The following is a 72089-nucleotide window of genomic DNA, read 5'->3' as shown; positions in this document are numbered from 1 at the left end:
TGATTGATTGAGTGATGCCTAAAGTTAGTCCGCCCCCCCTTTATATAGTTGAGGGAGAGGGCTGTTTTCCAACTCCTTTTAGAAGATTAACCTCAATTAAGAAAGTCCTTATCCGTTTTGAACTAATCCTATCCTATCTGTTATCTAGTGATCTAATCTCAATCATCTTATCTTTCTAGGATTAGATTCAAAACTTAAATCTGATAAGACTCTCTTTCTGGAGATTACATTCGAAATTGGGACTTTTGGCTCTTGAATTCGAGTTGGGCTGCTTTAATAACTTGGGCTGCTACAAGGCTCTTCTGCTAATTGGGCTTCAGTTGTGAAATGGGCTTTGCTATGAACTTATTCTGACTTCGGGTCCGATTTAGTCTTTGATGTGTATAGAATCTGTCAAAACCCAAAACATAAAAGTTGTGAGCCTATCCCTCATCTTTCTAGTGCATCTTGAATTATCCAAATCGGAGTACGGAATAAAGTGTTATGCCCAGATTACTGAATGGTGCCGAAACTGTGCAAAATCATCCGATTAGCCTTGTTTTCTTCCTATCGCCTTCTTGCTTGCCCTGAATCGAAATACAAGAGTAATGATTCCAATTAAGTGCTAAATGAAAAAGAGTGAATATTTGGGGATAAAAATAGGGTACTTTTTAGTCTCATCAAATCCCCCCACACTTAAACTTTGCCCGTCCTCGAGCAAGGCAAAAGTCAAGCAAAACAAAAGAAACTACCTACTGATTTTTAATCTCTCTTTTTCTCAACATATGGCCTGATCCATTGCATGCTTCAGTCCAGACTTGATAATCTTCCCATTTTCATTTCTTTCTCCCTTTTTACTTGTCAAAGAGTGATCCCAAATCACCATTCCTCATGATCCCAAGTTAAATCAATAGTAAAGAAAACAAGCATTTCACCGATTGAACATTCTTGGACTAAACAAGCACTCATTGTTTTAACAAACCAATGCAGTCAGATTCAAATACCTTCATTTGTTTCCTTAATTCGATGAATTATGAGGAAGGTCCAATGAGATGTCTACCATAGATGAGACATTTGCATCCTCATGGAACAACTTCAATCGATGCCCATTCACCTTGAAAACCTTGTCTGTCTCGAGACTTTTGATATCTACTGCACCATAAGGAAATACATTAGTAACAACAAATGGGCCCATCCACCTGGAATGCAACTTACTTGGCATGAGTTGGAGTCGTGAATTGTATAATAAAACCTTTTGTCCAATTATAAATTGTTTTCTTAAAAGCAAATTATCATGGAACAATTTGGTCTTCTCTTTGTAGATTCTTGAATTCTCATATGCTTCTAACCTCAACTCCTCAAATTCTTGCAATTGGATCTTTTTTGCCTTGCCAGCTTCTTCCGTGTCCATATTGCAGCGTTTGATTGCCCAATAGGCCTTATGCTTAATTTCGACTGGTAAGTGACAAGACTTGCCAAAAATTAACCTATAAGGAGACATCCCTATTGGCGTTTTGTATGCGGTTCGGTATGCCCAAAGTGCATCATCTAGACGTAGGCTCCGATCCTTTCTACCTGGGTTCACCGTCTTCTCTAAAATGGACTTGACCTCTCGATTGGAAACCTCAGCTTGTCCATTTGTCTGGGGGTGATAGGCAGTGGTGATTCGGTGATGCACCCCATACTTTTATAGCAAGACTTCAACGACTCTATTGCAGAAGTGGGTCCCTTGATCACTTATGATGGCTCGAAGAATACCAAACCTACTGAAAATGTTAGATTTGATAAAACCTACAACACACTTAGAATCATTAGTTCTGGTGGCTTTTTCTTCCACCCATTTTGAGACATAATCAATTACCAAAAGTATGTAAACAAAACCACAAGAGGGAGGAAAGGGTCCCATAAAATCAATACCCCAAACATCAAAGATTTTGCACATAAGAATGAGGGTTTGGGGCATCTTGTTTCTACGAGACAATGCACATGTTTGTTGGCATCTTTCACAATTTTTACAAAACAAGTATGCATCTCTAAATAAGGTTGCCCAATACAACCCACTATCTAAGACCTTTTGAGCAGTTCTTTGTGGCCCAAAATGACCACCACAAGCATAATTATGACAAAAATTTAAAATTGATATATGCTCATTTTCAGGGACACATCTCCTAATCACTTGATCGGAGCAGAATTTCCACAGATAGGGTTCATCCCAAACATAATATTTTGCCTCATATCTGATTTTATTCTTCATTGACTTGCTGAGATAATTAGGCAAAATTCCGGCGACCAAGTAATTCATGATATCAGCATACCAAGGGATCATACCTTTTATGTGGAACAGTTGCTCATTCGGAAAAAACTCAGAGATGGGTGGGGAGTCTTCATCTTTTACCAACCTGCTTAGATGGTCTGCCACCGAGTTTTCAGCTCCCCTTCGATCCTTGATTTCCAAATGGAACTCTTGGAGCAAAAGTATCCACCTTATCAGCCTCGGTTTTGACTCCTTTTTTGCCAGAAAGTATTTCAAAGCTGCATGATCAGAAAATACAATCACTTTAGAGCCAAGAAAATATGATTGAAATTTATCTAAAGCAAAAACAATTGCTAATAGCTCCTTTTCGGTGGTCGTGTAGTTGCATTGTAGCATTCAGTGTTCTCGAAGCATAGTAGATGACGTGGCTCCTCCCATCAATTCGTTAACCTAGAACAACTCCTACCGCATAGTTGCTTGCATCGCTCATGATCTCAAAGGGAAAGTTCCAGTTGGGTGGTTGAATAATGGGTGCAATTGTCAATAGATTCTTGAGCTTGTAAAATGCTTCCTTGCACTCATCCCCAAAGTCAAAAGGCACATCCTTATGAAGCAATTTGGACAATGGCATGGCGATTTTTGAAAAGTCTTTGATAAACCTGCGATAGAAACCTGCATGTCCAAGAAAGGCACGTACTTCCCTAACATTTGTAGGGTAAGGTAAGCTCACAATTAAATCAACTTTTGCCTTATCGACCTCTATTTCTCTAGCAGAGATAACCTGTCCCAACACAATGCCCTCATTTACCATAAAGTGGCATTTTTCATAACTCAAAACAAGATTAGTCTCGACACATCGATTCAGAATTTTACTCAAATTACTTAGCAATCATCAAATGAATCACCATAAACAGTAAAATCGTCAATGCGCTTCTCAAAAAAATCAAAAAATATACTAATCATGCATCTTTGAAAAGTGACTGGAGCATTGCACAGACCAAAAGGCATCCATCTGTAGGCGAAGGTGCCGAATGGGCAAGTGAAGGTTGTTTTCTCTTGGTCCTCTTGGGCAATAACGATCTGATAATAACCTGAAAATCCATCGAGAAAACAAAAGAAGGCCTTGCCTGCTAATCTCTCTAACATTTGATCTATGAAGGGCAATGGGAAGTGGTCCTTTCAAGTGGCCAAATTAAGTTTTCGAAAATCACTTACCATACGCCAGCCACTTTGTATCCTCATTGGGACTGGTTCATTATTTTGATTTCTTAGCACAGTTATCCCAATTTTCTTGGGTACAACATGTATAAGACTAACCCACTTACTATCCAAAATTGGGTAGATTATCCCTTCATCCAGCAAATTAAGTATTTCTTTCATCACCACTTCTTTCATTACCGGGTTGAGTTTTCTTTGCGATTCTCTGACTGGTTTGGCGCCATCTTCCAAAAGAATCCTGTGCATGCAAATTGAGGGGCTGACCCCTTTTATGTCGGCTAAGGTCCAACCAATCGCCGCCTTATATTCTTTCAGAACTTTGGTGAGCCATTCCTCTTGTTCTTCAGTCAACCCTTTCGCAATGATCACCGGTAATGTTTCTTTGTCGCCCAAATATGCATACTTAAGGTGATCTGGCAAGGCCTTTAATTCCAACTTCGGAACCTAGAAAATAGAAGGTAGCAATTTCATATGAGAAAATGACAATGGAATATCAGAATTTGTTACCTTTTGTTCCGGAGTTTTGCAGGGTGTATCAAACTCCTCCTCCATGTCCAATTATGCACTTAATTTGAGCTCCTCATTCATATCCTCTTCTCCAAAAACTTCCTGCACAATTGAATCAACAGTGTCAATAGAACAGATCAAATGGCATTCATTTGGATATTTCATAGCTTAAAAAATATTAAATTTAACAATCTCCCCGTTGAACTCGACGGAAAGGGTACCCTCATCCACATCTATTTTGGTCTTGGCCATTTTCCTGAATGGCCGCATTCATTTGGATATTTCATAGCTTAAAAAATATTAAATTTAACAATCTCCCCATCGAAGTCGACAGAGAGGATACCCTCATCCACATCTATTTTGGTCTTGGCCATTTTCATGAATGGCCTAGCTAATAGAAGTGGGGCTGAACTTGTGACCATGTCCTCCTCCATCTTCAGAATGTAAAAGTCGGCTGGAAAGATTAGATCATTAACCTGCACCAACACATCCTCAACAATCCCTTCCGGGTAGGCGTTAGAACGATCAACTAGCTGAATGACTACCCTAGTTTCCTTTAAGGGACCTAATCTCAAAGCACAATAATCAAGTATGGCATGACATTGATGGATGCACCTAAATCTAACATGGCATGCTCGATTCTTTTATTTCCAATCACACAAGGTAAAGTGAACATACCTAGATCAACACATTTTTCCGACAAGGTCCACTTAATGACAGCTGAAACGTTTTCTCCAACCCTTACATTCTCATCAATTCACAGCCTCCTCTTGTTAGTGCACAACTCCTTCAGAAATTTTGCATATTTTGGGATTTGTTTGATGGCATCTAACAAGGGTATATTTATCTCCACCTTCCTGAAGGTCTCCAAGACTTCTTGCTCATATTCTTCCTTCTTGGATTTTTCCAACCTAGTAGGAAATGGAGGCACAACGGCATTAGTAATCTTTGGGAGAAGGGGGTCAGATATTACCTTAATGGGGCTCTCGTTTGAATCTAGTTTCTCCTCTTCCTTCTATCCCTTATCTGCCTTCCGTGGTGAGGTAGGTTGTGGCTGCAATTCCTTCCCGCTTCTCAGCACCACTGCACTAGCATTTATTTTGGGATTAACTACCATCTGCGATGGTAGCTTTCCAGAGTTCTGCGCCTCCAACTTGCTAATGGAAGTAGCAAGCTGACTGATTTGGTTCCCTAAGTTCTGGATGCTGGCCCTTGTTTCCTATTGAAATTGTTGAGTGTTTGTAGCAAGAGCCTTAACAATTTCATCTAATGACATACCTGAACCTAAGGGTCGACTTTGCGCTGAGATAGGTGCTGAAATTGGGGGCTGTCTGTTGAAAGCTTGGGGCTGATATCTCTATGGTCCTCCTTGATTTCTGTAGCTCAGATTGGGATGATCCCCCCACCCAGGATTGTAGTAATTAGAATAGGGATCATACTTGCGTTGAGGTTGGCCCGGAAATCCTCCTATGACACTAACTTGCTGCATCGAACCATCCTGCAATGATGGGCACATATCCGTAGGATGCCTAGGAATCGAACAGACACCGCATACCCTTGCCGTTTGCAATTTCCCTGCAACCAGTTGTCGAACCAAGGCAGTTAGATCAGAAATTTGATTTTCTAAATTAGAATGACTTATCTCATTAACACGTCTGATTGTACCATCTGTTCTTGCTCCAAATTGTTGTGAATTTTCGGCCATGTTGGAAATCAATTCCCTAGCCGCTTCAGGTGTTTTATTGACCAAGGCTCCTCCACTAGCTGCATTTACCATACTTCTATCCATAGGTTGGAGTTCCTTCATAGAAGTATTGGATCAAGAGCTGTTCGGGTATTTGGTGGTGGGGACAGCTAGCACAAAGCTGTTTAAATCTTTCCCAATATTCGTATAGTGTCTCACCATCAAACTGCTGAACTCCACAGATTTCCTTCCTAATATTTGTAGCTCGAGATGCATGGAAAATATTTATCTAAAAACATTCTATTTATCTCATCCCATGTACGTATCAAACCAGGAGGAAGAATGTATAACCAATCCTTTGCTTTATCTCGTAAAGTAAAAGGAAAAGCTATAAGTTTTACCTGATCCTCAGTCATACCTTGTGGTTTCATGCTATAACAGACAACATGGAATTCCTTGAGATGCTTATGAGGGTCCTCACTTGGAAAGCCATGAAAAATAGGACACAGTTGAATCAATCTAGATTTTAGTTCAAAGGCTACCTCGAGAGTGGGATATATTTTGCATAGGGGTTGTTGGTTCATGATTGGTGCAGCCAACTCCCTTAACGTTCTCTCTCTATCAGCCATCCTTTCTTCCTCTTCGAAAATAGGTGGATCACAAGTTGGCAAGTCGAATTCAGAATTCACCCTTGGAGGTGAACAGTCCTTCCTTTGCTTCGCCTCATTCCTTAAACGACGGGTAGTCTTCTCAATTTCAGGGTTGTACTCTAGTTCACCTCTTTGAAAAGCACGAGTCATAAAACAAACAAGGTTAACACAAATAGAAGGTAACCTTGTTTGGCCAGGCCTTATAACAGAGGTTGGGCTGAACCCATGTGGATAATGTGTAGATCAATGCTAGGGTCCCACGCCATACAAACAATGTGGCTGAACCCATGGCTGGCCTAAAGCCCATTTCGAACTGGGCTTAAGTAAGTTAATTAAAAGGGTGAATTCTTACTTATAACCTGATCAGAATTAGCTAAAGGATAAGATAAGTCTTATCCATTTAAGAGTCCAGATCCAAATATCAGATTTGGATCAAGAACTCTCCCCTAATTGGATTAGGAAGCTTATCCGAAGAAGTCTATAAATAAGGGGGCGAATTCACTAGTTTAAAAAACACTCAAAAATCTACAAAATTTTTCCCTAGTTCATGCCGCCCCTACCCAGTTCGATCTCTATTCTTGGATCTGATCAAGAATAGTTATTGATGTTGTTTCTTGCTAGAAGAAAAAATTTAAAGTTGTCCTCACCAACCCTTTGCCTGATTCTTGCTGAAGAATCAGGGTTCCTGCTGATCCTGCCTCACCATAAGCAGTGTCACCTTCAGTGGAGGCGGGTTTTGGTCAACTCTTTGGGCGTGAACACCTATGTTGCGAATTACTATTATTCTGCATCAAGCATTTCCCTACTTGCTTAATTTTGGTTTCAAATCTAGTCCAGTTTGTTTCAAGAACAAACCTTGAAAAATGCAGTTTTTCTAAATTAAGGAATAGGATTCCCGGATGGGAGAAAGAAATTTTTGAAATTTCGCCCAGCCACCCTGCATGGTTCGACCATCCATATGATGAATCCCCCATCCCTTCATTGTAGGTGTTTGTAGGAAGAAGAAGATTAGATATTGGATAATTACTAGATTGTGGTGCTACCCAGAATAATAATTAAGAAAAAAGAAGGGATACTAACAGTGATTATTGAATACATGTTTTTCTCTTCAGGATAATAAGCAATATAACAGTGATTTTGGCTACAAGCCTACAACTAGAGCAAAATGCCAACATTAGAACTTGTGAGTTGTGATTTGTGATTTCATGATTTGTGAACTAAGACTCCAACTCTCCAAGAGGAGACTTTAGTATTAGGGTTTTAGAATTTTAGATTTTTAAGAGGTTTTCACTTTTCACTCATTTTGGACTTTTGGGTTTTAGCCTTTTGGCCTTTGGGTTTCCTTAATTAATGTTGCCAACTTGCCATAATGTCATTTGAATTAAAAGAATTTGAAGTTGAAACGTTAAAGTCTCAAAGACACACAAAGAGGGAAATCATGTTCGTGTTTAGAAAAAGAAAGTTAAGAAACTAATTAATAATGAGTAATGGCATTGGCGCATGGCACCTAATACTAAATTAGTAATTTATTAATTAAACAACTACCATTAAGTCAACATAATAACATACAAATCATTGATTCAATTATATACTACATGTACAACACATCGGGCCAGGCTCGGGTTGGGTTGGGCTCGGGCTGGGTCGGGCTAGGCTCAGGTTACCCAAGCCCAGTCCAAAAAATATAAAAAACCCACCTTTTCAAGCCCAGGCCCAACCTGAGGCCCAAAAAATCCAACCCAATCCATGAAAAATATCGAGTTGGGTCGGGTTGGGATCGAGTTAAGCCCGCTCAAGTTGAACCCCTACCCACGAGTCTATACTACCCGTGGTCAGATTAACAAACCAGGTGTATGCAGGTCCGGTTAGAGATTTGGAGAATTACCTGACTTTCAGGTCTCCGTCCAGGGCAAACAATCCCAAGGCGTCCTCGAAGTTCTTAACATGCTCTTGTGGGCTCCCCTTCTACCCATCATACTACGGCCACTACTGAGGCAGGACATAACCAGAGGGGTAAGGTTTGTACAAGGTCCGGTCAGAGTAGGGTTTTTTGAGGATAGGTGAGGATTGGGCCTTGTTCTAGCTCTCCTCCATCAGGCCCTGAACATACTCCTTCAGTTCATCGCGACTGATGGGTGCTTCTGTCGCCATATTGTTTTATGGGGTCACACGAGGTTAGTTCTGTAAGGGTGATCATTCATTCCAGGAATCAAGTTTGTGGGATGATTAGTAGGGATGGATGTGGAAGGACCAGAGGTGTTGGTTCTATAAGGTGCTTCTCATCTTGGCCTGCATATGTTCTATGCGGTCGAAATGAGTCTCAAACTCATAAACCCTGTTAGAGAGGATCTCGATGTCAACCTGCTCGGCTGACTCTTGTCCGGCTTGGTCTCCAATCTCCAGGTTGGTGTTCTCTTGCTCATTGATTTGTTCTTCAGGGATGGGAGAAAGGTTAGTTCTACAAGCGGCCATCCTTCATAATCAATGAATAACCAGAGATTCTATTGTGAGTGTGGTGGTAAGGCTACGTATGAGGGTCTCTTTGAAGGACGAAGGAAGGCTAAGGGCAAAAGGTAGGCTAAAGGCTATGATTGACAGAATGTTCCTCTCATTACGAGTTGGACCTCCTTTTATAGGGAGAGATCCCAAGGTTCCAAAAGGGAGGATTTAAAAGTGTTTTATTCCCACTAGGAAAGGGAATCTTTCATTCAGTGTTAGTTCTCAGGGAACACCGCTAGGGCTTAGCTACGTGTCTTATGAGATAAATATCAAGGATGAGGTTCCCCTTCATTTAAGGATTCTCATAATACACGTATGCTACTTCCTTTTGCAAGTCTCCTAGACTGAAGTAGTGTGGATGATCATTACTAATCTTACGTGTCTCTCAATCCTATAGGGTGTCTTATCATGAGTGGCGTTGATCAATTATCGTGTTCCTTTGTTTGTCGCTGATACGCAATGGCTGTGAGCTCATCGCAGCCTCGCGACGGCTTTGTGCTCATCGCAGGCTCATGATGATTCTGAGTTTGTCTTCGGTACTACAGCTTTGAATCTATTGCAGGTCTGTGGTGGCCCTAAGCTCATCGCAATTCTGTCCAGGTTCAGAGCTCATTGCAAATTTGTACTGAGTCTTGAACTCATCACGAGTACCTTTGTGGCATTGATTTAGCACCTTCCGTGCTATTAGGGTTGTGGTGATCAACATATACCTACACAATGTATTTTTAGTAATTAATTGTTGTATTTTGTGATAAATATATTGTCAATAATTATGTATAAATCTATATTTGTTTTGTCATTTAATAGAAATTTTTCAATAATTACTAGAGATTAAACTATTGTTATTTAACTTATTAAATTTAATTCATTGTAATTATTGCATTAATTGTATTTTTATTATAAATTTAATTTTAGTAATTATTTATTTTTGTTATAATTTATTGATTAATATTTATTAGATATTAAACTATTATCTGAAATTACAATATTTATTGACTAATTTAATATATTTTCAACATTTATTATATTTTTTAATAATTGTAATTATTTTATTTTTATTAGTTATATGTTGTATTTTTATTATAAATTTATTTTCAATAATTGTATATTTTTGCTACAAATTTTCAATAATTATTAGAGATTATTAAACTATTGTTATTTATTATAAATTAGACTATTAGTATACTTGAAATTAGGAGTGTTCACAAGTTGGTTTGGTTTAATTGCACACTTTTTGGTCAACCAAATCAACATAATCAAGTTAGGGAGTTTTGAAGGGAAGTGAGATCTATCATATGGATGGCTGAACCATGCAGGGTGGCTGGGCAAAATTTCAAAAATTTCTTTCTCCCTTTTGGGAATCCTATTCCCTAATTTAGAAAAAAAAAAATTGCTTTTTTCAAGGTTCATTCTTGAAACAAACAGGACCAAATCTGAAACCAAGAATAAGGGAGGGTTATACCTTATACAAAAACCACGCAACTGGCTTCCAACGTAGGTGTTCATGCCCAAAGAGGGTACCAAATCCCACCTCCACTAGAGATGACACAGCTTAGGATGAGGCAGGATCAGCAAAGCAATTCTTCAGCAAGAATTACAATCCTTCAGCAAGGATCACGCAGGGGATGTGAGCACAACTTCAGATCTGATCCTTCTAGCAAGAATCAGAATCAAGAACCATTCTTGATCAGTCCAAGAATGGAGATCGAATTGGGCAGGGCGGCAAGAACAGAGAGAAGATCTGAGATTTGCAAAAAGTGTTTAATAAAAGGATTTCACCCTCTATTTATAACTTCTCTGGATAAGCTTTCTAATCCTATCAGGAAAGGGTTCTTTGATCCAAATCTTTATTTGGATATGAACTCCTAAGTGAATAAGATATATCTTATCCTATTGCAGATCTAGAAGCAGATCTAATCTTAAATTCGCCCATCTTTAATTAACTACATTAACCTAGTTCAAATTGGGTTTTAGGCCCATTAAGTTATCAGGCACACTTCCCCTTTAATTTGCTGGCTTGTTTGGCTCTCTTTGTATGGCGTGGGACCCAAACATTGATCTCCACAAAAGCCATATGAGTTCAGCCTAACCTCTATTACAAGGCCTAGCCGAATTGACTGCTGAAGACAGTGAACCCCTGAGCCATCAGTACGGGCTTTTACCAAGCCCAACATTTACACTAAATGGTCCTTGGGTCCAGCCACCTTATGAAGGCCCAAGGACTATGGTCTTAAGAGAGATTAGTCCATCAAGTAAAAGCCCTAAATGGTCTTATTTACAAGTAAAAGCCCACCAGTACGGGCTTTCTTGCCGATCAACGGCTCAAACAATTTATTCACAAGTCTTTGGAAGGTGGCCCCGGCATTTTTCAATTCGAAGGGCATGCCCTTGTAACAGAACAAGCCAAGTTCAGTTATAAAAGTTGTTTTTTCTTCGTCGACAGGGTCCATTCTTATCTGGTTATAGCCCAAGTAGGCGTCCAGGAAACTCAGCAACTCATACCCTGAGGTTGCGTCCACCAGGCGGTCAATCTTGGGGAGTGGGAAGTAATCCTTCGGACAACCTCAGTTCAAGTCGGTATAATCGACGCACATGTGTCATTTACCGTTGGCCTTCTTTACCAGGACAGGGTTGGCTACCCAGCTCGGGTAATGGACCTCTCTGATAAAGTCGGCTGCGAGGAGCTTCCCGACCTCCTCGTTAACTGCTCTTCCCCGCTTCGGGGCAAAGTTGCGTTTCTTCTATCTAACGAGCCTAACTACAGGATCAGTATTTAGCCTATGAGTTATGATACTAGGGTCTATGCCGGGCATCTCTGCCACGTACCATAAAAAACATCTAAATTTTGAAGTAAAAAACTTACCAGCTGAAATCGTAGGGGCTCCTGGACGGAAGCGCCGATCTGGAGTGTCCGAGCTGGGTCCTTCGCCGAAGTGGGCACGGGAACAGTCTCTTCCATAGGTGCAACTCGCTCTTCGCATTGCTCCGTAGGTTGCTCCAGCTCAAGGTCGTCGGCCACCTTGGCTTTCCCTTTGAGGGCAGCGACATAGCACTTGCAAGACTCGAGTTGATCGCCTCGCGCTACCCCAACTCCAAAGTTTGTGGGGAACTTCATTGCCAAATAATAGGTGGAGACCAACGCATGTAGAGCGTGGGTGATGGGCTGTCCAATTATGGCATTGTACGGGGAGGGAGTTGCGACCACCAAGAATTCATTGTTAAGCCTCACTATGCTAGGCCAGGTGCCGACTTCCACAGGTACTGTGATTCTCCCCCGGAGCCTGACTTCCTCCCCGCTGAATCCAACCAAGGGAGTACTTGCGGGCTTGAGGTCGCTCTCTTGGAGCTAAAGCTTGTTGAATGCTACCTTGAAAAGAATGTCTGCCAAGCTGCTGGAGTCGACGAGGACACGCTTGACTTCAAAGTCATTAATCCTTATCTTCATGACGAGCACATTATCGTGGGGGTAATGGACCCCGCACGCATCGTCCTCGGTGAAGAAGATCGAATCTTTTGTCCTTGGCTGCTTCGGGGGGTTCTGCTCTTCCCTTTCGACCTCACGGGCTTATGTCCGAGCTGCAGCTGAGGTGTAGCTCGCGACGATCGATCCTCCGATGATCACATGAATGGTCCCCCGAACTGGCCTCTCTTCAGGGGGTTACCGCTGCGGCTACTCTGCTTGCCTGCTGCTAGGCTCGGGAGCATCTCTACCCTGCTCCCCTTGCCAACCTGCCTTATTATTATTATTATCTCGTACAAAATTTCTTAAGTATCCGCGACGGATGAGCTCTTCTATCTCGTCGCGGAGGTTCTTACAACTTTCAGTACTATGACCGTGATCTTTATGAAAACTACAATACATATTCTTATTCCTTACATTGGGGTCCCCTTTCAGCCGGGGTGGCCACTTCACATATAGGGCGTCTTTGATTGCCATGAGAATCTCAGACCGCTTCGCATTCAGGGGTGTGTAGTCAATTCTTTCTGTTGAAGGGGCTCGGAAAGGCTGACCTGGTCCTACCCCCCGAGCTGGGTCTTTCTTCTTCTTGTTGTCCCTGTGGGTCGAGGACTCAGTTTCTCTTTTCCTCTTTTCAAGCACATTTTCATTCTACTGGTTAATCTCCTCCTCCGTCCCTATGAACTAGTCCGCGAACTTGAGGAACTCGGTCACAATCTTAGGCTGGTTGACAACTACATGCCACTTGAACTCCTTGTGCGTTATGCCTCTCTTGGCTGCTGTGAGTCGCACTGCGGGGTCCAAGTGGGGTATCTGTAGGCAAGCGTCATTGAACTGCTTGATGTAGCAGCGGATAGGCTCCCCTTCCCTCTAGACTATGCCGAGGAGGCTCTCCTGGGTTCTCGGGCACCGCTTGCTGGTGACGAAATGGGAAGTAAAGACTTGCACGAAGTGCGCCCAGCTTCTTATTGACCCGGGTGCGACGTTCTTGTACCATGTGTGGGCTACTCCTTTGAAGGTGGTGGAGAAGGCCACGCACATGCAGGACTCACTGGCCCTTGCCAAGTGCATCTGCGACTGGAAGGCGTCGACGTGGTCATTTGGATTGAACGATCCGTCATACTTGTCCAAGGGAGGAAGCTTGAAGTCCTTTGCATTAGGGCCGGCTAGAAGTTCTGGAGACAGGGGGATGGCACTGAGAAGAGCGGAGTGGCTTTCACTTCATCTGAGCTCACCTCTTTCGTACCCTTGAGCTCGGGCAGGTTGTGAGTGGTAGTTTGGCGAGCTCGGCGGCGTCTCTGCTGCTTCGTTGGGCCCAAGAAGGGGCTCGGATTGCTAATAATGGTTGTGAACTGAAGGGCCTTGTCTACAGTCCGCGGCCAGGACCTCGAACTGGTTCTCGGCAAGCAGAAGCTCGAACTATGAAGGCCGAGGCGACGCGGGTCTGACTGGCAGAGTGGCTTTTTGAAGCGGTTCCCACAGACGGCGCCAAATGATGTAGCGTGATCTGGTCACTCCTAGCTAGCAGGGACCTCACTCCTAGCTGGTGACGAACGACACCTGAGAAGGAGAAGAAGATGAAGGATTCCCGGGGAGCTCGCCCGGCGGGAACACTCCGATGCTTAAGTTTGGACTCGGCGGAGAGCCTAGAGAGTTGTAAAGGAAAATGAGCTAAGAGTGGAGATGCGCACTTACTCAAAAAAATTATTCCCTTGCCCCTTGGAAATCGGGGCCTTTATATACTGATGCTCTGTCAAATCGGGTGTAACCGCCTCTGATTCTCTGCAATAGTCGTTATTCGCCAGGCTGATTCGACTGGTGCAAGTAACCGTCGTAGAGTACGGTCCTGTTAGTTGAGAGACGTTATGCAGAGTTAGCGTGCACAACGCCGCCTAACGTGAGACGTGGGTGCAGTCCTCTGGACTAGCAGGTGCTGCACCGCCAGACAAGAGATGTGGGAGCAGTCTGAAGGGCACGGTCTTGTCGGATAAGAAGTTTACTGAAGACTCCGGGTTACTCAATAGTGAGCTCCTTTGTAGCGAGCTCCAATAGCAAACTGCCTTGCAGCAAGGCGTTCTATAGTGAGCTGTTCAGGCTAGGTTTCAGCAGGCTCATTACGCCAAGTTGAGCCAAGCTGTCATTCCGAGCTGTCGCTTACGTCGAGTCATGTCCACGTGTCACCTAGTTAGGAGGTCAGGTTAAATCACCCCCCATCACACTTTATTCATTTACAATAAATGTCAAAAAGTACATCAATCTGATTAGAGCCAAGGGCATACACTGCCTAACAAGTTCGTCATCCAAAACCGACTAACCATTAGTGAAAACCGACCAACTCAGGTTGTATTGATTTGGGTTGATTTTCAGTTTGATCAGTCAGTTCAAAAGATTTAAACTTGAAAATTAAATTTAAATTTAGAAATTACATTGGTATTATTAAAAATAATTAATTAATTAAATTTATAATATAAAATATTTTAGACTAAGAAATATGGGAATTTTCTCATTTTTCATTATAAAAAATTATATTTAAAATATAAAATATTAATATATCCATGATCGATTTGGGATGGTTTACAAGTGGCCAAACTAAAACTAACTCTATCTGGTTGGGCTAGGAAATTGTTAAACCAAAACCGATAGGAAATACTAGAAAACTGATTAACTCGGGGCATGTTGGGTAGGGTTAGTTAGTTTCATTGATTTGATCAACATTTTAAAAGGCTAAAGGTGTAATTGAGGTGTAATGACCAAAAAAGGTGAGGCGTAAGTACACATATCCATAAACTAAAAGTTTATAAGCAATAAGTTTTGGAATTTAAGCATTAAATAAAATAATAACTAATCAACTAAGAATTATAAGCATTTTACGTTACATGCAAAAAACAAATTTAGAAGAGGAAAAGATTTATTTGATTTTATTTATGCAAATAATAATAATAATAATAATTAATTTCATATCTTATCTTTTAGTTGTTTAATCGAATAATTAATTGTCAAATAGGAAATTTTTGAAATTTTTTAATTTTAGTTTAAATTTCATATCAAAATTTTAATTTTAATTTTAATTTCAAATTTCGAAATTTAAATTTTAAAATTTTCGAATTTAAAAAAAATTGAAAAAAAATAAAAAAATAAAAATTCAAATTTAAATTTCAAAATCTGAATTTGAATTTAAATTTCCAAAAATTTAAATTTCATATTTCAAAAAAAATAAAAATAAAATAAAATAAAAACAAATCGAAAAAAATTAATTTAGTTTTTGCATTCCAACGTTTAGGGTTTCATATTCTAGAGCATGCATCATATAGGTTTATTTAATTGATTATCATAGTTAGTTGTTAATGTGTTAGGTTTTCCTTCTTTTTATTATTTTAATTGCTTTTCTTGCTTAGTTTATTTACTATTTTATGTTATATTGCTGAATTGCATTTTAGAAATAATTGTTCATGCATTGTAGTTAGATGCCTTCATTTTGTTTGATTGTTCTTCCTTCCGTTAATCCATTTAAGGGCATCCAATTTAAATAAGATAAGGTAGGGATTTCATCACCCTTCCTTGGCCCAAAAATCACCACCCTCTACATGCGGTTCACCCTAACCCTAATTTAAAATTTGGATAACAAGATCCTTTAGGGAAGCCTCACATTTGGTTCAAAAGTGTGCTGAATCTTTGGAAATCTTGTAATTACTTTCCATAACCAGCGGTTGGTGTCTAAGGAAAGAGGTTAAATAACTATGCCTAAGCGGGTTTTGTGGTTACTTAATTAGGTCCTTGCGACAGCAAGGGGAGCCTCCCACATCCCCACCTCTTACCTGGCTAACCAAAGGAAGTGGTGTAATTCCAAGTGAACCTAAAAGCATTCACATTGGTTGAACCACTAGTTTAGGAAACCCTACATCAGCCCAAGGTCGTGTGGTTGATTTGCTTGGCATTTTTTTTTTAATTTAAAAATTCAAATTTGAATTTAAATTTCAAAATCTGAATTTGAATTTAAATTTCAAAAATTTAAATTTAAAATTAAAAAAAAAAGAAATATATATATAATAATAATAATTTTGCAATGGTTGGAGTATGTGGAATGAGAAACTACTTCCAACCTAAGCCACAAATAAATTGGAACCATGTGTCTCAACAGCTGGACAAGATCAATGGGATGGCCCAAAGACTTAACCAAGTCCTTGCATATCGACAACAATTCCCAACATTGTCAACCTACTCAACAAGTTCCATCTGTTCAAGCCCGGCCCATCATGTGAGTCAATGCCCTGCGGCAGGCCCATGTTAACCGATCATTCTAGAGCAATTACATGCAACTAACGGATTTCTCCAACCCAATGTTACCCCATCCTGTAGTCCATAAAACCTTGGGTGGAAAAATCAACCCAATTTCACCTATTGGGCCCAAGCCCAAGAAACCACCCTGCCAGATGTACACTCTCAATGTTCTACAGCCCAAGCTCATTGTGAGTATAGTGATTACCCTGGGACCCAACTGGTTCAACCTTATCAAACTGATTCATTTGATGATAGGCTTTTGCAGCTCCAACAGCTGGTCTTAGCTCAACAATAATCAATCCTAAAATTAGAGAGCCAAGTAATTCAGCTTAGGGAAGCTAACATGCAATGGGAAAATAATTCAACGCTCAGTCAACCGGTTGTAAACCCCAGAGATGAATCCTTAGGTCTTCCCCAATACCAACATCCTACAACCTTTAATACCCCAGAATTAGAAAATGCTGAAGAAACCTCAGCTTTTCAAAGGGAGGAAAGTGTGAAGACCTATATGAGTCAGAAAGTCCTTCTACCTACCCAAAAAAGAATAAGAATTGTTGTATGATAGATGTAGAAAGAAACCCCGGAGAAACCAATCTGGTCACGGTAGATAACCCGACGGAGGAAGCTAATACCTTAATGAAGTCTCCTCACCCATTTCAATCTTGGCCTACTGTCGAACCTCTACCAAAACTAAAGAGTGAACCACTTGTTTCTTCTCAGGAATCTCCCCCATAATAGGAACTAAAGCCCTTACCGAACTCCCTTAAGTATGTGTTTTTATGACCCGACCAAACCCTGTCAGTGATCATAGCCACATACTTAATCCCTAGACAGGAAGAGAAACTAATTGAGGTATTAAAGGAGTATAGGGTGCTATTGGTTGATTAGTAACTTATCTAAAGGGTATTAGTCCGTCCATCTGTATCCACCATATTTACACTGAGAAAGGTGCCAAACATAGTAGGGAGATGCAAAGAAGTTTGAAACCAAAGATGAGGGAGGTGGTCAAACATGAAGGAGTTAAGTGGTTAGATGCGAGTATTATCTACCCAATCTCGGGTAGGAGTTGGGTAAGTCCTACGCAAGTGGTGCCTAAGAAATCTGGACTCACCGTGGTCACTAATGATCAAGGTGAAGTCATCCCTACCTGACTTACCACGGGATGGCGAGTGTGCATCGACTTTAGGAAACTTAATGCAGTCACAAAAAACGACCACTTCCCTTTGCCCTTCATTAACCAAATTCTAGAAAAACTCATCAGGCAAAAATATTTCTACTTCTTAGATGGGTATTCAGGGTACAACCAAGTGGCCATTTACCCCGAAGACCAAGAGAAAACAACTTTTACCTACCCTTATGGAACATTCGCCTTCCGACGGATGCCGTTTGGATTATGTAATGCACCAGCAACCTTTCAGAAGTGTATGGCAGCAATTTATTCAGAAAGTGTAGGTGATTTCCTGAAATAATTATGGATGATTTCTCAATCTTTGTGGCTTCCTTCGAATCATGTCTCGAACACTTATGAAAAGTTCTTCAACAATGTATCGAGATAAACTTGGTCCTCAATTGGGAGAAGAGTCATTTTATGGTCAAATAATGCATTGTTTTAGGCCACATATTTTCTGAACGGGGTATTGAGGTGGATAAAACAAAAATTGACCAAATCTCTAAACTACCACCTCCTACTTCTGTCAAGCAAGTCCGTTCTTTTCTTGGACATGCCAGCTTCTACCAATGATTTATTAAGAACTTCTCCTAAATTTCCAAACCATTGTGCAGCCTTCTAGCAAAAGGTGTCCCATTTAGCTTTGATGACGCTTGTCTTAAGGCCTTCTAGTACTTGAAATGGGCACTGACCAAGGCTCTAATTCTGTAACCTCCAAACTGGTCTTTGCCCTTTGAAATCATGTGTGATGCCTCCGACAACGCCATTGGAGCTGTTTTGGGACAAAGGGTGGATAAATGTCCTATGGCGATCTATTATTCAAGCCGTACCCTCTCGGAAGCCCAATTGAATTATACCACCACAGAGAAAGAATTGTTACTTGTAATGTTTGCTCTGGAAAAATTCCGCCCATACTTATTTGGCACCAAAGTGGTTGTCTACTCTGATCACTCGGCCCTAAGACATTTGTTGTCTAAGAAAAAGGCCAAAACTAGGCTCATCAGATGGATCCTTCTATAAAAAGAATTTGACCTTGAGATTCGGGATAAAAAGGGCTCTGAAAATGTAGTAGTTTATCATCTGTCCCGAATTCAAATTGAAAAGAGTGATTCCAACCATGACAATTCCTTCCCAGATGAGCACCTTTTAGCTGTCTCTCATTGTGCTCCCTTGTAATACGCCCATATTGTCAATTACTTAGCAGTAGGTAAAATTCCCGAGGGGTGGTCTAAGAATGAGAGAGACAGATTCTTTTCCCAACTCAAATACTACTTCTGGGAAGATCCTAACCGATTTCGTATCTGTTCGGATCAAGTGAGTGTCCCTAAGTTTGAACACCAAAGCATCCTTAACTTTTGTCACACTCTAGCTTGTGGGGGGCACTTTTCGGGGAAGAAAACTACGGCCAAAGTTCTGTAGAGTGGGTTTTACTGGTCGAGTTTATTTAAGGATGCCCATATCTTTAGCCAAAATAGCCTGAGATGCCAATCTGTCATAAATATGTCCAGAAGAGACATTATGCCACTTAACCCTTTTCTAGCTGTATAAATTTTTTATGTTTGGGGTATTGATTTCATGGGACCGTTTTCACCATCTTCCCGTCATGAATACATCATTGTAGTCATTGATTATGTGTCAAAATGGATTGAGGCGGTAGCAACCCGGACCAATGATCACAAAGTTGTAATGAGATTTGTTCAAAAGAACATTTTCTCTAGGTTTGGGTGTCCGCGAGCAATCATCAGTGATGGGGGGTCGCACTTTACTAACGCACAATTATGTGCTTTGCTCTGCAAGTACGAAATCACCCACAAGATAGCCACCCCCTACCATCCCCAAACAAATGGTCAAGTGGAATTGTCCAATAGGGAAATTAAAGCATTTTGCAAAAGTCCATTAGGCCCGGCCGAAAAGATTGGTCCAATAAACTGGATGATGCACTTTGGGCTTATTGGACTGCATACAAAACTCCCATTGGAATATCTACTTATAAGTTGGTTTTTGGTAAAGCATGTCACCTTCCCGTCGAATTAGAACATCAGGCTTATTGGGTCATCAAGAAGCTCAATCTAGACCTAGGCCAAATTGGATCCCACCGGGCCCTACAATTAAGTGAACTAGAGAAATTGCGCAATGAAGCTTACAAAAGCCCACGCATTTATAAAGCCAAAACAAGAGCCTTCCATGATAAGTACATTTCAAGAAAAACTTTTGAACCAAATCAAAAGGTTTGGCTTTTTAAATCTAGGTTGCGTTTGTTCCCTGGTAAATTAAGGTCTAGGTGGGACAGGCCATATTATGGAAGAACATTCAAAGTCAATGGTCAAAGACCTAAACCATATGTAGAAGGGGTCTCTGAGAGCAAAAAGGTTGAGAAGATAGGTTTAAGAGATCCAGAGGGAAATGAATAGTTGCTTTACGTTGGGAGGCAACCCAACGTAATTTTTTTCAGTTAATATTAGGATTAGAGTTTTTTCATTTTCTGGATTCAAGACCAAGTGGCATAACTTGAACCCCTCAGGAAAACCCTACTCATTATTCCCCTTGGCCCAAATCTTCTTTGCATCATTCTAGTCATGCCATTAGGGACAATGGCATTTAAGTTAGGGCTTGAGGAAAAAGAGAGAAAATTTGAAAAGTAAAATTATGAAACTAAGCCCTTAAAGATGGAGAATTAAAATTTCACTGAATTTTTTAAAATTTTTCATTAAAAGAGATTCCCAAACAAAAAAAAAGTTAAGGAAACTGATAAAAGAATATTGAATTCTATAGAAATTGGTAGCAAGTGATGGGAGTCAAAATTGGTCTAGTTTGAATATTGTCGAAACTGTTTGGAAATTGAAAAATACTCCCAAGATTGCCCCTATCAAGATAAGAAGAGAAAGATTGAAAAATTAGACAAAATTCTTCAAATTGTTAAGAGACAGTGAACTACCCTAAACAGTGTTGCAAGAAAAACAAAAAAAAATGGGATAAAAGGTCAATGGATACCCTAAACTTTGTAGTCGGGTCTCTTCACCTAAGCCAAGTGTCGAGATTTGCGTCAAACAGTGGAAGGTAACAAAAAATAAGTATGCATATCAAGTTTAGGGGTAGAAATCCACTATCAAAAAAATGATAAGAAGAATACATGTCTGATTTTAAAAATCAATCTCAGCTTATCAAGAATGTCTACAAATGGAAGGATAAATAAGATTTTTAAGTCAAGTTTCTGTAATATTCAAAGTAAGATAGCTTTACCCCTAAAGCCAATACTGATCTATACAAAGTTTGAAAATGCTAGAATGAGGATGCTTGACTAATTCTTTTAGGGATGATCTTGAGAAGAGAATGATCTCTATATTCAGAGTAATTTTAAGACTGCATTGCTAAGGGACTGGCAATGGTTAAGTTGGGGGTGTGATAACCCTGCATTTTGATGCCTTAAGGGCATCAATTCATGGGTATATTCGGCCTTAGAAAAGTCAAATTGCGTCATTTTCCCAGTTAATTTCAATATTGTGGCCTCTGAGAGTCTCTGTGCAAATTATAGGGAAATTTGGGAAGATTCTATGGTTGAAATGCAGGTTTTGGGAAGCTAGTGTGAAGTCTAACTAAGAGAGGGGGTATTTTTGTGAAAAACTAAAAGCAGGAGGCTGCCTCCTAGTTGCTAAACCCAGTTTGGCGCCCATTCTACTGTATTAGCATTCTCCCCATGCCTTAGCAAACCCTAGGACGCCTTTTAACCCATTCTTTTCACTCTTAACAAACCTTAACCACCCCTAACTACTAAATCCTCACCCTCCATCCCTTCTAATCTCCACCATCCAATCTATGGCACTCTCTTTTTAGCATTCTAACCCTAGGAGCCACCAAACTTATAATCTTCACCATTCAGTCTTTAGCCATTAAATCTCAGCATTACATAATATTGGGTGCTTTTTCCTTTTCTTCTCAGCCTTAGGATCACCCTAGAACCATCCTAACCCTTCATTCTAAACCCTAGGGCACCCATATTTTTGCTAAAACCCAATTGTCGCCCCCTTCTTTCTCTCTAATCCCAGTTGTGTCCACCCTTCTCTATAAAAAGGACCCAAGAGCTCCTGAGAAAGGTTCGTCAATTCACCCAAGTAAGAAGGAAGGTTGATCTTGAGAAGTTCAAGGTAGAGGAAGAGGAGGATGCCCAGGCAAGAGGAGGGGTTCCTACTTGCAGTTCGCCAACACCAGTACTACCACCTCTGAATTTGAATCCTATCCATTTTTTCTTAAATTTTAAAATTACTTTTTGTTCTTTAATTTCCAGTTCATTTTTCCTTCCAACAAAATTTACTTTTATTAGAGTACATGTTAATTTTTCCCTTCCAGTTCGCCAACTCCCTCTTGTGTTCTCTTGTTCGGATTTGAGTACATATTAATTTTTCCATCACTTCCTTGTGGATATGACCCATTCTCATCACTTTACTGCATTAGTAGTTGTTTGAAAATCAGAATAAAATTATAAATATTTAAACTGGTGTTCCAAAGTGTTTAACGACATGCTTCTGGACACACCACCGGCTTCGTCACCCATGTAGTGCTTCAGGTGACTACGGCGGATGAGGGACTCTATTTCATTTTTCAACTCATACCAATCCTCAGAGTCATGGTCGGTGCCACGGTGGTACTTGCAGAATTTCTTTGGATTTCCCCTTTTGGGGTTCCTCTTCATCTTCTTGGGCCACTTGGTGGCTTCTTGCTGTCTCTGTTGTTGTTGTGGCTGTTTCCATTTCTTTCCTTCTTCTCTGGGCCTCCGTTGTGACGGTCGACCTCTCCTTCTTGGTAGTTACCGACCAAGGCCTCCTCGGCGGCGATGTACTTATGGGCCTTCTTCAAGAATTCCACCTTAAACTTTGGCAGTGTCTTGGCCACCGAACACTTAAGGGTCGAGCTTACTAGTAGGTCGTTGACATGGGGTCAAGGTCTCAAACCTTGAGTTCTTCTCTCTTGAAGTGGTCGATGTAGGACCGCAAGCTCTCACCTAGCTTCTATTTGACGGCCATGAGAGAGACAACACTCTTCTAGCATCGTCTACTACTGAGGAAGTGGGCAAGGAAGAGGTTGGCAAACTATCCCCACAAGCTGATGGACCGAGGGGGGAGCCCGGAGAACCATCGGCGAGCTGCCCCCTTAAAGGTCGCCTAGAACTATCCGTAAGGGAGCATAAGTGCCTTGAAACTTTCTAAGTGGTCGTCTAGGTCCGTGGCCTCATCGTACATCTCGAGCACGGGTGCTTTGAAATGCGGTGGGAGAGGTTCGAAGATGATGTCCGGGGTGAAGGCATCCATCCTGTCGGACAGAGGGTTCTAGCTATCCGAGGCTTCAACTCATCTTTCTCTTACTTGGTGGCTCCGAGTTGGGCTTGCAGGTCAACAATTTTTTGGTCGAAGGGGGCCTGGGCCCCACCGCGGTCCTCTCCGACTCAGTAGGGGTCGGAACGAATCCCCGAATACCCTGGCGTGGGCCTGTATCCATTTCTTCTAGCCCATCTATAATTCAGGAGGCCTCGGAGGTCCGAGACGCAAGAGGGAGAGGTGTGACATCAATCCTCAACCCTCATAGGGGGGCTGTGGTGGCCCGATCGCCCACCTTTGTCTCGGGAATCTTCTCTTTGGCGGCAGTGTTCTTGGTCTTGGCGGTGGTCGCGAGACTATGCTGATTCTTCCCCCCTTTGGTTGGGGGGTCGGGAGGTCCTCGGCTGTCAGATTCCGAGGGGTCGGCCCAGTGGGAGTCAATTGGGCCGAGGGCTAATGGGTCTATGGACACGCGTTCTCCTTGGTGGCCTGAGCTCTCGGTGAGGCGGCCACCCTAGGGGTGCACCTTGTCAATCTGCTGGGCGAGGTGGTCCAACCGGTCGAGGACCACTTGGAGTTGATTTGTTATGACCAGGTTCTTGGTGTTCTTGGTGTTTCACACCATGTCGACAGAATCTTTGGGGTTGATTCTTTAAGTTTAGAGTAAAGGGAAGGGAGATTCATCATATGGATGGTTGAACCATGCAGGGTGGCTTGGCGAAATTTCAAAAATTTTCTTTCTCCCTTCTAGGAATTGTATTCCCTAATTTAGAAAAAACTGCAGTTTTCAAGGTTCGTTTTTGAAACAAACCGGACCAGATCTGTAACCAAAATAAAGGGAGAGATATACCTATTACGGAATCCACAAATGTAGCTCCCAACGTAGGTCTTCATGCCTAAAAAGGTCACCAAATCTTGCCTCCACTAAAGATGGTGCAACTTAAGGTGAAGTAGGATCAGCAAAGCAGTTCTTCAACAAGAACTACAATCCTTCAGCAAGGATTACGCAGGGCATGTGAGCACAACTTCAGATCTGATTTTTCTAGCAAAAATCAGAATCAAGGTCAAATCCTTATCAGTCCAAGACACTTGGAAATCGAACAGGGTAGGGCGGCAGGAATAGAGGAAAGAACTAGATTCAGCAAATGTGTTTAATAGAAGGAATTCACCCTCTATTTATAACTATCCAGGATCAACTGCCTAATCCTATTAGGAAATGGATCTTTGATCCAAATCTTTATTTGGATCTGAACTCTTAAGTGGATAAGACTTATCTTATCCTCTTGCTGATCCAGGTCCAGATCTAAACTCAAATTCGCCCACATTTAATCAAATTAACCCAGTTTGGAATGGGCTTTTGGCCCATTAAGTTATCAGGCTCACTTCCCCTTTTAATTTGTTGGATGACTTGGCTCTCTTTGTATGGTGTGGAACCCTAACATTGATCTCCACAAAAGCCATAACGGTTCAACCTATCCTCTGTTACAAAGCCTTTTCGAATTCACTGTTGAACACAATGAACCCCTGAGCCCATAAGTATGGGCTCTTAACAAGCCCAACATTTACACTAAATGGTCCTTGGGTCTAGCCACCTTATGAAGGCCCAAGGACTATGGACGTAGTGCGATTAGCCCATCAGGTCTATAAGCCCTAAATGGTCTTATACTTAACCTCTTAGCTCATAATGATCAAACACTACCCGACAAGAGAGGACATCTCCCTCAACTGCAAGGTACAGTGTCGCACTCTCTACTTAGGATAGATCCTAAGAATTAAAACCTTTGCAAACCTTTTTCATAAAACATAATATATATTTATATATATAAATATATATATTGCAAAACAAATCTCAAACAAGTTTGAAATCAACTGCCGGCATTTTAGGTTTCCATCAGAGAGAGTGCATTCCCCGATCATTCACTTTGTCCGACAAAGGGGCTGATTATGTCATAATGGTCATCCACTCAGGTGAATTCTAAAACTGCCCCAACATACCCATGTTTTGACCCCCGCTAAGGATCTCACTGTGTCAGTCTTGGCAGGATAAACCTCCCCAGGTCTATCCAATGGCTGTGGAGATTCTAAACTAACATGTGTTTCATAAGTTTCCAGTTTAAGGGTATTACACAGAAACACACCATAAATAACATGAATCAATTATGTATCATTATTCAATTATAGTAAATGTGAAAAGTACATCAATCTGATTGGAGCTAAGGGCATACACTATCTAACATCTCCTACTTGCACTCAGGTTCAATCGGGTACAAGTCGGAGTCTCATACTTTCCACGTGCTTCTCAAACACTTTCTATGTTAGTGGCTTAGTCAATGGGTCTCTACATTCTCCATTGATGCTACATTCTGAATCTGGACGTCCCCTCTACCAATAATCTCCCGTAGTACATATTACTTCCTTTCGATGTGCTTTGACTTCAAGTGGGCCCGGGGCTCCTTAGCCTGAGCAATGGCTCCAATGTTGTCACATAACAGTGAAATGGCTGATTTTCTAAATGGAACTACTCCTAATTCTTGAATGAACTTCTTCATCCAAACGGCTTCCTCGGCAGTTTCACTTACGGCAATGTACTCGGCCTCATTCGGGGAATCTGCTGTGGACCCTTGTTTGCTGCTTTTCCAGCTAACTATACAGGACTCCATTGTAAAGATGTAACCAGATGTAGACTTTTTATCATCTGAGTCTGACTGGAAGTTGGCATCGGTATACCCAAGGATCTGTAGTGAACTACCATCGAATACAGACAAAACTCTTTTGTTCTTCGAAGGTATTTAAGTATGTTTTTCACAGCTATCCAGTGCTCCTGTCCTGGGTTTGGTTGGTATCTACTTACCACACTCACTGCTTGAGCAATGTCAGGCCGAGTGCTCAGCATGGCATACCTGATGCTCCCTACGACTAAGGCATAGGAACCTTTCTCATGCCCTCAATCTCCTCGAAAGTCTTGGGAAACATACCCTTGGAGAGAGTGAATCCGTGCCTGAAAGGGACAAATCCCTTCTTGGAGTTCTCCATGCTGTATCTTTTGACAATCTTGTCAATGTAAGTAGACTCGGATATTCCTATTATTCTTTTCAATCTATCTCTATAGAGTCAAAGTACCAAGATGTAGGAGGCTTCTCCAAGATCTTTCATGGAGAATTGCTGTGAAATCCATACATTCACCGTAGTTAACATTCCTACATCACTCCCAATGTGTAAAATGTCATCTGCATACAGAACCAAGAATGTAACCATATCTCCCATTGTCTTCCTGTAAACACATGGCTTATTTGGGTTATGCTCAAAGTCAAATTGTTTGACGATAGAGTCAAACCGGGTGTTCCAGTTTCTAGAACCTTCCTTAAGTCCATAGATGGATCGGTTGAGTTTACACACCATGTGTTCCTAACCTGCAATAATGAATCCTTGTAGTTGTTGCATGTAGATATTTTCAATAAGATCTCCATTCAGGAACGTGGTTTTGACATCCATCTGCCAAATCTCGTAGTCATAGTGTGCTGCTATAGCTAGCAGAATCCTTATGGACTTGAGCATGGCTACTGGCGAAAAAGTTTCTTCATAATCGACTCACTCCCTCTTTCTAAGTGTACCCTTTTGCTACAAGACGAGCTTTATAAGTCTCAATCTTACCATCAGGGCCCTTCTTCCTCTTGTAGATCCATTTGCAACTAATTGCTTTCACCCCAAGGGGTGGGCCTATAAGAATTCAGACCTTGTTGGTCTCCAACGAGTCTATCTCGGCTTTAATGGCATCTACCCACTTTAAGGAATCTATGTCCAACATACCTTTCGTATAAGTCATAGGATCTTTCACATTGGTCATGGCTTCCATCAAATAACTTTCTTGATCATAGTCGTAACAAAATAGAGACCTAGAAACCCAGGTAGATCTTTTAGGTTGGTTATTATCTGAATCCTGTGAGACATCTCCCAGTATTCTTGGGCTCTCCTCTTCAAGAATAACTTCCTGATGATGATTGTCCAGGATCTAATCTTCTTCCAAGAAATAGGCATTTCGACTACAAAACACCTTTTTCTCTTTGGGGTCATAAAATAAATAGCCTACAGAGCTTTTGGGATAACGTACAAATAGGCAATGACTGGTCTTGGATTCCAGTTTGTCAATACTTGTTATTTTAACATGTGTCAGACAAACCCAAATCTTCAAGTATCTTACACTTGGTTTCTTATCGAGTCCATAGCTCATACGGAATCATAGGAACATATTTGGTTGAAACCCAGTTCAGCACGTATATCGCAGTCTCTAATGCATAACCCCAAAAGGATATAAGTAGTTCTGAGTGGACGAGAAGTGAACGGACCATATCCAATAAAGTCTGGTTTCTCCTCTTCGATACACCATTTAATTGTGGTGTTGCAGGAAGAAATAATTGTGATACAATCCCATTGTCCTTTAAGTAGTCATTGAATTCGTCGGAGAAATATTCGCCTCATCGATTTGATCAAAGGGCCTTAATCTATCTCCCAAAATGTTTTTCGATTTCTTGTCTAAACTCTTTGAACTTTTCAAATGATTCAAACTTATGTCTCATTAGGTACACGTAACCATACCGAGAGAAATCATCGGTAATGTTATGAAATAAACGTGTTGATTACGTGTCCTAACATTCATGGGACCACTTACATCAGTATGTATCAAGTCAAGTGTGCCCGTAGATCTTTTAGGCTTTCCCATAAATGGTCGTTTCGTCATCTTACCCTAAAAGCAAGGTTCACAAGTTAGAATATCTTCTACAGTTAAAAAATCCAAAGGGCCATCCTTTACCAACCTTGTGATACGATCTATATTAATGTGGCAAAGCTGGTAATGCTATAGGCACATGGGATTTACCGCATCATGTGTTCTTTTCTTGGGGATTATTTCTAACGTAGTTTCGGTCATGTTTGTTTTCAAAGAAGGATAGATGACAAAGAGACCGTTCTCAAATTATCTGTGAGCGAGAAATTTGTTATTCAATTTAATAGTAATCGTATAACTGAATAAAATAGAATAACCATCATTGCACAATTTTGAAACATAAATTAAATTTCTTCTCAAAGATGGTACATAAAGACAATTTTTAAGTGTAATTATTCCTTCTCTAAAATACAAATCTATAGTTCCTATAATTGTGGCTGTAACTATTGCAGAAATTCCCAAGTAGAATGTCACTCAGCCTTCTACTTGTGTTGAACCCTTGCAATGTGTTACATGCGTGAGTAGAAGCCCGAGAGTCAATACACCAGGATGCAAAACTGACCAATAAATCGGTCTCTATGACAAAAGATTTGAAATTACTTTGCTTGTTGGCCTCTAGATACTGAGGACTGTTCCTCTTCTAGTGACCGGTCTGCTTGCAAAAATGACTTGCATTCAATGTGTTGTTCTTTTTCTACTTTTTAGGCTTGTCCGCTTTCTCTTGAAGCTTCTTTTTACCCTTTTTTTCTTGCCCGACTTGCCACCTTCAACAAACATGGCTTTCGATATATCCTTCTTTATCAGTTTTTCAGCCCTCTACAACATATTGTTGATTTCTTAAAGGCTAACTTTTAGCTTATTCATCTTATAGTTCATGATGAACTGATTAAAGGAGGGAGGTAGAAAATTCAAGACGACATCAATCTTAAGACAATGGTCATCAAGCCCGGAGCCGAAAGCCTCCAATTCATTGATATAGCCTATCATTTTAAGACAATGGTCATGAACCTGTTGGTTCTCAGTCATCTATGTGGTCATAAACAGCTTTAGGACCTTCTGTCGAGTTGAACGATTATGCTCTTCATACATCATCCTTAGACTATCCATGATATCTTTGGACATTCGATCTTATCGAACTATCTTTGTATCGAATTATCTAAGGAGGCTATGATATAACACCGGGCAAAAGAGTTCTTCTCTTCCCATTCTTGATATTCCTTTTTTCGGGCCTCAAAAGCTCTGTCACACGGACGTTCCGATGCAGGGTTTTTGGCTATCTTGTCAATTTCTCGAACGTCAAAATCAGCATAAGGTTACGGAACCAATCAGTGTAGTTGGGTCCCTTAAGCTTGTTATCATCCAACAGTTTGGTGAATTGTCCGTTTGCCATTTCTGATAAAAGGCAAAATATTAGTCAACGACCTAAAATTGATTCATGTTAATTACATAGAAAAGGATTTTAATCTATGTTCCATTTCCATTTCTTCATCTCTGAGATTTCCCTCCAATCTCAATGACAGAGATGCGGTTATGTCTCTAGAAATGTGAAAAAGCACATAGGTGCATGGAGCCAACTATTTCAGTTGCAAAGCTCTACCACTTTCTGTGAAAGATCACATCCACTCATCTTATGAGCTTTCCCTTTGGCCTCTATCAAACAAGATTCATTACCATTTTAGGTTATACCTTTCTGTCTAGTAAGTGTTGACATATCATATTCGTGGACCCCAAGGTATCGTGAAAGAGTCTTCCATTTTAGGATAGGCCCCTCCCACATCGGTCTATGATGCCCCTATCATCTTATGAAGCAATCAAATAAACTGGATCAGCAAATGGATAGCCCAATTTTATGGTGCATCTCCTCATTACTAAAACAACCCATCTTCATGCTAATGAAGGAAGGCCTTTAGAGAAATCATCATATGAATTTTCATATCATATACACTTATATATTTGGAGGGAACAAGTTGAAACGTCCTTAGATTTGATTTGTCAAACCAATGTGGCTCCCACTGACTTTCTTAAAGTCAGATTCAAATGGGCCCAAACAAACTAGGGTTCCGCACGATTCCTCTTAGGGAGGAAGCTAATCTAAGGCCCATTGAGAAGGAAGATCATCAAATGATCTTTAGGGCACCATGGCAATGATATGCATTATGGCCCATGTTTAATCGTTAGTGGCTCTCTACGAATACCATGGTTGAATGCATCACACATCACATATATCCACATGCACAGAATTGATCCAATCAATCAAATAAAGTGTAAAACCCTAATTAATTGAAGTTAACACATCATCAACCCATTAAGGCCCATAATATTATCAAGGTATATGGGCTAAACTGCAAAAAGCAGTTCAGCCCATATAGTTGTAATGCTGAAGATGGGTTGATTTTGCTTTAACTTAGCAAAATAAGGTTTTACAAGGGTGGGCCAAATTGGATTATGTGATGGGCCATAAAACCCTTGGCCCATAACCTAATTTGGGTCACCTGAAACATGACCCATGGGGCTGATAACAGACTCCATCGAACCATAGGTTCGGTTCAACCAATTTGGACCTAACTAGGTCAAATCGGCCTAGGGTCTGGTGTCCAATACATGATGCAATTATCAAGAATATGATCTGAAAATAATTACAACCGAATTTGACAATCAAAACAGCAAGAAAATAATCAGGGGGCTGTAGTGTGATGATCTTGGACAACTTGCAAACCTGCAAGAAAAATATTAATCGTAGATAACAGATTCGTTTTCTGCAAATCGCATATTGCAGATCTTGTATCTGCAAAAATTCTTCTTCTCCTCCACACGTTCCAGCACTTCTTCCAATGTAAAAAAAAAATAGAAAACCTTAATTTTCTATTAACTACATCAGATCAAATCCTATACATTTTGTCTAGAAAATTAAAAAAAAGTATTTATAGACCAAATTGAATAGAATGAAAGTAAGGTGCGCAATTCTTGGCGCCATAGAAAGATTTCGATCTCCAGCACACATATAGCCCATACATCCAAGAAATAATCATAGAACAATTCCATAATTATAACAAAATAATAAAGAATTAATTTTCAGATCACGTGCTCAAAAATTAAGAATTGAATTCTCAAAAAACTGCTAGTTAGCGCAAATCGGGTAGAACAGTTTCTGCTCTTTTGCGTAGGTTCAGATCTGGTCTAAATTTGGTTGAAGACTTGAACCTAGCTTGATACCACAGAAGGGAAGGGAGATCCATCATATGGATGGCCGAACCATGTAGGGTGGTTGGGCGAAATTTCAAAAATTTTCTTTCTCCCTTTCGGGAATCATATTCCCTGATTTAGAAAAATTACATTTTTCAAGGTTCGTTCTTGAAACAAACCAGACCAAATCTATAAACCAAAACAAAGGGAGGGATATACCTGATATGGAATCCACAAATGTAGCTCCCAACGTAGTGTTCACACCCAAAGAGGTCACCAAATCCTGCCTCCTCTGAAAATGGCGCAACGTAAGGTGAAGCAGGATCAACAAAGTAGTTCTTCAGCAAGGATTACGTAGGGGATGTGAGCACAACTTCAGATTTATAGTAAATGTCAAAAGTACATCAATCTAATTGGAGCTAAGGGCATACACTGTCTAACATAGAGTTTAGTTGAGGGAAGTCTTAGCGACTTTCCCATAGACGACGCCAATTGTTGCTGATCGAAATGGGCCAATGGCAACACTGTCAATTCGCTCCTGAGTCGAGGTGTGGTCGAGTAGTCTGAGGCCTAAAGTGGCCGATGGCTAGTAGGCTTGTCCTTCAAGGAATGAAGAAATGAGAATGTCAAAGGCCTCGGGTTGGTACCCGAAGCGGAAACTCCAATGGTCAAGTTAGTACTAGGGGGTGCAAGGTGGACGAGGCCGAGGTGTGAACACTTAGACGAGGCCACAAGGGAGATTGAGAGTTCTAAATCCAAGTTCTTAAGTTCTAGTATTCAAGCCCCTTACCTTGAGGGGGTTGCCCCTATTTATACTTAAGTTTGCCTGGAGGTAGGTGTGCTCGGATGGTTCGGATATGGTCCGTACGCGAGGAGCACGGTCACCCGAGAGTGCCGAGTGACCATGCACTATTGGTTCTGGAATATCCGCCAATCTCTGCTTCACACTCGCTCTGATTGGGTCCTCTTTAAATGCTGCTACCGCACGTGTGCTGTCATCCCATTGGGCCAGGCTAGATGCGCCTACATCACATATGGAAGGCAACTCACCCTATATGTAGCCTAAGTTTGTGCTTTTTTTATTGCTTGAAGTTTTAAGACATTAGAGAATCATTGTTTTTGACTTCATATAGATTGAGAATATAGGCAGAGAGGTGAGGGTTTTAGGGAAGTCAGTACCTAAGACCCAATAATATCACCTCAAAATTGGTCTTAGGAGAAGTTGAGAGCATGTTTCTCCAACTTTCAGAAATTCCAACAATTATTTATTTCTATTGTTTTTCGCATGAAATAGAGCTTAGACAACTCTCGTATTTGGTTGTTACAACAGTTTGGAGAGAGGGGTGCCTAACACCTTCCCTCTCCCTGAAGGGAAGGGAAATCCATTGAGTTGATGGCCGAACCATGCAAAAAGGTTGGGCAAATTTTCAAAAATTTTCTCTCCCTTCCCGTGAATCCAATTCCTAGATTTAGAAAATTGTATTTTCAAGGTTTGTTTTTGAATCAAAACTGTATCAGATCTGAAACCAAAAGGGAAGTGAGGGATATACCTGATACGAAGTAAAAAGAACTCCCAATGCAGGTTCACGCCCAAAGAGAAGACCAAAACCCGTCTCCACTGAAGATGACATAGTGTGTAGTGAAACAGGATCAACAGGATGGTTCTTCAACAAAAACCTGAATTCTTTAGCAAGAATCAAGCAAGGGCTAGTGAGCATGACTTCAGATTGCTTCTTCTACAAAGAAACAATATCAATAACTCTTCTTGGTCAGATCCACAAGTGGAGATCAAACTAGGTAGGGGCGGCAAGAATTGGGGAAGAATTTTTCAATTCGCTGTTGTGAAAATTTGAGGAATTCACCCCCTATTTATAGCCTTCTTTGGATCAGCCTCCTAATCTAATCAGGAGAGAGTTTCCTAATCCAAATCTGATATTTGGACTTGGACTCTTAAATGGATAAGACTTTTCTTATCCTTCAGCTAATCCTAATCAGCTTAAAAGTTGAATTCACCCCCTTTTAATTTAACTAACTTAAGCCCAGTTCGAATTGGGCCTTAAGCCCATTAAGCTTATGTGCTCACTTGCTCTTTAATTCTCCTTTTGTATGGCTTGGGACCCTAACATTGATCTACACATCAGCCACATGGGTTCAGTCCAACCTTTATTATAAGGTCTAGTCGAATTCACTGTATGTCATAGTGAACCCCTGAGTCCATCACCATGGGCTCTCAATGGGCCCAACATTTACACTAAATGGTTCTTGGATCCAACCAACTTATGAAAACCCAAGAACTGTGGGCAGATACAAGATTAACCCATCAGGCATTACCCTCAAATGGTCTTACTCTTAACCTCTTAGCCCTTAATGATCATACACTGCTCGACAAGAGAGGACTTCTCCCTCAGCTGCAAGGTATAATGTTGCACTCTCTATTTACATGAATCCCGCGAATTAAAACCTTTAGCAAACAATTTGAAACCATAATATATAAGTATATCTTTATATAAATATATTTTGCAAAACCAAATTTCAAATACATTTGAAATCCATTGCTGACAGTTTAGGTTTCCACCAGAGAGAGTGCATTCCCCTATCATTCACTCTGTCCGACAAAGGAGTTGATCTTGTCACTATGATCACCCACTCAGATGAATTCTTGGACTGCCCCAACATACCCGGGTTTTGCCCCCCACTAAGGATCTCACTGATTGGCATATCAAATACAGCCCAATCTAACACCTAGTGAAGTACCATAATCGAGTCTAGGGGTCAGGTGTAACATTCCAGTTTTGTCCATCTATCTCCAAGGTATAGGGCAACACAAGAATTTGGTTCGGTTCAGGGTTTCAAGAAAACCCACACTGCATGCACATCAGGTCTCACCCTAGCAGCTGAGACAAGCCACCCCAACCAACTTGGTGGTACATCAGTGTTAGCCTTGGTAGGATAAATCTCTCAGATCTATCCAATGGCTATGAAGATTCTAAACTAACACGAGTCTCATAAGTATCTAGTTTAAGGGTATTACATAGAAACACACCATAATAACATGAATCAATTATGCACTTTATTCATTTACAATAAATGACAATAAGTATATTAATTTGATTGGAGCTAAGGGCATACATTGTCTAACACTCCCAATTCTTTCGGATCTAGAATCTCTTGGTTGTGTGTCTTTTCATGTTGAGAATGGAGTCACTATAAAAGACACAAATTGACTTCAAATCTAGAATTGAGGGCCCATTTCCTCTAAAAAATGGGTGGTGACTCAATTTCTTCAAGTCGGTCATGAGCTTCCCGAAGCTCACAACAACCATTTCAAATGTAACAATTAAACAAATATTTTAACTTAAAGATATTCAAAATATTAAATGAAAAAATTAAAAATAAACGGGATTCATAAAAATGACTAAACAATTAATACAAAATGGTGTGAATTTCGTTCTTTTAGATGAAATAGTTTATTAATTGCAAGTTAGATTTAACTTTTTTGAAAGTGTAACCTAATTTAGCTTTTAAAAATAAATTTATCAAATAAATAGTAAATACCAATTAAAGTGGGTTATTGTTTACAAATAAGATCCTCATTTAATCTCTTAAATCATATTAAAAATAATATAAATTAATAGTGATTTTCAAACAAAGTATGTCAAAATAAATTGTCAATTACAAAGATATAAGACCTATGTTAATTTTTCTAATTTAATTTTTTATAGTTAAATAGTAAATTTCAAATTAAATGATACTTTAGTTACCCCTTAATATAGGGTCATTCTCTAAATAAAACATGGTAAGTCTCTTAAATCAAATAAAAGGCATAACCTAAATGTCTAATATAAATAATTTAAAAATTGAAATAATTCAGTTAATGGTCTCGTACTTAATGAGGGGTCATTCCTAGTGAAATAATGGAAGGGATGTAACTATCTATTTATTCAAAAGCTATAAGGGGAGGTTTTTGTTTTAATCAAAATACAAGGGAGGTTTCATGATTGTCAGAAAAATAAAACCTAAGAGAGTTATAATTTTATGCATTCAATTTAAATATATTATATTATATATAATATTTATACACCATATGTTTTCATATTATATTTATACGTTTACATTATATATGTATGCATGTATAAAATTTCGATTTACACTTTCCAGGTTGGTTGGTTGGTTTATAAAATCCAATAAACCAAATGAAAACGGTAAACCGCAATTTAAAAAATTATTAAATCGAGCCAAACAACCGTATAATAAACCGAATTACCGCAAATTCGATTTAATTCGATTCGATTTTTCGATTTGAACCGTATAATAAACACCCCTACACCGAACGAGGCCAAACTGAACACCGCGGAATCGGCTTCAGTGTTCACAAGATCGTGCTTAAACCGTTCGCACAGCCTTTGCAACCCTGCATTAGGAATATCTTCCCATGATAAAAAAACGTATAATCACGAGATATTTCCAATGGAGTGCTGTAAAACGCTGAGCGAACGGCCGAAGCCGATCTTGAGTAATTCTTTCCTTCTTCCTTTTCTCTATCGCGCTTATATACACGCGCACATTCCCTTCTGTTGCTGCTTATTGATCTTTGGTATTGAAATGGAGGCGACCATGGATGCTCAAGCTCCAGCGGAATCCGAGGAACCGAAAAACGAGAGCGAGGATGAGAAGTTGGTGGAGAAGGCTCAGAAGCTAATGGAAAAGATCACGTCCTCGCAGGCTAACCCTAGCGCTAAGGTTCTTCATGCCCTAGCTTCCATGCTTGAGACTGAAGAATCCAGGTTCGGAAGTTTTCCCTTCTCTTGGTTCTTGTTTTTTCTTCTGTTTTCTAACGATTAGGAGAGGGTTTCGGTTATTGGGGTATTGGTTTTACGGGTGGCAAGGGATTTTTGTTTTCTGAAATTTGAATTCTGTGTGGTTCCTGTTGAGGACGTGGGGGGCAGTGAAGAGGTAGTGGTTGATTATGGTGGTTAGAAAATTAGGTTTTCATTGATTAGGGCTTTTTCCGGCGATTGAAATTGCAAGAGGAAGGCATTTCAGTGGTTGAGTGGAACGGAGTTTGTATGTTTGGGAATTTCATTGGGTTTGGGTTTTAGTCTTTGAAGTTTAATTAAGGCTTGTTGTTATCTTTTTGTGACCTATCTAATGTTTATAAATGAGTGCAGATAAAATGTGAATTTTCTCTTCATTTTCTGCAACTTAAAGATATTGTGGTCTTTTGGTTTTCTTTCCCTTTTCTAAATGCCATATTCCCTTCCCCCCTTTTCTTCTAGTTTCATGTGCCCTTCTGCTATTCTACCTTTCTTTAGTCTCCAAGTCTAAAGATTAGTTATAGTCATTGATACACGAATTTCCTTTTATCGTCGTTTAGCGAGAACCAGACCCACGTTAGTTTAATTGTTTTCTCGTTTTCAAAACTATAAAATTTTCATTGAATAAGTAAATGTAATTTTGTAAAGATAAGTTATAACTTTCGATATACAAATGTTTTTTAAGTCCTCATAAGGGCCTTCTTGAAGGTCCAGTGAATGGAACTGCAAGCAAGAACCCAATCTATGACGGAACCAGCTGAGGTGTACCCATGGAAAATACTGCGGCATTATGCTTTGCTGGACTCTTATGCTACCTGCCAGACTACATCCAGAGGAAAAGGTCAACTAAGAGGAGGTACCCCAACCCGGTAAATCCTTGCTGGGGCTAGGTTTTCTGTCCAAGGTTGTGCTTTTGTGCAGGACTGAGGACAGAGAGGGTTTTCAGTTCAAGACCCGGCTGTGAAGATCCGTTAACAAGGCGAGCTTCGACTGTTACAGCAGGGCTGGCTACAAAGTGGAGTGATGATGGAAGCTGAAACATTATTCACGCTGGCGATGAAGTGGAAGAAGGAGTTGGTGGTGGAGAAGAGGAGGTTCTTGTTGAAGAATCAGGTGCAGGTTCAGCACTAAAAATTAGGGAAGATAAAAGATCAATGATGATTTTAAATAGAGTGGCTTTTGACTGGTTTAAGGGCTTTACTGATGGTACTATCCGTTCTGTTACGACGCCTGGTTGGAAGGGCAAGATGCACTGTCAAGGGAAGAAATTCCTCGCCGAGGAAAGAAGTAATGGTAAGGGGTGTTTCGTTGAGCTGTACGAATCATTTGGGAATGGTAGGAGGCAACCGGTGTCTTTCCCAGAAGGGAGAGAACATTGCTGGAGGTTGATTGCAGAAGCTTTGGACGAGTTTTGCACAGAGAAGGTGGTTAGTCATGTTAGTCAAGCAAATTTTTCGGAAGCTTTGGGAATGGAAAGACAAGCAAATGTTTCGGAATTTAAAACAACAGGAGGTTAGTCAGGTTGAGGCAGAACAATCACAACTGGTGAGAGTTGGGTATCGAAAATTGAACACCCCTAGGTCTAAAGTCTTAAACGGATTTTTGTAATTGTGCTTCCTCATTTGCCTATATTATCATGTTCTAGATGGATATTGTTGAAGTGGGGCTTTGGTCAAAGGTAGACAGGCAGGCCTTGGAATATATATTCTATTGGATTTAGGAGAATTTTATGGTTTAGGCATTGAAGTGTGGTATGGTGGTGATTTTGTCTTTCAACCAGGATCTGTCAATTAAAAAGAGTAACTTCTTTCCATAGAAGATAGTGGAAGGGGGACATTACAATTTAGTCATCATAAAGAATTATTGATATCAGTAGTTTTTTGCGGGACATCTAAATGTTTTCTAATTAGTGAACACTAAGGATTAATTCCATATGTAGAGTTCTAGGGCTTGAAACTGCCACCAACTATGGAAGCTTGTTTCCTTAGGCTTGTCCAATTAATGTTTGCCTTCTGCTAATTGGCAAATGCTGTACCAGTGTATGCATGATTCTGTGATTTTAATTCTACACATTATATTAGAATCACTGTTTTAGAAGGGAGAAATGCAACTAAAGCGGAAAGGGGTTCCTAGGGCTTGAGGCACAAGGGCCAAGGTGAGATATGGGCCTAAACGAAGTGATGTGCCACTTTTGAAAGAAAAACTTATTACATAACATGCAAATTTGAAACTTAAAAGAAATAAAATATTTCATAAAACAGGTGTGGCTTTCTCCAGTAGGTGTGGTGGAGAAGTTAAAAAAGTTGGAGAATGATTTTCTAGGCATGGATGGAAAGAGAAATAGAAGACCATCTGGTTGAATGGGGGAGAAGTTAAAAAAGATGGAGAGTGATTTTCTAGGCTTGGATGGAAAGAGGAACAGAAGATCATCTGGTTGAATGGAGGAAAATTTATTATCCAAGGTGGACAGGATGCTTAGGAGTAGGACAGATTAAAATTGCAAATACAATGCTAATGGGAGAATGGTTTTGGCATTTTATCACACAACCAAACAGCTTATGGTAGCAATTGGTAGCAGGAAAATGTAGCACCAGGAATTCAACTGGGGTACTAGTTCATAAAATGATACATACAGATTCTCAATTTGGAAGGGATTGCGAAATTGTACCTTTATTTCCTCAAATAAGCGAAGCTCAATGTAGTTGTGGGGAAGAGAGTCTGCTTTTCTATATATCCATTATGTGATGATAGGTCACTGATAGATTTATTCCTTCACTTTTCTGATAGTTGAGAACTAGGAGATGTCAGTGGTTGATCAATATTAAGGGGAAGGGCATTCGTATGACACCTGCCTGAGAAGGAACCTAAATCATTGGGAAATAGGGGACTCGGCAGACCTCTCACAGATTGAGAGGACTCTAGAATGTGAATGTGGGATAATCTGAGGTGTTCTCACTCGGGTCTTTTTTAAAAAAATATCTCAGCAATTCAGATGAGGGAAAATTGTATGTAGTGTAATTCAGTTGTATTCACAACCTGTTGTTGTAACCTCTTTTATTTTAGATGTCTGCGGTTGCATTGAAGGTTTCCTTTATTCCATATTGTGTTTTCTGCAAGCTTGACTGAGAAATAACAGACTACAAGACTATTTATTTCTTCATTGCCCTTTTACATCTAGCTTTTTTTTTAATTTTTTTTGCAGCCAAGCTTAGCTGGTGTGTCCTGAAATAGAGTTAGGTAATTGCTAGCTAGGTGGAGAATGGGGGGCCTGAATAACAGAGGCAAGATACTGTGGAGCACCATACAATTGCTGATTAATTGGTTGTTCTGTGGAGAGGGAAATTTAATAATTTTGAGGGCAAGGGATTCTCCATTGAGAGGATTACTGCTGTTGGGATCAATCTGACAAGGCTTAGATGATGACGAAGGCAATGTATTACTATGATGAAAAATATTGTACAATCCCAACAACAATCAAAGAGGGCCATAACTTCTTGGGGATGTTGCTGATAAAAAATGTTACCCCCACCAAGCTTTTTTTGACTATGACACTGATTTTCTTTCTTTTCTTTTTTAACCTAGGGAATTGAGTGATGATTTGTTTTCATCCTTGTCAATGTTGCTGATCTGTGTTATAACACTAATGGTGCAGTCTTACATGTTCAGGTTCTATATAAACTGATCTGTTTAAACTCTAAATATCATAGGTACAACTATATTGTAGTGAATTACATATTCAATATCAAACTAAAAGGCCAATTCATCAAAATATATTAATAGACGAGGTAAAACAAACCTGGTTTTCGGTGTGGCACACTGTGCACCCCACAAAAAGTTTCACCTATGATCCTAGATGTAGCTTTTAGAACACTGATTGGCACATGAAATGTATTTTTGATAATTAAACATTAGAATTCTTTTTTTTTTATCAGAAACTCAACACATTTTATTTAAACTTAAAAAAAGAGTACAACAAGTTGTTAGAAATAACACCCATTATAACAGAGTCACACCCCCTATTAACTTTGAGCCCTAAACAAATGATGTCTATTTACTCCTTGTTTAACTAATCCATCTGCCAAACCATTAGCATACCTCCTAACCCATCTGAAAAGAATTTGCATTTGTCTTGACGGCAACTTGAACCGCCTGAAATCATTTCTGAATTACCATATTACCCCTTCTCCTTTTTTCAACCAACCAATGACTAGTTTTGAGTCCCCTTCAACGATCAGCCTTGTGATTCCCATTTCCTTAGCTTTTTGCACCCCAACAATAGCCACCATGAATTCATCTCTCACTGAAACAACTTGATCAATAGGCCCCGAAAACAAGTCATAAATGCTCACACTTCCATCTCTAATCACTCCAATTCCGGAAGGACCTGGATTAACCATTAGCATACTGATTGGCACACTTTTCTTTTTGATAATTAACCATAGTAATTTCATTTATAAACTCCTTATTACCTCAAAAAAAAAAGGATAGGAGTCCAAATAAATACAAAACCAATTTTTGCATAAAAGAAATATTCACTTTTCGAAAAGCTACAAGCTGATTGCTGACTTTTTCTGCAGTATTGGGAGTTTAGAACATCTTTATTGGTTTTCCAGTACAGGTTCCCATCTCCCTCCTTTCTATTCTTCCTTTTTTCCTTTGCACAGTGGGCAAACTGGTTTTGAAAGAGTTTTATATGAAATTTGCATATGAATCTTGTTGTGTCAAGTTTTCTTTTTTTATATCTGCTCTACAGGCTTATTGTAATCATTGTTTAACTTGGTCTTTTGATTTTGAACAGTCCTTATTGTTTTTCTGGTTACCTGATTTTTATTTGCTTATAATCAGATACATGGAGGAGTCAGGTCATTCCTCTTCGAGTAATGGACGAGCTTCTCACAATATTGGAAGGCTGGGGAACTTGGTTCGGGTAACTACATTCAACCATGACCGCTTGCATGGAGCACTTTAAATTTATTTACTGTGTCCCTGCAGAATTTAGTTTCCACTTTTCTTTTATAATTAGTTTGGTTTTGAGAGAATGAATCACCTAATGTTTTAGAAAACTTTTGCTCTAAAAATTATTCTTTCTTATCCCTCTTAGGAGAATGATGATTTCTTTGAGTTAATATCTTCCAAGTTCCTGACGGAAAATAGATACTCAACCAGCGTTCGTGCAGCTGCTGCAAGGCTGGTACTCAGCTGTTCAATTACATGGATGGTAAATGCTAGCTCTTTTGTTTTTGATTTGTTTGGTCTAGTTTATTGTTTATGAGTAGAATGTATAGTGTTGATATTTATGGGTGGATGATCTTCCTATGGCCTACAGTATCCTCATGTTTTTGAAGATTCTGTTTTGGAGAACATAAAACACTGGATAATGGATGATATGGGTAGAGTTTCTGCTGATGAATGCAACGGAAAGCATGGGTTAGGCAGAAATACACCCACAGATTTTGAAATGCTGAGGACCTATGCTACTGGACTCCTTGCTTTGTCTTTAGCTGGGTATGTACCTTAACTGGAGATTGTATTATGCATTCCCAATGTTTTTTTTGATGATATTCTTTTTAATGTTCTAAAATGGCATTACAGTGGTGGTCAAGTGGTAGAAGATGTTTTGACATCTGGGTTGTCAGCCAAACTTATGCGTTACCTCCGTACCCGAGTCCTTGGGGATATGAGTACAAGTCAGAAAGATGCTAGTCATCCAGTAGAGAGTAAGAATACTTCTAGTGCTGCTAGTGGGAGAGGTAGAGAGGAAAATAGGGGCAGATTCCGGCAAATCTTGGATAATGCTCATATAGATGGTTCAAGGATGGTAGATGGATTGTTAGATGATCAAAATAATGAAAGGGACCGTGACAAAAACATCAGTTCCAGGCAATTGCGTGGAGAAGAGTGTTGGGGAGATGGAGGAGAGTCACTGAAATCTCGAGAATCAGCTGATGATTTGGTTGAAGGGGTTAGTTTGTATGAAGGCGAGGATGATGTTGAAATGGCTGGTGAAGAAAGATGGCATGGTCGTGATTTGCGTGATGGGAAGGCAAAATTTAGTGATAGATATGGTACTAGCAGATCCATGAGAGATGAAGATATTGATGAGAATGCAAGAGATGAATCATCAAGGCGCAGGGCAAACCGTGGATGGGCAAGGGTTAGAGGAAAGGGACGGGCTAATGAAGGAGCTGTAGAAAATGAAAGGGCTTCGACTTCTCCTGGATCAGTAATACGATTAGGAGGACAAAGTCGTGGTATTAGGGACAAAAATCTACCGAGAAATGCAGATCCAAAGCGAGCATCTGATACCAAGAAGTGTTCAAGCAGGCTGGATGCTGATGGTTTTGTCATGGTAAGAGATGATAATGATGATTGCTTCCAAGAATGCAAGGTTGGTACAAAGGATATCTCAGATCTGGTGAAGAAAGCAATTAGAGCTGCTGAAGCTGAAGCCAGAGCAGCAAATGCACCTATTGAGGCTATCAAAGCAGCTGGTGATGCTGCTGCTGAACTTGTCAAGAGTTCTGCATTGGAGGTAAGACTATTGTTCCCCCTTTTTTTGGGTGGGGATGGGGAGGGGGTTGCATAGCTTGTACTAATTTGTTTTCTATGGTTATATGCTTTAGGAATTTAAAAAAACAAATGATGAAGAAGCTGCAGTTTTGGAAGCATCAAAAGCTGCATCTACTGTTATAGATGCAGCTAATTCAACTGAGGTCTCCAGGTATGTAGAAAGTTCATTTATTTGGTTTATATCCTTTGAAGTAGCAATATCTAATTTGGTAGCTATAACTATCATGGTTGGTGACAGGAGCTCTACTAATGTCAATGAAGACCCAACAAGTTCAAGAGCCACAGAACCAGAACCAGATGAAGAGCTGGAAGGATCATTTATTTTAGATAATGACTCTCTTGCACAACTAAGAGAGAGGTGCTGTATCCAGTGTCTTGAGATCCTAGGGGAATATGTTGAAGTTCTAGGACCTGTTTTGCATGAAAAAGGAGTAGATGTTTGTCTCGCACTATTGCAACGGACTTCGAAACATACAGAATCATCAAAGGTTATGGAATTTTTGCCTGATGTGCTGAAGCTAATTTGTGCTCTGGCTGCTCACCGTAAATTTGCTGCGTTATTTGTTGATCGTGGGGGCATGCAAAAACTTCTTGCTGTTCCAAGAGTCGCCCAGACTTTCTTTGGTCTTTCTTCCTGCCTATTTACTATTGGGTCTCTTCAGGTACACAAGAGTCAAGTTTGGCAATTGAGATGTTCTTTTTTATTTAGTTTTAATATTAGTTCTATACATTTTATGTTTATTTCTTAAGGGTTCTTACTTCGTAGAATATTCTTGCAGGGGATTATGGAGCGTGTGTGTGCCCTTCCTTTGGATGTTGTCAACCAGGTGGTTGAGTTAGCTCTTCATCTTCTTGAGTGCCCTCAAGATCAAGCAAGAAAAAATGCTGCTGTATTTTTTTCTGCTGCATTTGTTTTCAGAGCAGTTGTGGATTCTTTTGACACACAAGAAGGCTCACAAAAATTACTGAACCTTTTAAATGGTGCTGCCTCTGTGAGGTCAGGAACTAATGCTACAACACTTGGTCTGTCTAATACGGGATCTCTTCGAAATGATCGATCACCTGCAGAGGTATTGACAGCATCAGAGAAGCAAATAGCCTATCACACTTGTGTTGCTCTACGACAATATCTCAGAGCACATCTTCTATTACTTGTGGATTCTCTCCGTCCAAACAAAAATCGAAGTTTAGCCCGACATATTCCGAGTGCTAGAGCTGCCTACAAGCCACTTGACATTAGTAATGAGGCCATGGATGCAGTGTTTGTTCAAATACAGCGGGATCGGAAGCTTGGTCCTGCATTTGTAAGAGCTCATTGGCCTGCTGTGGACAAGTTTTTAGCCTCTAATGGACATATTATTATGCTGGAATTGTGTCAAGTATGAAATTCCTACTAATCTCATGCTTTCGTGGGTTTATTTCGTTTTCTTGCTTCACATTGACTTTTTATGCTATTTTCTGTTGCTATTTTAGGCCCCAACTGTTGAGCGCTATTTACATGATATGGCTCAATATGCATTAGGTGTTCTGCACATTGTCACATTGGTACCTTCTAGCCGCAAGCTAATTGTAAATGCAACATTGAGCAATGATCGTGTTGGTATGGCAATTATTCTAGATGCAGCAAATGGTGCTGGCTTTGTAGATCCTGAGGTAATTGGTAATACGACTTCTGAGGCCATGTTATGTGCATGTGTGTTTAGCTGCTGGCTAATATTTGTAATGATTTCTTTCTACACTGGCAGGTTATTCAGCCGGCACTAAATGTATTAGTTAATCTTGTTTGTCCTCCACCTTCGATTAGCAATAGACCACCTGGCCTTGCACAAGGTCAACAGTCTGCAACAAATGGTCCTACCGTGGAGAGCAGGGACCGAAATGGTGAATCTAGTGTTGTGGAACGAGGTAGTTCAGCTATACTCAGTACACCATCACAGCCAACCACACCTACTGTAACCTCAGGTGTAGTAGGAGATCGTAGAATATCTTTAGGTCCTGGGGCAGGTTGTGCTGGCCTTGCTGCACAACTGGAACAAGGATATCGTCAAGCAAGGGAGGCTGTTCGCGCCAACAATGGTATAAAGGTTCTTTTGCATCTCCTTCATCCTCGCATACTGACACCTCCGGCTTCTCTTGACTGCATCCGTGCACTTGCTTGCCGGGTTTTACTTGGTTTAGCCAGAGATGAGACAATTGCTCACATACTGACCAAGCTTCAGGTTAGTGAAGGTCCTGTAATAACTGCTACATGTTAAATATAGATGTACCCATGAGTCCTTGTTTTTTCTTCTTGCTGAGCCAGACTCTAGGACATGCATGGGGTTCTGGTTCCCATGTCCATGTCCATACAATACTGGTGGCAACCATTGATGTTAGTATATCTAAAATTACATGTCATTCTGGTGATTATTTTCTTGGAAATTGTTTTAATATTTTTTCTGCAATTTCTTATGATGTCTTTGGCAACTGACAATGTTTGTGCCTTCTTTTTATGAGTTTTGTTTGGTGGCCTTGAAGTGTGACATCTTTTGCTGGTGGTTTTGTGTTGATTTTGGTGAACATGGATACTACTAAAACTTTTAAAACACCTATTGAAAAGGTTATTGATCTGTTATACAAAATTTGATATGGTGTTTAAGGTTGGCAAGAAGCTTTCAGAATTAATTCGAGATTCAGGCAGCCAGACACCTGGAACAGAGCAGGGCAGGTGGCAAACTGAACTTGCCCAAGTGGCAATTGAATTGATTGCGGTAAGCATTAATGGGCTTAAATTGCAGATTATCTAATATAGTTCATCTATGGTGTAGTTAAGCATCTTATGTGCAATACTAGTTCACCTGTGTACACACGTGGATAAAAATATTCTGCAACTCACCTGGATTTCCATGCTAATATTATTTCTTAAGGGGTGTTATGGAACTTACTTTTTTTGGTGTTGAATTCCAGGGGTGTTATATTGTAATGCTTTTTCTAGCAATGTTACTATCAAGTTGAGCAGACAATATATGGATCATATGCTCCTAAACCTCTTTTAAGTTCTGTTGGCTTGTCAAACAAGTTAATAGATGCTTAGATATTTTTACTGATCTCACTTGCACCAGGATATACTTATAAATAGAAACTTGAAATTCATTAGTACTACTGCTTTATTTATTTTCAGTGTTTAGGAGCATCAGTTCTTCGTGCTTCTTATACTTGCATATGTTGTGTAGATTGTAACCAATTCAGGACGTGCAAGTACATTAGCAGCTACAGATGCTGCTGCCCCAACTTTAAGGAGGATAGAAAGAGCTGCTATAGCTGCTGCAACTCCTATTACTTATCATTCCAGGTATATTACCATGTCTCTGCCTGAATGCAAATATTTACAGACGTCCTGCTGCTTTCTGTTGATTTTCTTTTTCTTGTTTATATTTGTTCTACCAACTTCAGGGAACTTCTACTCCTTATACATGAACATCTTCAGGCATCTGGCTTGAGCACTACTGCTGCTACACTTCTAAAGGAAGCTCAATTGGTACCATTGCCATCATTGGCAGCACCACCCCCTCTTCTACACCAAACGTCTGTGCAAGAAATGCCAACGGTACAACTCAAATGGCCTTCTGGCCGGACCACTTGTGGGTTTCTCTCAGATACATCAAAATTAACAGTGCGCGAGGAGGATTCCAGTCTAAAATCTGATTCAGTTCTCTCTTCTGTTAGAAGGAAACCAATATCTTTTTCATCTAGTCTCAGCTTTCAGTACAGAAACCAGACTCCATCTCATCCATCATCAACTAGCAAGGTATCCAGCACTCCAAAGAATCCATCTGCAGCTTCAGGGGCATTGGATACTCCAGGGGTTTCTGTTGTCAAGCCTGTTTCAGATTCAGAACCCCAACTTAAGACTCCAATAGTATTGCCAATGAAAAGGAAGTTAGTGGAGCTCAAGGATAGCTTTGCATCACCCGGAAAACGACTTGCAACAGTTGAGCATGGTTTTCGGTCTCCATTATGTCAAACACCCAATGCTGTACGTAAGAGCAATCTACCAATAGATGCTGTTGCATTTTCTATCACACCAAGTTCTAGTCAGCGTGATCATTGTGGACGGACAGCTCCAAGTGGAATTGCTGCCGATAATTTGGATGATAATCATTATAATAATTCCTCTCTGGGCCAGATGACACCCTCTGCTTTCCAACCTATTCTTCTAGCTGATCCACAGTCAGGTAACACAGAACGGGTTACATTGGACTCTCTTGTCGTGCAGTATTTGAAGCACCAGCATCGCCAGTGTCCAGCTCCTATAACCACCTTACCACCACTTTCTCTGTTGCACCCACATGTGTGTCCTGAGCCAAAACGAAGCCTTGATGCACCTGCAAATGTGACAGCTCGTATGAGCACACGTGAATTCAGGTATCATTATGGTGGGATTCACGGAAACCGCAGGGACCGTCAGTTTGTCTATAGTAGATTCAGGCCGTGGCGCACTTGTCGCGATGATGGTGCTCTTCTGACTTGCATAACTTTTCTCGGGGATTCCTTACGAATTGCAACTGGCAGCCATTCTGGCGAGCTCAAGATTTTTGACTCAAACAATAATAGCGTTCTGGAAACTCACACAAGCCACCAATCACCTGTGACTTTTGTCCAGTCGTCTCTTTCTGGTGGGACCCAGCTAGTGCTGTCTTCAGGATCATATGATGTCCGGTTGTGGGATGCATCTACTGTCTCCAGTGGTCCCATGCATTCATTTGAAGGATGCAAGCTGGCAAGGTTCAGCAATTCTGGGTCAACGTTTGCTGCCATATCGTCTGAGTCATCTAGGCGTGAAATTCTCTTGTATGATGTCCAAACCTGCAATCTGGATTTGAAACTTTCTGATACCTCTGCTGGTTCTTCAGGTCCAGGCCGAGGGCATGTACAGTCGCTTATACATTTTAGCCCTTCAGATACAATGTTGCTTTGGAATGGAGTCTTATGGGATCGTCGGGGCTCAGGCCCTGTTCATCGTTTTGACCAGTTTACAGACTATGGAGGTGGTGGGTTCCATCCTGCTGGGAATGAGGTATGTTAAATCTTAGCCATTTTTTCATCAATCACAGTATATAATTTGAGTTTTGTATTTGCACAATTGACAAGTTAAATGGCATCTTCAATTGCATAAATTGGATCCATTGAGTCAGTACTTACATCTTAAAAATTTATTTAATCATGTTGTCATACAAAAAAAGTTTATTTCCTACTTCCTAGATTATACTAAACACTGTTGCACTGAATAAGTTTATCAACAATAGTATTCCATGATGACTGGCTTCATGTGATCAAACGAACATCATATTGTACACTAGGATTTGGTACTGGACTTATATCATTCATCTTTTTTACCTTTTTTTCAATGGTGGCTGTGGGGTGAGTAGTTGTAATGTTTAATATGTCTGGGTATCCAGATTCCAGACATTATCTAGTTAATGCTATACTGGTGAGTAGTATTCAATTTTTGGCTTAGCCTATCTGTAAAAAAAGAATCTATCCTGTTAGGCCTGGATCTAAGATGTATAAGTTGAAAATAGAATACTTTGATCCTAGATTAGGACTTTTTATTTTGAAGAATCAAGCTGGGATTATGATGTAGACATGGAAGTGAGGAAAGAATCCATGGAGCGTCAAATCATTTTTCTAATTCCCATTATCGATGTCAGAATTTTTGGATGATAAGGATATTGGAATTTTTGAGTTCTTATATTTATTCTCTAGTTGTGGGTGTCTTAGGAATCAAGGATTAAAATATCGATACGGTATGCCTGATATGGGGCGTATCGTACCGGTATCGGGTCATGCCGGCACGGGATACACACTGACCGGAAGTATATCCTTCCAGTTGTATGTATCAGTGTATATCGTGCAATATCGGCCGATACAGTCCAATATGCATCGATACGGAACCGTATCAAACCTCAGTTTGACAACAAGCGCAAATTCAATATAAAAAGTGCTATTAGCGTGACTTGAACCCAAGACCGCAACTCACCTAGCGCCCAAGAACGATGCACATGCATCTTTAACCATTGAGCCAACTTTTATTTCATGCCAATAAATGGAATACATTAACTTTTACTACTTAATATCTACATAAAATCCCAACAACCAACATACACTTATCTTCAACAACTCCAATTACAAATTAAAAAGAATAATATTTAAAATTAATATTTTATAAACCAATAGAATAAATAATCTATCAAATCCACATTTATATAAAAAAGTTGATTTTAATTTAAAGAAAATTTAAAGTATTAATAATAGAATAATTATTCTAATACTTAAAATTTACTAATTTGCACATGATATATATCTCAAAATTTTTATAAATTATTAATTAATATTTTAATTTGCATTAAATAACCATGTATTTATTATTTACAAAAATAAAAATATTATTTATAAAATTTTTCAAATTGTAATATAAATTGAATCTATCAAATCCACTAATCTATATTCATATTTAAGAATTATTTTTTTTTATTTTAGAAATTTATAAGAATAAAATATTAATAATGAAATAATTATTGTAGTAATTAAAATTTATGAATTTTCATATAATATGTATCTTTGAAATTTAAATAGATTTGATATATTTTAAGTTAGGATTATATATTTTTATAAATTATCAATTAATTTTGATTTCCATTTTATAATAACATATTTATTGTTTACAAAAATGAAAATATTGTTTACCAAAATTTTGAAAATTAATTTTTAGTTAACATTTTTGTTAATGTTAAAAATTATAAGTAGTAAAATAGAAACAAATGATATAATAATTGAAATATAATAGTTGCATATGTTTTGTGCCTTGGACTTTAATATAAAATAAGATAATAATGGCTTTGTGCATGTATTAATTTGTAAAAGTCTATATAATATGTTTCTTGGAATCTTGATTGATGCATATCAATAAAATTGTATGATATCCATGCATTCCGCTATATTAATTTTAATATATTTCTTCATATATACCGACAAAATATACAATTCTTATGTATTTGTACATAATTTGTAGCTATTTTGACATTAAACCTATTGTTAGTAATATATTTATGGAATTAATATTCATTTTCCTAGTGTATCCAAGTGTTTTCTTGTTTGTCATCAATATCCATGTATTTCCAAAGCGTATCCATATCCGAGTTATCCGATACGATACCCGATACCGATACTTTAATCCTTGTTAGGAATAGAGTTTTTAAGTTTTCTAGAAAATCACTGTTATTTTAAAAATTAGTATTTATGGTAACTTTTGGACTTACATTGGTTGTGATGGTGCTCCTCCATTAGTGATTTATGGAGACTGTGTTGAATAGGGCAATACATTTGTTAAAGACCTTGGAACTTTTCCAGCAATTCTCCTTTAATGATTTATTGGAGAAACTGGTCAGCAGTAGCAAGGTGCTCCTCCATAAAGATAAGGCAATTACAAAGTGGTAAAATGGTTTCATTGTCTAAGACTCACTGAAGCTGAATTTTGATGGGAGCAGCTTGGGCAATTCAGGTTCCTCTGGAATTGGGGTAGGGTGGGGGGGGGTTCAGAATTGTGTTTGGAGAGGTTGTTCTTTACTTGGGTCCTTGGGATTTGGAGATTCTGTTAGGGCAGGGCTACTAGCTGTTGTACAATGGGTGCAATTTGCAAATCAAATGGGATTAGAGAATCTAATTATTGAATGGGGTTCCAAGTTGGTGGCATGGTTGAAGAACCCTGAGAACAATGTGTGGTGCAGCTCGTGCCTACCCAAGGGTGGCATGGTTGAAATTAAGAAGTTCAGTTGGCTGATGTGTTAAGCAAGCAAAGGGCAAATTGGGAAGATTTGTTGGGGGTAGCTGCAGCTCGTGCCTACCCAAGGGCTGTTGTTTTAGATTACAAAGTTAAATCAGTTTTGGGAATTAATAAAATTTATCTTTATTCATAAAAGGAATTAGAGATAATTTAGGAGAGAATACTGAGTTTGATTTTTGGAGGTATGGTTAGAGGAGAGAATAGAGGGGAATTGGAGTATCTATTGGTTTTCTGTAAGAATGACATGGAATAAAAAAATCGAAAATTCAAAAATAAAAGAAGAAAAAAGGGAGACAAAGAGGTTGGAAAAACTGATGAGGGACTTCCTATGGGAACCTGGTGTAGAGAAAAAAGACTTGATTAGGTGGGAGGTGGTGAGTAGGAGCAAAAAAGGAGGACTAGGCTTAGGGAATGTGGTGAGTAAGAATGAGGCTCTTTTAGGTAAGTGGCTTTGGAGGTGGCTCCTAGAGAGGGAGAGGTTGTGGCATGAAGTAGTGAAAGGTATCCATGGCTGTTTTGAATCAGGTTGGGATGTGCGGGGGTATCCCGAAGGGCTTTGCTCACAACTCCCTAGAAGGCTATCTCTGGCATTCTCCCTAATTTCCTCAGGTTTGTAAGGTACGATGCTTGTTCTGGAAACTCTATTATTTTTTGGGAAGATACTTGGGTGAGCACTCAACCCCTAAAAGACCGTTTCCCTTCTCTCTATTCCATATCCCTCTTTAAAAATAAACCCATTTCTTGGTTCCTTTCCCCCCGGTTTGCCCTTTGGCTTTAAATTGGAATTTTGGGTTTCGGAGAGGGTTAAGGGATGAAGAATTTCTGTGTCTCAGAGTTGTTGTTGCTTCTAGATTCGGTGTGCCTGGACCCCACTAACTCGGACAAAAGAGTCTGGGCTCTAAACCCGGTTGGCTCTTTCACTTGCGCATCTTTCTTTAAAGCCCTTTGCTCTAACCCTTCCTCTCAAATCTTCCTTGTTAAAGAGGTTTGGTCAAGGTCAATACCCCCCAAAGTAGTAGTGTTCTATTGGGAAGCCTATTATGGTAAGATCAATACTGTGGAAAACTTGCAAAAGAAGAAACCTTCTTTGTGTTTGTCCCCAAATTGGTGCTTTATGTGTAAAGTGAAGGGTGAGGACTGTAACCATTTGTTGATATTGTGTTCCTTTGCTGCTATTATTTGGAATTGGGTTGTTTTTTTATTTGGGTGCAGGTGGAACTTGCCCTCTGAAGTAAAGCTGCTGTTCACTCTAGATGCTCTTGGGAGATTGACAAAAAGGGGGAAGATAATGTGGAAATGTATCAAAACCGCCATCTTGTGGATTTTATGGGAGGAGAGAAATGCTAGAATATTTCAAGAAAAGGAAAGAAGTTTTGCTGAAGTCAAGGAATGTATATTGACAAAGACAATTTCATGGCTGAAATCTTCACAATTGTTGGCAGATTTCTCCTTTGATGACTTAAGTAGAAATTGGGAAGCAGTGGCTTCTACAGTCTCCACTAAGAACAAATTACAAGTTGACTGGAAATCCCCACTGGATGGAGTGGTAAAATTGAACTTTGATGGCAGCTGCCAAGGTAACCCAGGGCCACCCGGAATTGGAGGGATTTTGAGAGATAAAGACAGCAATACGTTGTCTCTCTTCTCAGGATCAGCGGGTGAAGGCAATTCTGTAAGGGCAGAGCTGCTAGCAGCGGTACAAGGCATACAGATGGCTAGTCGATTAGGAGTGAACAATTTGTTAGTAGAAGGAGATTCCGAGGTAGTAGTGGGCTGACTGAATAGCCCAGACACAGTTTGTTGGGGCTACAGGGATCTGTTAAAGAAAGTTAAATGGATGACAAGAAATATGACTGTTAGGTTCCAGTGGGTTAGCAGCAGATCAGCAAATGTAATGGCCGATTCTCTGGCCAAGCAAGGGGTGTCAAGGGGTGATCTGTTTTGGGCTACTCTGTAATTTGTATCTCAGGTTTGGGCATGTTTTAGTTTTTATGATTCAGTCCTTGGGGGAGGTAACATCTCGTGCCTCTTCTTAGGCTGCTTGTTTTTCTGATTTTGTTTCAATAAAATTACTCTCATTTATCAAAATAAAAAGAAGAAAAAAGCATACTTGTTTAAACACATCTTCATTAGCTCTCATCAATGAACTGTAGAAAATAGCTGTTATTAAATAAAAATAATGTTATTATTGGGAAGATTCAAAGGCTCAGTTTGGGAAGAGTGCGCCTACAAATATGTACAGTGCAAATACAAGGTTTAGAAATACAATATACAGAGTTTGCACTGTATATGTTTGTATTTGTACTCTTCCAAACTGAGCCAAAAGAACAAAATTACGTAATAAATTACGAAGCTAACTTTTCACTCATTCTATAGTTTTCTCTCTAGGTCTCCAGGAGATTTTTCTCTTTCTTATCTTCCTTTTTTTGGGGCTGGGGTGTGGGGAGAGGAGACTGAATATCTGGCTTAATTGGGTTGATTCCATTTAACAACCTTTGCCTTTAATGCCTTGAATGTTGGGATGTGATATAATTGTCATATTAATCCATTTCCAGGTTTTAGGAATTCGTATCTTTTGTTAACATAAAAGGGAGCAAGGTTTGAAGGAGTAACACTCCCTCTAACATAGACACAAACACATATGCACAGGCATAAACAAACAAAATGATTAGGGCATGAGTTTTGCATACTATCTTCAATTTGTGTATGTTTATTCTTGTAGCCAATATCTTCAGTTTCAAAATGCATAAGTGTTTTACAATCCTAAGGTTAAGTCATAAAACATAAATAAGGTTGTGATTTGGGCTGGTTAGCTGAATCCAGCCTGGAAAAGTCGGGTTGGGTTGGGTCGGGTTGACAATTGGGTAAGGATTAGGGTTGGAAGATGTCAACCTGACTTAACTTCGGGTTGGATGAGGGTTGAACCTTGGGCAACCTGAACCGCCTCTAGTACAAACATGTACGTTTATGTGCATGTGTGTGTACCACCCAGTGATTTAAAAGGGCACCTGCACACAGGCGAGGCGCATTTTGGGGTATGCGCCTTGCCCAGGTCCAAGGTGTACCCCTTTCAAAAGGCGCACGCCTGGTGCGCCTAGGCGTGTGCCTGATGCACCTCAGCCCAGGCGTGTGCCTTTTTAAAATTTTGCGCCTTTTGTTGTTTTTTGAGTCTAATGGCTAGGTCGGGGGCTCCGCCCCCGGACCCCCGACCACGCCCCTCGAGGCAAGCCCGAACAAGTCTATGTTAGGGTCTAAAAATCTTATTTCTCACATAAAAATAATGACTTTATAACTTTCATTGCCTTTTAAGAAGATATTTTATTGCAATGAATGAATGAAAATTATAAAATATCTTCTTAAAAGGCAATGAAAGTTATAAAATCATTATTTTTTGTGAGAAATAAGAATTTCAGACCTTAACATAGACTTGTTCGGGCTTGCCTCGAGGGGTGTGGTACAAAGGCGACTCATAGAATCAATAATGCAATATGTTTTACATCACATTAGCTACTTGAAGCGATGCAATTAAGGAGAAAAAGAGATCGTGGGCTTTACATGCTTGAAAATGCTTTATATGTTTGCTTTTATTTTTAAATTTTCATTTGAATATGCTTTACATGTTATGTTTATATATTTTAACTTTAGATAATAGGTTTTAAAACATTTATTTTAAAATTTAAGTTTATATTTTTTATTAACATTATGTTTAATATTTTTTGATTTTTTTTTTAAAAATTTTGGCATTTTTTTTTATTTTTCTGACTTTATTTATTTTTTAGCTTTTCTTTTTGTAATTTTGCGCCTTCCTTAAAAAGGTGTATGCCTCGCCTTGCGCCTCAGGCGCAAATTGGCCCTTGTGCTCTTTTAAAACATTGGTACCACCCTATCCAATTACAAATATGGGATTCTCCTCTTGCTAGTTGTAGCCATCCAAGCTCTAGTGCAAAACAGATAACACTTAAGATTCAAGAGTAGGATCGATACTCTCTTTTTGATCTATAATGTATCTATGGAACTTTGAAACTTTAAATTCTTATGGGATTGGTCAAATCTCCAATCCTTGGTGGCAGTGATTTAAAAGGCATGCATAGGCTCATAGGCAAGGTGCATTTTGGGGCCTGTGTTGTGTCTAGGCCAAGGAGTAACCCCTTTGAATAGGTGCATGCCTTGTGTGCCGAGGTGTGTGCCTGATGTGCTTTGTGCTTCAGCTTAGACGTGCACCTTTATTAATTATTTGTGCTTTTTTGTAGGGTGGTTGGCCGAGAGCCCCTATTTTGCTAATGTAGTAATGTTATTCTTTCATTCGAGATGCAAAGTGGGAGGATGGAGAATGGGAAGAGACAGTGTACCAATTACCCATCTACAGTTTGCATAAAGTTATTGATGCAAGGCTTTGAGAGAATGCCAAATCTAAAAATAACCTTTGAAAAGAGTTTCATAGTTGGGATCAATATTGGAAGATGGGGAGATTGAAGATTGTGTAAACTGTCAACACTCTTGGCCGAATAGAGAAAAGAACAAGAATAATCTTAGAGGTGTTGAGAATTAATGACCCCCACCTCAAAGAGTCTTATATATTAAAAGATATGTACAATTACAAGAGTGCCCATACAGGGCTGAAAGAGAAAAGAAGAATAAGATGTAAAAGTAATATATAATAGGGACTATACTAATAAGGTACATCAAGTTATAGAGTCTCTACACCCCCCTCAAACTGATGCCTCGACATAAGCATCAGTTTGTCTATAAGAAAGAGATGTCGAACTCTAGTCATAGCTTTGGTGAAGATATCAACAATTTGCATGTCCGAGGCTACTTAAGGAAGCGATATAGACCCAGTAGTGAAGAGATCTCAGATAAAGTAGTAGTCCACCTTGATGTGCTTGGTCCTCTCATGGAAGACAGGGTTAGATGCATGATAGCACCCGTATTGTCTGCTTAGAGAAGAATAGGAGTAGGAACCTGAATGCCAAGATCCATAAAAAGAGATTGTAACCAAACAATCTCACTACAAACCGAAGACATGGCACTATACTCTGCTTCAGTGGAAGACTTGGAGACTGTTTGTTGTTTCTTACACTTCCAAGAGATGAGTGAATCACCCATAGAAACACACCACCCAGACGTGGACCTACGAGTGTTTGGACAACCAGCCCAATCCGCATCAGCATATGCTCTCAACTGAATAGGAGAGGAGGAGAAGAACAATCCCTGGGAAGTTGTGCTTCTAACTTATCGAATGATGCGATGAACAACAGTCATATGAGGTTGACGAGGAGCAGAAGCAAATTGACTAACAACCTGGACAACATGAGAAATATTAGGCTGAGTCATAGTGAGATAAATGAGGGACCCCACAAGCTGGTGATATAAGGCAGCATCAGGAAGTAATGGACCTTCAGATTTAGATAGCTTAAGATTTAGCTCCATAGGTGTATCAACATGCTTTTCATCATTAAGACTAGCAAGTTTAACAAGGTCAGAGGCTACTTCTGCTGATAAACAAAATACCCTCGATCATTGTGATGTACTTCTAGTCCAAGGAAATATGTGAGAGGCCCCAAGTCCTTAATGTGAAAGGAATTATGAAGTAATAGTTTCAATTCACGAATGCCTTCAGCATCATTCCCAGTCAACAACATGTCATCAACATATAGTAGGAGAATGTTAATACCTTGAGGTCGTCGCCTAACAAATAAAGAGTGATCAGAAGAACTCTGGCTATGTCCAACAACAACAACAACATCGTGAAAGCGTTCAAACCATGTCCGGGGAGCTTGTTTTAGACCATATAGAGATTTTTTGAGGCGACATACTAAAGAAGGATCACTGTAGTATTCGGGAGGAGGCTTAATGTAGACTGTCTCCTTCAACTGACCATGAAGAAAGGTATTCTTCACATCAGGCTGGCATATGATCCAAGACTGAGCAGTAGACACTGCTAAAAGAACACGGATTGTGGTGATCTTTGCAACAGGAGCAAAGGTTTCTTCATAGTCAATACCATACTCCTGACTATATCCTTGGGCAACTAAACGTGCCTTGTACCGATCAAGAGATCCATCAGACTTCAACTTAATGTTGTAAACCCAATGACTCCCAACAATGGATGCATCTAGAGGAGTAGGCACAAGATCCCAAGTGTCATTCTCATGTAAAGCATGAATGTCTACATCCATGGCTTTCTTCCAATGAGGGCTACTATTAGCTTCCTGGTAGGAGCGAGGAACATCTATGGAGGATAGGACAACAGACAAAGAGCTATGGTTTGAAGGAAAACCATAGCAATCAGGAGGTCTAGATATACGAGTAGAACGATGAAGAGGAACAAAAGTATGAAGAGTGTCTGAAGTAGAGGTATCACTTATAGGAGCAGTGGTAGGATGATGATCTGAACCAGGAGGAAGGAGAGTCGCAGGCGTAGGGGTTGGAGCACGTAACCGCTTGCGAGAGAAGACAAGAAAGTCCCTCTCAGCAGAAGGAGGTGGAGCATCCTGTGAATCAAAGTTTGGCAAAATAGAAATAGATGGTGCAAACAGTCTAGTAATTCCAGCAAAAAATGAAATGTGCTCAAGGAAAACAACATTACATGATATACGAATGCGGTGAATAGAGGGATCATAACAAAGAAATCCTTTGTGGTCAGGGCTGTAACCCACAGAGGCACACATGACAGACTGTGCAGACAATTTAGAATGTTCACAAGAGGGAAGATGAACAAAGCACACACATCCAAAGACATGAAGCATAGATAAATCTGGAGAACGACCAAATAACTTCTGAAAGGGAGACATATTACCAAGAACTAAGGAAGGAATGTAGTTGATCAAAAACACAGTTGTACTGGCTGCCTCTACCCAAAAGGAAGGTGGAGTATGGGACTCCTGCAATAATGTCCTCACAACACTAAGGATATGTCCATTCTTGTGCTCGACCACACCATTTTGCTAAGGTGTATCTGGACAACTTCGTTGCACTTGTATTCCACGATCCTTCAAATGGGATAAGAAATCTCCATCAGTGTATTCTCCTCCTGAATTTGAACGGAGAATATGCACTTGTGAATGAAATTGAAGCCGCACCATAGCATGAAACAACTTAAATGTTGGGAACACCTCAGACTTGTGGCAAAGAAAGTATATCTATGTGTACCTGGTACAATCATCAATGAACGACACAAAATATTTGCATCCAAGCCGAGAAGAGACAAAAGCAGTCCAGACATCACTATGTATAAAGCTCGAAGAGAGAGGTAGATGCTCAGATGTGTGAGGAAAAGGCAAGGTATGACTCTTACTTAAGCTACAAGAAACACAAGATGTATCAAAGGTGTGCAAGGAAGGAACTTTATTCTTAATAAGGCCAGAATCAAACAAAAATTTTAATTTTTTAGAATGTAAATGACCTAGACATTTATGCCATAAGTCCCAAACATTATTTATATGATTCAGAAAGGAACTAGAAGTGGAGGAACTGAAATAAACTGATGATGATGTTGTTTGAGGCTTCTTGAACTCCAATGCAAACAGACGGCCCAGCCTGCACCCCTTCCTTTCACTTTCCCAGTGTTCCGGTCCTGAATCAAACATCCATCTTGAGAGAAAATGAGAATGTTACATTCATCATATATTTGGCCAACAGAAATCAAGTTTGTAGTGAGATTACGAACAAGAAGGGTCTTGGTAAGAGGGAAAGATGCAGTGGGTGAAAGCTTAAGAGACAAATCACTACTACCACTGATGTTTAACTTTTCACCATTGGCAGTAACAATATGTTTGTGATGGGTTTTAGTAAGGTTACTTGGTTGGTTAGGGTAGGCTCCTGTCATGTGGTTGGTAGTTCCAAAGTCAATGATCCAAATATGAGAAGGAGAAGCACAATAACCGGAAAACTCACTAGGTAAGCCAATAGTAGAAAGAGTAGAAGGAATAGCAGATGTTACCAGTTGTCGAATGTTTTGCTCAACCATAGATGCTAGAGAATCACCTTTAACAAAAGAATCGCCACTATCGGAGGCCATTTCAGCAAGAAAACAACAGTCGGGCACAAGGATATTAGAGACAACCAAATTCAGCAATCAAGAAGATGACAGTCCAAAAAAGGCAAGTTTTTAAGACTATCGAGTCTAAGGTCTTTCAAATATGAATCTGAAGTCTGAATCAAATAAATGGGAGGCAAGAAAACCCTATGACAACACCAGATCTAGGGTTGTAGCTTGTTCGAGTCGGCCGATTGAGGGAAATCTGTGATTTACCAACACATCAGATGTCTTCTTCACGAACAAGGAGGTATCTTATGCTGATTGAGGCAGTCCTTAAAAACTCCAAACCAGAAACTGAGTGTAGGGTTAAGGAGAGCTTGAGAGAACCCTTCGATCTTGAGAGAAAAACTTAAGTCGCTGGCTAATGTTGAAGGCCTGAAGTCCAAAAATGGAACTGTAAGTGTTGCCACCCCAAGAAGAAGATCAAAACTCCTTTGAAAACTTCACCAAATCAGATGCTGTTTGTAGGTGGAATAGATCAGGTCTAGGTGACACCAGATCTGAAATCCAAAGTTGTTGCAGTCCAATAAAGGAAACTGTACAGTGTTGCCGCCCCAAGAAGAAGATCAGAGCTCCTTCGAAAACTTCACCAAATCAGATGCTGTTTGTAGGGAGAATAGATCAGGTCTAGGCAACACCAGATCTGCAGTTTGGCCTCAAACCAATGTCTCCCAAGAGAGATCTAAGGAAATCTCTCCTGCTGGTTGCGCAAAGAAGAAAGAGCAGAAAAGGGTTGATCAAGACAAATACGACAGGTTTACTGCTTCTAGTAAGGTTCAAAAGAGTGAGAAAATAGATCAGAGAGCAACCTGCTCTGATACCATGTCAACACTCTTGGCCGAATAGAGAAAAGAACAAGAATAATCTTAGAGGTGTCGAGAATTAATGACCCCCACCTCAAAGAGTCTCTTATATTTTAAAAGATATGTACAAGTAGAAGAATGCCCATACAGGGCTGAAAGAGAAAAGAAGAATAAGATGTAAAAGTAATATACAACAGGGACTATACTAATATGGTACATCAAGTTATAGAGTCTCCACATAAACATCTTAAGGTGTAATGTTGCTCAATGGCCTCTGACTTATTTAGAGTTACCCCTTGGAGCTAATCGATAAGAAGCTAGGTTCTAGAATACAGTGGTGGAAAGGTTCTGTAAGAGGCTTGCTAGTTTGGAAGAAAGGTTATTTATCTTTGGGTGGCAAAATTACTATGACTAGATCAATCCTTTGATTAGAAAGATAGAGAAGACGATGAGAGATTTTTTTATGGGCACTACGGGAAGAGGGACCATAGATTCGTTGGGAGGTGGTTAGTAGAGGTAAAAAATGTAGGAGGTAGGGAATGGGGAATATACAAAGGAGGAATTTAGCTCTCTTGGGTAAATGGCTTGGAGAATTCCACAAGGCAGGGACACATTATGGGAAAAGGTGATAGTGAGCATCCACTAGCTCTTGGACAACAGATGGGATGCTGGATTATTGGTTAGGGAAAATTGAGCTCCTCCTTGGAAGGCCATTAATGTGGTACTACTACTTTTGAAGCCTGTTATCAGATATAACCTTTCTAGTGGTAATCGTATTAAGTTCTGGGAACATGCATGGTTGGCATCTTTCCCCTTGAAGGAACAATTTCCCTCACTTTTTTTTTGATCAGCAACAATTTCCCTTACTTTTTGCACTCACTTGTTCTAAAAATGAGCCTATTTTTAAATTCCTTGTTTCTTCAAACTTAAGCAATGGCTTTAATTGGGATTTGGGCTTTCGGAGGGGTATATGAGATTCCAAACTCTAGAATGTGCCTACACTACTTCAATTGTTGGAAGAAGCCTATCTTGATCCTTCTAACTCTGATAACCGAATTTGGACTTGTACTCATTTTTTATCAATAACAGAACAATTGTATTAATAAACTAATTAGAAGATACAAGAAGCTCTCTTAACCCTCCCCAACAAAAAAACACAAGCTTACAACACAGCCCAAAACAAGTTACCCCTTCCCAGCCCTTGTTTAGCAAGTACATCAGCAAAGGAGTTAGAACTTCCTTTCACCCACTGAAATCTCACCTCCCTATTCTGGGTGAGGCATTTAAACCCACCCCTTGTTTGGCAAGTACATCAACAAAGGAGTTAGCACTTCTCTTCACCCACTGAAATCTCACTTCCATGTTCTGGGCGAGGCATTTAAATCTTCTTTTTTTTTCATTTACATAAAGCCAAAACCCAAGTTCCTCTTTTTTTAGCCACCACCAACTTCGAATTGCCTTAAACAATATTAGCTCTTTCGCACTTTATGCTCCTGCCACAATGGCCATAATCTCAGCCCTAAGAGAGTTGCCTGTACCAATTGGTTTTGAGAATAATGTAACAACTTTTCTTTCTCTATATCTAAAGACATCTCCAATAGTTTTAGGACTTGGTTACCTTCACTACTCCCATCAAAATTCAGCTTAGTAAAACCTGCAGCCTGGTGGGGACCAAAGATTCAGCCTTAGAAGGGGTTGAGTCAGCCACTCCCTTCCAATTGCCAGCATATTTAGATATATCCTTGAAGGTTTCCAAAGATTTCACCCACTGCACCACCCTGATAGTAATAACTTAAATTAAAGCTTCCCTGTTGCTTCTCAATTTTTTTTGACAATAATCTCAGATTCTTCCCATATTGTCCAATATACAACTGCTCTAGTACATCTCCACAGGATCCAACCCCTCTTTTTTGGTCACCTGACAGAAGAGGAAGCAAACAAGCTTTATATATATGATGGAGATGTCCCACCTTCAGCCGAACAATGAGAGAAACCAAACCCAATAAACAGAATATGATGTAGATGTCCACCTTCAACCAAACAATGAGAGAAACCAAACCCAAATAGACAAAACAAATGGGCAGGAGATTAGTAAGTGATAGCAAGTCTCACCATTAGCCTTACAAAGATTGTACCAGTGTGAGGATAAACACCAATTTGGACTTTTTCTTTGAAGTAAGTCACAAGAATTGAACCTTTCCAAGAAATCTTCCCATCAAAAAGCTGCAATCCTAGGAGGATAGGTTTGCCCCAAATTTCTTTAACAGGAAAAGGTTGCTCAAGAACATCAGTTGGCTGGACTAAACTATTAAAGAAAGAAGCACAAGAAAAAGATCTCGAGGGAGACAAAGTCCAAAGACGACTATCATTCTAGATGGATCGGAGAACACCCCTTCCAAGATTTGTAGCAGAGACAAAACATCAACAAATTCATAGTCTCTAACCCCCCTTCTTATACCCAAGTCCCAATCAAAACCAGATCTTGAGTTAGAAGGGATCACAAAGTTAGATACCGGTTCATCTTTACAGTTTGAGATAGAAAACAAAAAAGAGTATTGTTCTTTCAAGGCCAAGCCTCCCACCCAGATGTGTTCCCAAAATTACACACAATTTCCTGAGCTGAGGTTATACTTGATAAACGGAAGGAAGGATGGAAGAATGTCGTGTATGGATTTCCAAGGCGATGCTCTTGTTTGTAGCCCTAGCTAGTACTCCCGCATCCCATCCATTAGCTGTTTGTACATGAATGCTTAGAATCACTTTTACCCATAGTTTATTTTTGTCTATTGGAAGTCTTCAAGGCCATTTCCCCAATAATGCCGCATTCCTCTTTTGAATGTTACCTATCCCTAATCCTCCATAATTCTTGCTTCGACTGACCACCTCCTAGCTAACTCTATGGTCCCTCTTTTCTTCCTCTGGCTCCTACAGGAAATCCCTTATCAGTTTTTTAGTCCTTTTTTTGATCAGTGATCAGTTTCAATCCTTCTACTTACCCCTTCTGGGATTTTAAAAACAGAAAGTATACAAACAAGCAATGTTTTAAAATACAAGAGGTGTAAGGCGTAGTTTAGAATACAAGAGGCATAAGCCTCCCGAACACAAGGAGGCTTACGCCTCCTTAAGAGGAGGGGGGTTAGGAGGAGGAAGGGGAGGAGGATGAAGTAGAAGGGGGGATCTCACTTTTTCTTTATTTTTAATAAAAATCTTTTATATTAAGAAGAATAAAGATGCATAACATTAGTTGAAAGGGGGGGTCTTGTCGAAGCGGAGGCGAGCTCGCTTTGCTTCGCTCGTCGAAGCGGAGCAAGACCCCCTAACTCAAAAAAATACAAATTGGGCTGCATCGAAAAGGGGGCGAAGCCCCCCAGCCGAAGGGGCAAGGGGCAAACCACTTTCTTTCCCCTCATCTTTTCTTCCCTTCTCTTTCCTTTTCTTTTCTTTCCTTTTCTTCTCTTTCTTTTTCTTTCCCTTCCCTTTCTTTTCTTTTTACTTTTTTTTTTCTGTCTTTTTATATCAGATGTGCATGAGGCGTACGCCTCTAGCACGCCTCATGAAAAAAGCGCAAGAGGCCTCTTGCACCTGAGGCGTACGCCTCAGAGGTGTCAGCGCCTTTGGCATACACCTCAGGGCGTTTTGGGAGATCCTCTAGGCATACGCCTCCCATGCCTTTTAAAACACTGCAAACAAGTTAGCCAATGTAGCCTTTATCAAAGTAATACTACAACCTAGAGAAAGATAGTTTTTCTTCCAAGAGGCTAAACTTTTAGTTAAATCTCTCTGGCATTGCAATTCAAAAGCTACTACTTGCGTTAGTCTCCAACGGTGACCCCAAATATCCCAATGGCAATGGCCAATGGGAGACCTCACACCCCAAATATTTCAAAGATTAGTACTTCTGATTCTCTTCCAAGAAAACGACCAAAGTGGTGTTTATCCCCTCATTGGTGTACTTTGTGTAAGGCTAATGGTGAGAGTTACTACCTCCTACTTATCTCTTGTTCTTTCGTTGCTTCTATTTGGAAACGGTTTTCTCCTTGCTGGGTGTAGGTGGAATCCTCCGGTGGGTGTTCAAAGCCTTTTTGCTCCATCCACCTTTGTATGGCCAAAGAAAAGGGAAGACTCATGGGAAGAAATGAACTCTAGATTCTTTTTTTTTTATTTTTTTTTGAGGAAAGAAACAAGGAAGACATAATTGAAACAATAATGATTAGAGTTGGCATATTGGTTGAAATCCTTGGAAACTTTTTCAAATGTGTCAATGGATGCTATACTCAGAAAGTGGAAGTTGGCTGCATCTTGCTCAATTAAGACCGTCTCCAATTACAATTACAGGAAAGAGGGCCTGCAAACTTTAACTTTGATGGTAGCAGCATGGGAAACCTAGGAGTCTCAGGTAGTGGTGGTGTTTTAGAAAAGAGGAGGCCAAGATAATCGCTCCATACTCAGGACTGGCTGGGAGGGAAACTCTTAGAGCAGAAGTATTTGCTTTAATTGAAGGAGTACAAAGGGAGAAAGAATTGAACATTAGGAAACTGATTATAGAGTGTGGTTTGAAATTGGTAGTAAGCTGGACATAAAGTGAGGAATCAAAGCTATGGAATTACAGCAATGAAAAGAAGAAACTCAGATGGTTGATGAGATATAGAAGTAGCTTTCAATTGGATTAAGCATTGTGCTAGTTCCTCAGCTGATGCTTTAGCCAAACAAGGGGTGGGGAGAGAGAGACTATTCTGGGCATAGTTGTGAGGGGAACTGTTGTGGGGAGAGAGAAGAGATTTTATATCTCACTGACTCACTTTGCACTGTTGTATTTCTATACTATGTACATTCCTTTCTACTTTACCATCAATAAAATTATGCAGTAATTGATCAAAACAAAAAAAAAAATCTAAAAGATAACTAAAATTATAAAACCATTTTTTGTGAGGATTAAGAAATTTAAGAACCTAGCATAAAATTGTTTGGGCTTTGCCTCAAGGGGCTTGGTACAAAGGTGGCTCCTAGATTTAAAATATGTTTAACATCATATTATCTACTTGAAATAGTGGAATTAGGAAAGAAATAAAGAAACTGAAAGTTTGACATACTAGAATGTGTTTTATATGCTATATTTGATTTTATTGTTTGCATTTTCACTTTGAATATGTTTTATATGTTATGGTTATGTATTTTAATTTAAGCTAATAAGTTTTTTAAAATATTTAGTTTAAAATTAACGTTTGTATTTTTAATATTTTCTTAGTTTATTTTGATTTTTTTTTGCATTTTTTACATATATATTTTTTTAATTTTGCATCTTGCTTCAAAGAGGTGTGTGCCCTTGCCTTGCGCCTCAGATGCAAAATGCCCTTTGCACTTTGCTTGGCAGAACATGCAGTGGCCGTTGTTTTAGGTTTGAAATCAGCCAATAGTGATATTTCATGGTATTCTCTATTTCTGTTAGATTCGGTTAACCCCCTTTTTTAAGTATCTCTCGATCTGCTTTATAGTAAACTATTGTGTTGTGAACTTATTTTTCTTGCATTTTGTTGAGGCAACCTATCAGCCAGCTCTTCATAAACATCGGCATTTGAACTCAAAATTAATTTCTTCTATGCATAAGCAGTTCTTCAAGTAGCTTAACATATACATCAATACTGGCTGGTGTATTTTCACTCTTCAGCAAACACTAGCCAATGGAAATCCTTTTCACTAAACAAAACTAAAAGAGGAGAATTTTGTAAAATTTTAATGGAATGGGAGGGAGGTTGGGCTGTGGGATTTTAGTTTGGGTTAGGGTTGCTGGGTTGAAGGGTTCAAGACTTAGGTTTGGGTTAGGATTGACCTCATCTCGAACCCAACCTGGCCCAACGTGCACCCTTAATCATAAATCAGAATGTATGAGGTGTGAGCCCTTTGATCACAGTTTTTTATTAATAAATAATTGAAAATAAGTAAAAATAAATACAAATACATAAAACATTGCATAGAAAGCGGAAATTTTATGAAATTTTAGTATTCATAGTTTGGTTTCTAATATTAGAACCATTGCATTTAAATATAGAATTGAAGTATCATTGCATGGGAGTATCATGATCCATAATGATAGAAATATCATCAATCATCAATATCACTTGCAAAGTTACAAATAAAAAAATTCAGAATTAACAACTTACCTAAATTGCATTACATTAACATAAGCAAGTGTGTCATGTCATAAGCAAATGAATGTGATGAAATTTAGAAAGAAATGCAAAGCTAGGTTGCACTCACTTTTATTGACATTTATTGTAATATTAAAATAACAAATTTGGAGAGTTTTCAACCTATTGTATTTTGTTAATATTATAATGGGAAATATGATAAAATGGTTCCCACTTTTATTTATAATATTTTTTTGAATGAGTTATTTACAATATTTTTATCATAGAAGAAATAGCTTGAAAGCTAAGAGCATACGAGGCATAAGCCTCTTGTACATTCTCATCAGAGGCATGTTTTTAAAAGCCTCTATTATTGGAGGCATACGCCTCAAATGTCTTTATGCCTCCATTATGAATGTGATAAATTTAAAAAGAAAATAAGGGTGCGTGCCCTCAGCCCCTCACTTCTATTTATAACATTTTGTTGTGATATTACAACAAACAAATTTGGAGGATTTTCATCCTATTTATTATGTAAATTTACAAAGGGGAGCATGATAAAATGGTTCTCCCACTTCACTGTTTAATATTTTTACTACAAAGAGGAGCATACGAGGCGTCAGACTCCTGTATATGCTCACCAGAGGCATACCCTCCTATGCCTCTTAGAACATTCGTTTCAGAATGTTGTGTTGTTTGACCCAGAGAAGGGACCGACCGAATATTGGCATTGTTTTACACTCTTAACTGGGCATCTCTACAACTGTGACCTGTCACTAAGACCTGAATTAAACTTTTCGTTTTAATCTGTAGAATTATACTTGTTCATCCTAAGAGGCTGATTTTGTTACAGTATTTTCCACATACCTGATTTATTTCAATATTACTTGTATTGTAGGTGATCATAAATTCTGAAGTCTGGGATCTCCGAAAGTTTAAGCTTCTTCGCAGCGTACCCTCCTTGGATCAGACAGTAATAACATTCAATGCAGGTGGGGACATAATTTATGCAATCCTGCGGAGGAACCTTGATGATATTACTTCAGCAGTCAACACTCGCCGTGTCAGGCACCCTCTTTTTTCTGCATTTCGCACTGTGGATGCCGTCAACTATTCTGACATTGCTACAGTTCCTGTTGATCGCTGTGTCCTTGACTTTGCCACAGAGATAACTGATTCATTTGTTGGTTTGGTATCCATGGATGATCATGAGGAGATGTTTGCCTCAGCCAGGCTCTATGAGATAGGGCGACGGCGGCCGACTGATGATGATTCAGACCCTGATGATGCTGAGACTGAGGAAGATGACGAAGATGATGATTCGGAGGCTGATGAAGATCCAATCCTGGGGCCTGACCTTGATGCTGATGTTGACAGTGATGGTGATGATATGAGCAATGATGACGATGATGACAGTGTCGATGAACTTGATGACGACGAAGATGTGGACTTTGCCATTGATGACGTGGAATTTGATACAGGAGCAGGAATATTGGAGATTGTTACGGAAGGTGACGAGGAAGATGATAGTGAAGTGGTCGAGTCTTTCAGTAGTGGGGATGAAGGGGATATGCTGGGTAATGGTTTTGGATTTTAAATGTTATATATTACACATGTTTTAAATTGTTGAAAGGGATTATTTTTTCGCCAATGAAGTGATGTAATTATTGTTGATGAGTTTAGATGTCACTTGGTCGGGATTCTGGGCGTTATTTAAGCCAAAAAGAGAGAAAATTGTGGCAACGGGGATGTGAGTAAAGGATTAAGATCCCTGTCTTGGCCTGCGGGTAAAGGAATAAAAGTTTTCATTCTATAGCATTTCAACTTCTTTCTTATTTTATCATATATGTTATTTTTTTTCTTAAAACTTCTGATCTACTATGAAAGTTTTTATTGGAATTTAATCAAATTAAGGTTGTTTTTGCTATTATTGCCATTTTTACTTGTAATGTTTTAGGTTGGTCAATACAAATTTTTGAGAAATTGTCTTATTCACTTCTACTTAAACGAAATGGCATTGGGTTGGGTGTTGCCATTTATAGTAGAAACACCAAATTCTACGTTTCTGAACAAATAATAATGGTACCAAATTGTATTAAGAACTCAAAGCATGTGGTAGGAAACAATATGTTCTCATAAAATTTGTATTGACCAACTTAAAACGTTACAAGTAGAAATGACAATGGTACCAAACACAATCTAAGTGTACGGTCTGCATGGTGGATTGACATTTGATAGGTTTTGAATTTTTATCTAATTTTGGTTGGATCGACAGTTTTAATCATCTGATTAGGAATGTGTTTCATTATACTTATACACCTCATTTATAATCATCTTACCTAGATTTAGTGTCATTAACTCTTGAGGCTTGTTTGAATTGTGACAACACATCCATTTATCCTAATATCTCTGCCATACGCATGCCTCTATCTAAAGGTATCCCCATATATATATTTATAATGCTTTTCCAAAATTTTGACAGTTCCAAAACCTAGATGCAGCTCTAGTCTCAATTGTCAGTGAGACACCATGAGTAGGGGTGTCCAAATCAGATGATGAACCGAAAATCAAATCGAATAAACTAGTTTGGTTCAGTTAATTTGAGTGTCGGTTCAATTCGATTTTGGTTTCTTTAAAAAATTGGTTTTTGGTTTCAGTTTGGTTTGGTTGAAATTTTCCACTGAATCGAACTAGTGGCTGTATCTAATTAACTCTATTAGATATATAATATTAATTAATAATTATTATTATCTTTTCCAATGGCCAATTTGTAATTTCCCATTGCACTTTACAACTTTAGGCTTATTGTAGCTTTTAAATGATAATAGTTAATTAAATTGTCTAGAGACTCTAAACAACTAAAGTATTAAAACCTAGACTAATTATTAATTGTTCATTAATTATTTGTAAAGAATGGGTGTAGTAACCGATTGACACCCTTACCCAACTAAGAAAATGGTTGCACGGTATTGGTCATTGGTGTTTTTTGACGAAACATCAAATTTGATTTACTGGTAGAAATAACAATTTGTATTGATTAGAAAGTGTCTTCTCACAAATTTGTATTGATCAACCCTTAGGCTATGTTTGGTTTGAAGGAAAATGTAGGGAAAGGTAAGGAGACCTTTACAAATCTTGTATTGGTTTCCCTGTCTATCCCTTCCTTTCTCTACTTTTTCCTTCCAACCAAACATAGCCTTAACATTTCATGCAGAAATGGCAAGAATATGAAAAGCACCCAAATTCTTAAGTCCTATCCAACTATTGTGGGGTTGGCTATATGAATTTTGTTTTGCCAATCTGTTATGTTTAATGCTATATTGTTAATTGGTGCTTAAATCATTTCTTACCATTACCCAACTACTTCAACCTTGCATTGAATCACTTCTCATGGATGCCATTGATGATCTTCTTCCATGCACGTGAACAAAGCATTTTATCACATATAGGAGCTACTCCTGGGTTCCTTTGATTGACTTCATTTTGATGATATCCTTTTTAGTTTTTTTTCACTTATCAATCTTAGCATATGCTTACCAAAACAGAAAAAAATTATTATATGAAATTTCGCATCGCATCCTACTTTAATTATATGGACGATATCTTCCTCAGTCTCTCCCTTGTTATAAATTGTTGAGCCAAGGTATTGGAAAAAGGTCACATTAAGTTATTTATTAGTCTCTAATCTTAGGTGCACCATTGTTTACCCTTTTATTATTATAATGCATTTTGTTTATTCCTACCCATCTTAAAACCTCTTGTTTCTAAGGCATTTGTCTATAAGCTTAATTTTGTGCTTTATCTTCATCATTTAAAACAATGTCATTAACAAACAACATGCACCATGAAACTTCCTCTAGCATATGTTTAATTAATTCATCTATCACTAATGCAAATAAATAAGGGCTTTAGTGTTTAATCTTGGTGAAATTTATTGTTTCTTATATAGGTATTCTAACATTGGTTGTTTACCCTTATAGATATATTTAATTAGGTCTATGTACCTATTTGGAACCCCTTCTTTTTACCAATTCTCTCAACAACTTTTACCATATGCTTTTTTAGATCAATGCCACATGTTGGGAACTGACCCTGAGATGATCATGCATTTGACTTAATGTGAATATGACCTATTTAAAACAACAAAATTTTGCATCGAAAAGGCGGTAGGTCATCAATGAGGAAGGGGGCAAACTCATCTGAGCAAAATTTGTAAACAAGGCATGCCCGAAGGATAGTTTCTCACTACTAAAGATCAATTAGCTCGTTGTCGCCACCTTGAGTCACTAGTTGCCCTGTTTCATGGACACATTCTTGGGATATAATCATGACGGTACACGATCTGGTGCTCCTTACAGGAGGATAGCTAGAACGTCAGGTTGATGAGATCGATTGGCCGAGATGCAAGAAAACAATCAGAGTACCTGAGGTGTTTTACCCAGGGTGGGCACTCCGATGCTTAAGTCAACGAAGAGTGTTTGAGAATGCTAGAAAGCAAGAGGACTAGAGACTTAGAGAGCAAAATCGCGCATACCTCCTTTGGTTAAAGGGGGTGCCTTTATACAGACGCAGGTAGTTGTGAGCTTCACGAAGTGCATTCGAGATCTCTGGGAGGACATGGCTTTCGGTCTGCCTCGCTCAGAGGTGGTTTTCACGTAAAGCGATAGAGCTTATCTAGTTATCCCCAAAGTGGGTGACGCAGGAGCCAACTCCATCGGTCAGGCGACATGATCTTGGAGGACTTGGAAACAATAAGTTGAATGTAGTGGAGGCTAGTCGCCACGTCATGTAGGTCGCCACCTAGACCTCAGTCAGGTCGGTGGGAGGTTGCCCCTCATGTCGAGGTCCCCACAGTCCTAACAATATCGTTAGTTTGATCCTGCCAAGGTGCATACAGGTCGGCCCTAACTGAGGCAGTGTCGGGTACTCTCCCAAGGTGCGTGAGGTGCATCCGAGGGGTGTGTGAGGTGGTTCCAGGTGAACTCAACCAACTTGGCAAAGGCGCGTCATTACCTACGTGGCACTGAGGTGTTATGCAACGGTTTGAAAGTGCCATGTGGCATGATGTCACTAGAAGGCCAAATTACCCCTTATCAGTTGCCCCCACTCCCGAGTCTAAGTTGGTTAGCTCGTTGTAGGATTTTGGCCCGAAGTGACCAGGTTTGGTTGGTTCTTTGTCGCTAGTCCGATTCACTCACCCGAACTGGTCCGTTAGGTTGCGCTAGGTGCATGGGCCTTGCATTGTAGTCATTAGTTGCTTGGGTCCCTTGTCTGTATATAGGGGGCCCTTGAGGGGTCCCATTTGCACTGTTTCTTGGAGTTTTGTGGAGCAGTAAAGCAAGAGGTTGAAGAGTTAAGTGAAAACATGCAAGGTCGGTCAATCCAGTTTTCTCCTAGTCTCATCAGTGAGCCCTTGTCCTTTTTCCCTTTAATTTATGTCTTCTGGTGAGTCAGAGCGGGAGTACTACCAGGCTGCTTGAGCTGAGGTCCCTCAAGAGCAACAAGAATCCCAAAGAGGGGCCTCGACTTCTCATCGTCAACCCAAGACAAGGTCAAAGTTTGGACCTACCGAAGTGAGTGGCAAAGAAATAATAGACCTAATCACAACCTATCACATACCAAACACCTATAATTGCATTCAACCTGGCGAGGACCAGTATCCTTGGAGTCATGGACAAGCTAAAGTTTGTGTCTTCGAGGAGGCCTTGATTACTAGACTTCACTTTCCTCTTCACCCTTTCTTAGACTTGGGCGTACGTAGGTTGGAAATCCAATGAACCTTAGACGTAGTATCCCTACATGATGTCGACGTTCTATAAGCTGGGGACCTGCCTCCCATCGAGAGTTTTGAGCTCGTACATTCTGGGTCTGATCACTTTACTCACCTTGTAGAGGCCTTCCTAGTTAGGACCAAGTTCTCCTAAACTGCGCTTGGGTATCATAACCTTCTTGAGTACCAGGTCACCAACTCAGAGTTGGCATCTCTTAACATGGGCGTTATAGTACCAAGCCACTTTCTGTTGGTACGCCGCGGTTCGGGTATATGCTAAGTCTCGAACTTCTTCCACCAAGTCAAGGTTTGTCCACAACTCGTTGTTGTTAACTTCCTCTTCGTATGCTTCTAAACGTAAGGTGGGAACCTCGATTTTGGTAGGGATGATAACCTCAGTTTCAAACATCAAATTAAATGGTGTCTCACCAGTCTCCATTCTAATTGTCGTGTGACATGCCCACAAGATGCTAGGCGGGTCGTCCACCCACAAACCCTTAGCTTGAGAAAGCCGAGCTTTGAGACCTTGCGGGATAGATCAGTTGGTCACCTCGGCTTGCCTGTTTGCTTGAGGGTGAGTTACCTAGTGAAGTTTGTCGAATCCCCATCTCAGCACACCAGTTCTGGACTGGATATCTACGAATTGTTTTTTGTTGTCTGAGATCAACACACGTAGAAGGCCAAAGTGGCAAACGATATTCTTCCAAAAAGAACCTTGTACATTCCGAGTTGTGATAGACACCAGTGGCTCAGCCTCTACCCACTTGGTGAAGTAGTCCATCCAATGATTAGAAACCTTCTCTACCTTGTTGCCGGTGGGAAGGAACCGAGTATATCAATCCCCCATTGTGCAAATGGCAATGAGCTAGTCAGGTACCTCAAGTTGGTTGCAGGCAGCCGGGGTATGTTAGTGTATAGATGACACTTGTCACACTTTTGTATGAGTTGTTTGGCATCCTCCTTCATCGTCGGCCAGTAGTATCCTTGTCGTAGGGATTTTTGAGCCAATGCCCTGCCCCCCAAAGTGTCCGCCGTAGAAACCTTTGTGGAGCATATATTATCTCTGGCATAGCAACTTGCCTATGAATACATAGCGAGTTGACTGCCATTACCCTACCACATTGTGGTCTGCTGGTAGGGTCCAGTGGTGCAGATAATCAATGAGCGGGTCTATCCAGCTTGGTTTTGCTACCAGGACCGGAGCGACCTCCTTTGCCACCTTCTCAGTACTTGGATGC

General features: G+C 39.7%; 1 protein-coding gene across 1 annotated transcript; it reads left to right on the top strand.

Annotated features, from left to right (window-relative positions):
- The first annotated feature begins 35255 nt into the window (after nucleotides 1-35255).
- On the top strand, nucleotides 35256-67011 carry DCAF1 (DDB1-CUL4 associated factor 1). The gene is made up of 14 exons (XM_010248614.3): nucleotides 35256-35690; nucleotides 40566-40647; nucleotides 40822-40938; nucleotides 41047-41225; nucleotides 41313-42252; nucleotides 42344-42441; nucleotides 42529-42952; nucleotides 43070-43669; nucleotides 43764-43943; nucleotides 44036-44509; nucleotides 44930-45040; nucleotides 45503-45621; nucleotides 45723-47346; nucleotides 65980-67011. The coding sequence occupies exons 1-14, from the start codon at nucleotides 35374-35376 to the stop codon at nucleotides 66676-66678; spliced, it is 5964 nt and encodes a 1987-aa protein (XP_010246916.1). The 5' UTR covers nucleotides 35256-35373; the 3' UTR covers nucleotides 66679-67011.
- Nucleotides 67012-72089: the final 5078 nt, after the last annotated feature.

This window comes from Nelumbo nucifera, chromosome 1, assembly GCF_055504915.1.
Source record: "Nelumbo nucifera cultivar China Antique chromosome 1, China Antique-T2T, whole genome shotgun sequence".
Classification (NCBI taxonomy): Eukaryota; Viridiplantae; Streptophyta; class Magnoliopsida; order Proteales; family Nelumbonaceae; genus Nelumbo; species Nelumbo nucifera.
The sequence above is the reverse complement of the archived record's forward strand: the minus strand, read 5'-3'. Positions and strand labels throughout refer to the sequence as shown.

Coding starts and splice junctions, on each gene's coding strand:
- DCAF1 (XM_010248614.3), top strand. CDS start 35,374: ATGGAGTGCTGTAAAACGCTGAGCGAACGGCCGAAGCCGATCTTGAGT. Junction 42,953..43,069: donor TTACTATTGGGTCTCTTCAG/GTACACAAGAGT, acceptor ATATTCTTGCAG/GGGATTATGGAGCGTGTGTG. Junction 44,510..44,929: donor ACATACTGACCAAGCTTCAG/GTTAGTGAAGGT, acceptor ATGGTGTTTAAG/GTTGGCAAGAAGCTTTCAGA.